Genomic DNA, 57564 nt, shown 5'->3' with positions numbered 1-57564 from the left:
CATGAGAGAACAGGGTTTGAATCCCCAGTCATCTGTGAAGCTCACTGGGTTACCTTAGGCTAATCACTGCCTCTCAGTCTGATCTATCTCACAGGGTTGCTGTGGAGATTAAATGGGGAGGGGGAGAACTGTGTATCCAGCTGTGAACTCCTTGGAGAAAAGGTGGGATATAATATAATGATATAATATATAATATAATATTTCTAAGCATCAGAGGAAATATTTTCTGAACACTGCAATTTTTCAGTTTGGAGGGATCTGTCTTGAACATACCAGATGTTGTGGATGCTATTGAGAGACTATGGTCTGATTCCCATTTATCATACCTCCTGGTTCTCCTCCTCCATAGTGTAAATTTTAAATGGAGGTACTGAAGTCACTGAGTAAATACTATATATGATAGGAGTGTGCACTGGCTGTTTGGGTGGGCTGAATAATAAAGCAAATTGGGGTGGTTCAGTAGTATGTGTTCCCCCTTGAGTCTAAGTGTGATGCATTTAATCCCCACGGGTTGGGTCAGGGCTTCCCACAAAGCCACACAATGCTCTGTTTCCGTGCTATTTTATGCTGACAAATGTGATAGAATTCCGCCCAGTTCGGATTTGGTACCACATTTTCCATTGATTTGATTAGTCTGTCATTGTGGATTGGACTTTTATGTAGCAATTTTCAGCAGCATGTTTCAAAAATTGATTTTTTTTTAAAAAAACCCTGCCTCTAAGATATCGATATTTTTCTCAATATTTCCTCTCAAATTGATATATCCTTTCAAAATATTGTTTCCTTTCAAAATATTGTTATTTCTTTTTAAATTATTGATATTTCCTTTAAAATTTTTAATATTAATATCATTTTTGTGTGTGTGTGAGGGGGAAAAAAAGATCAGTGAGACGAGTGGCTAGTGGAAAAGAATGAACTTGAATCGATACTGGTCTGTTCGGTCAATGGAATGCTTTTGAACCAGCACTGGCCAACGGATACCACCCCTAATGCCAACAAAGCTCTATGTTTTCCTACATGATATCTGAGTGCTTCTCTAGGTCTGTGGGCTTTCCAAGGTTGTTCAAAATGTTGCCTGTGGAGCATTGAAGATTGCTTTTTGTTAAAGCACAGCAAGGGGGAAAATTTCAAATCTTCATTTTGAGGATTTCTTAAAACAAACAATCCTACATTGCTCTGTAGTAGTAATAATAACAACAACAATCTGAGCGCTTCATAAGTCCACAAGCTGTGCTGTAGATTGATAGGTCTATAGAGAGGCTTGTAAACCACCAGAAAGAAACACCAGTGTAAACCTGCAAAGTTTTCTAAAAAGCATAACTTAGAATACACATTACTTGGCTTCTTCTTATTAAGGCAAGAAAGAGACAATGTCTCACTCTGACCCCCTCAAAGGTGTTATGGAGGAAAGTTAATATCTTTTATTTCTCCCACAAAAAAAGCTCCTGGACCTATTTGTCAAGTACATGTATGGCATCACCAGTTATGAAATATATACTAAGTGGAATAGGAGAACACTACTTTTGTGGAATTGCTATGAAGTGAGTTATTAATTTGCCCAATGAGCCATCAGTGTCACACTGCTAAAACTGGACAAATACAATTTTTGGAAGCCTGGAGCAAGGCATTTCTAAAAGGGATGGGGAAATGTTAATGACAGCATAGACAACATTGTAGATATCATAGTTCTGGCCAGACATCTCCATTTCAAACAAAAATGTGTGAGGAACATGAATTTACTTGCCAAGGCTGAACTTCCAAAAGATTCCACTTGATTTCATTCTCCATTGCTTCTGCTTTGGATTTTAATGAATTCAGGGCAGGGAGAGCATGTGCTACTGCATTGTAGATACCATAGCTCTGGCCAGACATCCCCATTTCAAATACAGTTCCAGGAAGGCTCTCCAGCTTCTCCTGCCCAGTGCAGTTTTCCTTGCCTAGCACATATAGGTTAGATTGTGGGAGTGAACAGAGAAATGCAATAAACCAGAACTCAAGGATGGAAAAAAAAGTTATTTGGAAAGGGTTTACAATCTTAAGAACTCTTGTAATCCAGGCACCACATCTGTGCAGAGGATAAAGGACAAGGTACTATTAAGGATTTTTGCTGTGAATCTTTTTGAAAGAAAAACAATTGTGGCCTGGGGCCAAAATAAGACACGGACAACAGCTGTTGGGTTAACCTAATGGGCCACTTTATTAAACTGAAATCAATTAGAATAATGAATCTGCAGAGGGAAACTTAAGTGCGGGAGTATCTTGATGACCCAGGCAAAGACTGCTTGCAGCTATAGGGTGACCAATCCCTGCCAGAGCAAAGGCCTGCCAATCTCCCAAACCCCTGTCCCGGCCACACCCTGAAGGTGCGTAGGGAGGCCAGCCAGTGACACTGCTCCCTGGGGACCTAAAACTGCAAGTGGATGAGGCACGGCCCCAAAGGCAGCCTGTATTCAGCCCTGAACTGCAGGCCTCTGGAGCTGCCTATCACCCCCAAAGGTGCCTAAAGGTGTCACCTAGCTGCCCTTTTTAACCTTTCCCACATTCCCTTGCCACAAAAGGGGGACAAGCCTCAGCTTAGTCTCCATTTATCCCACAGCTGAGAAGAATCTCATGCAAGCCCCCTGCAGGTCTGCTAACAGGATGCCATTACTATGTTGTTCAGGTGAACACCATCTGGCTGATATAGCTCCAACCTATCGTGTCTTATCTCTGGATGATGAATAACAAAACCACCAGAGTCCAACAGAGCCTTCCGGATTTGCCTATTAACCTTTTTGCAGGTCCTATTTATCCCCCTGGGTCACCCATATAGCTCCAGTTTCTAAGGGGTAAGATGTCAGACCACATTAAGTGCACTCCTGGCCAGTGATGCTCAATGGCCTGGAAATCACTACAAGCCTGCAAGATAAGGGCCATTTATTCATCAGAATCTGCTGGGCCTGCAAACAGAAAACTATATAAATAATGTACAACTGACTGCAAACTTGCCCGTCTCTTAACTGCCCATTCCAGGAAGGAGCTGAAATGCTCAAAAACTGAACAGGAGATCGCGTAGCCCATGGGCAGTGCCCAATCCACATAAAATTCACCTGCAAAGGTGAAACCTAACAATTCAAAATCCCATGGATGGACAGGGAGGAGACAGAATGCAGATTTGATATCACATTTACCCATAAGGGCACCAATCCCACAGTCCCTAAGCATCCGTACCGCACAGTCAAAGGATGTGTAGTGGACAGAACACAGGTTCTGTGGAATAAAGTCATTAACAGGCTCACCCCGAGGGTAGGACAGGTGATGTATAGGGTGGAGCTGGCCTGGTGTTTTCTTAGGAACGAGGCCCAGTAAGGAGACTCTGGGCGGTGGGCAGTGCAGGGAAGGGACCTAAAACCCAACCTGCATGCCTTTCTTTTTCAATTTTCTCTTGTACCACTGCTTCCATGCCCACCACAGACTTAAAGTTGCGAGACATAAAGGCATGCCTAGGACCCGAGTAGGGGATCTGAAAACCAACCGTGAAGCCTTCAAACAAAAACTGCGCATCCTGAACTAGGGGATAAGAACTGAGTAGGCGTTGCAGCTCGGGAAGCTCAACTGGGCTGGGCCCCTTTTCCCTGAGCTGCCCCAGCAGGCCGCTGCTTCTTGGTGCTGGTGGTGTCCCAGTTCTTACTCCTGAAGGGCCGGCCCCTGGGGCAACTAGTGCAAGTGTGGGAGCCCCCACATGCCTAAATCTGCATGGGTTTCAGCCCAGGAGCCACGGGAGCTAAACTGCCAGCAGAGCAGGTAGGATTGAACCCCCAGGCCCATGGGAAGGAGTTGATGGTCTGTCTAGCCAGGAGGTGGCCACTGTCCATCCTATCTCCGGCCATGGGCTGAGAGTGTGACATAAACTGTAGCTGCAGGTCAGAGTCCTTATCCCAGGGGAGGGAAGTATCAAAAGCCGCCATCAAACAAGAAGCCTTATCCTAGGCAAGCCAAGCCAAGCCAAGCCACCCCCTGAAACTCAGAATAGCCATGAGAGACGATGTCCAGATATTTTATAAAAACCAGGCTCCACTGTGGCTGCTTCTGCATCACCACTCCCACATATGTCTAATAGGCAGAGAGCCAATTAGCCCAGATGCACTCTATGCACCACCACTTGGGCTTGTCCGAGTCCTTATCATCAAAAAACTTCCAAGCTACACAGGAAGTGGATTGGACTGTGAAAGACAACCCCAACTGCGTTTGCATTTTGACAAATTTGTAGAGCAGTACACTATCTCAGAGAGGAGATCAGGTCTCCTGCTCCCCTGGTGCATTCACTATAGCTGCCCAATTTACCTGTTTTTTAAAGTTTGATAGAAATATCTGTTGGCTATAGGTACATTCTTAAACAAGGGTTTTTTTGCCTATTAGTGAATATGCATATTTAGATAAGGGGGAAAATGGCCTTGACACATGGTATAGTGAGGAGAGGGCTCCTTAGTCTTAAAAAGGTCCTTATGTTAGGAGTGTTATTGTAACCCCACCTATCAGAGCCCTCATGAACATGCATTTCTGATGACATCATACAGAAATATTTCAGAAGTCGTGCAGAGAATTTGGAACTTTCCAAAAATTGAGGAAGCCTGGTAATTATCAAAACCATTGTGATTAACTCTCCTCCTCATTCTGAGGCTTGCCAGGGCGATTTGGAATATTAAAAACAGCGAGATCTACCTCAGTACTATTTAAAACACTACACTCAATCACTGAACAGTTCCTGAATAAAACACCAGATTGGGATTTTCACTTTAGCATAGGATGTTTATTTTAATTCAATGCATTAATGAAACCACTAAGGGGATCAAGCTTAGAGGATGCCTTTCTAAGTTTCTATTGCTTCTGTCAGGTTTCCATAGCAACTAGTAACAATCACACTCATGGGTATATTGTTGACAGTGAAGATGCACACCTGGGATCAAGAGTTGACAGCAGTGAGACTGGTTTTCTGGCTGTTTTTCTTTCCTTTTGTCTGCCACCTCATAATTGCAGCAAGAGTTTAAACTCCAGTTGCAGTTAGCAGAGAAAAGTTTAAAATTATCCATACACTTCCAGACATATTAATCACTGGTGAATTTAGCTTTGTCTCTCTGAACAGTACCACTCCCCCTCTCCAATATGTGGACAATAAAGTCTTCATGCATTTGTACAGTGCTTTGTGTATATTCACATTGCAAGAAACACAGCTTAGACTAGAACAGTGCTAAAATACTTGGTTTCTAGCAGTTTGAACACTCAAAAAGCACTATGTAAATACATGAATATTATTTGTTTGCCTTTATTGAGCAGTGGATTTGACCAAAGAACCATCTAGTCCAGCTTACTGTTCTCACAGTGGCCAACCAGATGCTTATAGGAAGCCAGGAAGCAGTGCATGGGACAACCACACTCACACACTTATGCTCCCAAGCAACAGTTGTTCATAGGTATGATGCCACTGGTAAAGGTAGCATATAGCCTTACCTCCAGGAATTTATGTAACCCCCTTTTAAAGTTGTCTGGTCTTTGGGTCCTGCTGCAGCACTGGGGGACCGGAGAAGACCTGCTCTGGGAGTGAGTACCTGAGCATTTGGATGCTTGCTTGCTCACTGCTCTTTGTTGTTGTCTCTTGAGACAGCTGAGGTCCCAGATAAGTGCTGCAAGGACTGGGACCCCCTGCCTGACCCTGACTCGAGAGAGGCTGCAGTCAATCTTGCAGCTTCTTGCATCAGTTCCTGACTGAGTCAGGGGGCATAAAAGCCTGGCTGCTCTTGGACAGTGGGTCTGCCACCAGCAAGGTTGCCACCAAAGGGGATTGCCCCTTGGGAAGCCCCTTGGGGAGCCCCTTGGAGAGTTCTGAGGATGAGGGTGCTACCCCCTTCTATTTTTTTTTAATAATCTAGAGGAGATTTGTAGTGGGGCGGGCACATGGCTCATGTGTAGTTCCTGCGCAGGCTGAGAGCCTGTACAGTGAAATGAATGACAGGAGAAAGTCACCAGATGCCTTCAGAGTGAAAGTCTGCAACTGGCAGAAGGCTGGCCCTCCCTGGGTGTGAGATGGGGGGGGAGTAGATGTGCCCTGTGTGAAAGTTATTGAGTGGGTCTGACTATTCCCAATTCTGGTTCAAGTTGGCGGACTCCTGTTGTGTCCATATCAGGCGATTAAGAGGAGTCTTAGTATGGAGGAACATGGGTGATGCCACCCCAGTTTCAGTGATCATGGGCAGAGGAAGGTATGGCCATAGGGAGGTAACAAACTACCATAGAAGGCAAGGGCAAAGCTATCTACATCTTGTTTCTCTCCCCCACTCCTCTCATGGATGGGTTCCTCATTGCTTATCCCAATGGCCTATGTGTGCTGTTGTTTAATGCCAGATCTGTACACAATAAGACCACACTTCTCCATGATCTGATCAGAAGTAAGCCCACCAGTAATGGCCATGAGTTTCTCTTCCCTGTCACACTTGTAATTGAAGAGATTATGCTGCACTTGGAACTGGAGAGCCATTGTATTCTCACAGGTTGTGGATGCATTGAAAAAATTGTTATTCATCTTGAAATACAGTGTGGTGTTGGGTAATAACTCAGCATTCTTGTTGGTCTCATAAATGGCAAATATAAAGGAAATGAGATACTGGTAGATTTTAGGCATTACCCTGCAATAACAGTTTTACACAGGGTTTCCCCCCCCAGACCATTATATGAGAGAATCATTTGTACTATTTCCGTAAAGTTCTAGCTGCATACATTTTGCATTAGCACCAACCTGTCTATAGCAATACAGCTATTCAGGAAAGACATTCCATTAAGCGTAAAAAGTAAAAACTTTTATTATTTGAGAATTCTATTACCTGTATTGTGGCCTGTATTGTAGAAAATCTTGATCATGCTCAATTTTATTATGGCAAACATAGGGTTAGATCCAAAATATCTCTTGCATGAATGGAAAGGACTGGGATCCAACAGAGGCAATTTCCATGGATTCCCCTTGCCCCTGTAGACCTCTGTGCAAACAGCATTACTGCTTGAAAGGGCCACCCTACCCTCAACAGCAGCTATTTATGGGGCTGCAATAGAAGAACTAGTGAAGATCACTCTCCCTCCTTCCTCCAGTGGGACTAACCAATGAATGGAGAACTCATGGGGACCTTACATGCAAAGTCATATGAGTAGGAACTCACAAATGTAGTCAATGTTTTCTGCTGAGGGAATTTACCCCCCCCCCCCGAGGTTCAGGGTCATATAAACCCATACTCACAGGTTACTGCAAGGGGAAGGAGTGGAGTTACAGATGGGGACCTGGAGGGAGCGTTCCTTGGTGAGGGTTTCTTAGTGAGACTCAAGTAAGAAAGGTAGCTTGGTGAGGGAAAGGAAGGTTAGTTGCGAAATCCACAGGAGCCTTTTTGCATAAACAGGTGAAGGATAATCCATGGGATTTTCACAATTAATGCTCATGAAGCAAACTAACAAAAATAAAAACAGATGAGCCACAGATGTGGTCCAAAAATGAGCATTAATATTGTTAGACTGAAATGTTACATGTGTGAGCTCTACAGCTGTGATTACAAATGTATAATGTAAATGTACTGCCTTCAAGTCGATTCTGACTTATGGCGACCCTATGAATAGGGTTTTCATGAGGCTGAGAGGCAGTGAATGGCCCAAGGTCACCCAGTGAGCTTCATGGCTATGTGGGGATTTGAACCATGGTCTCCCAGGTCATAGTCCAACAACTTAACAACTATGCCACACTGATAACAAAGTGAGAGGAAAAAAAGAAAGGGGGTTTAGGAAAAAATGTGATTTTTACCATAATGAAAATCCAATATTGTATGAACAACTTAGCGTAGATATATGCAAGTTACGGATTAATGAATTTAACCAATCTTCTAAGAAACCAAAATTTGAGAACTAACAGAACTAGATTTGAAGTAGCAATGTTGAAGCAGGATACTATAGGAAAGGGATTGGTGTCCACCCTGTATAAGGAATTCAGCTGTACAAGGAATTGAACGTTTCAACCAGACTTTTTGCAGCCCTTATAACTGTATGGGAGCCTGATATGGGTACTGACAGTGAAAGTAAATAGAAAAACATATGATCCTCTAAACCAGCCTTTCCCACCCATTGGGTCCCCAGATGTTGCTGGACTACAGCTCCTGTCAGCCCCAGCCAGCAAGTCCAATGGTCAGGAATTATGAGAAATGTAGGCTAGCAACATCTGGGGACCCAAAGGGTGGGAAAGATTGCTCTAAACCATACAAACAGATGTCTGACTAATTTGAGGGAAAGCTCTTTAAAGATCTCAGACATGTGGTACTATACACCTGTACATTTTCTCATATGACTTCAGGTTTGGCATTGGATTGCTGGCAAGAGTGTGTAGCCAGGGACATATTATTCCATTTATAATGGGAGTGCCCACTTGTTCAGAAAGTTTGGACTGAGATATGTGAAAAGATTGCTAAGATAATTAAGACCACCATTCAAATGACTCCAGAATTGTCACTGCTAGATATGATGGATGATCAGGCGGTAAATATTTACTCAAAGGCATTATTAATGTGGCTGTTGGCAGCTGCTCAAATTTCCATTGCTCAAAAGTTGAAGATATTACATGATTTTCTTTATGGTATAATGATGTCTGGAATCTGGCAATATCTGTGAAAATAACACACAATTTAAAAGTCTCAAAAGGTTCTGAAGCCCTGGAACAATTCTACACAATTTGGTGGGAATTTATCACTTATGCTACAGCAAATTATTTGCTAAATTATTTCCTGTACCAACGTGTAAAAATTGGACATCATAACTGATTTATAAAAAAGTATGCTCTTCTATTGAACTCTTCTATGTGTTAATACTAGAGGAATGGCTCTGTAAGGTGACAGAGAAAACAATTATCTTTTCATGCATATTCCCTACTTGCATTTGCTTTGTTGTGTTCTTACAATGAAATCATTTTTAAAAAAATTAAAAGAGGAGAGAAAGATGTATTTTCCCAGTGATTATGCTCCGAAACTGCTTTATGTAGATAGGTCAAAGGCATTATTTTGATCCTCTTAGAGAGATGGGGTATGTGAACTCATCTAGCTGACTTAAAAACTCTTGGAATCATAGTCAAAGCATGCTTATCGATGGTTCCGTCTCAAACTGAGGGGAGGTAACAAGCAGGTAACCGCAGAGCTCAGTCCTGGGCTCAGTGCTCTTCAGGATCTCTTCTCAATCATCCCAGAGTGCAGCACACAAAATAATGGGCTCAAGTTAGAGGAAGGTAGATTTCAGCTGAACATCAGGAAAGACTTTCTAACTTTCTAGAGTGGTACAGCAATGAAACCAATTAACTAGGGAGGTGGTGGACTTTCCAACACTGTAGGCATTCAGGAGGCAGCTGGACAGCCACCTGTCAGGTATGCTTTAATTTAGATTCCTGCATTGAGCAGGGGGTTGGACTCGATGGCCTTATAGGCCCCTTCCACCTCTATGATTCTATCTATTTCCCAGTTGCAAATATCCCCATTGAGGGCAAGGTGCTCAAGAAGCTGGTGGCTCAAGAAGCTGGTGGCAGTCCAGCTTCAGGCATGCTTGGGGAAGATTGAATATCTGGATCCATTTCAGTCTGGCTTCAGTCCTGGTCATGACACTGAAACTGCCTTGGTCACCCTGGTTGATGACATTAGTCGGGAAAGAGATGGGGGAAGTGCCACCCTCCTTGTTCTTCTTGATCTCTTGGCACCTTTTGATGTGAATAACCATTGTATGGAGAGGCTCAGGGAGGTCATAATTAGGAGCACTGTGCTTCAGTGGTTCTGCTCCTACCTCCAGGGACATTTCCAGAAATTAGATATGGGAAGCTCCTGCTCAACACCATCGGAACTTTCCTCTGGTTTCCGCAGGGCTCCCTGTTGTCACCCATGCGATTTAACATCTATATGAAGTTGCTGGGAGCTGCCATCAGAAGTTTAGGAGTTAAGTGTCACCAGTATGCAGATAACACCAAGCTATGTCTCTCTGTTCTATCTGAATCAGGAGAGGAAGTTGAGGTATTACACAGGTGTTTAGAGGTAGTGATGAGCTATATGTGGGCCAACAAACTGAAACTGAAGGGACTGAAGGGACAGAGGTGTTATGTGTTCCAGGTTCTTGAGTCCAGGTGGTGGGAATACAGCCTGTTCTGGATGGGGTTGCACTCATAGCCTGGGGGTACTCCTGGATCCAACATTGTCAGTTGAGGTCCAGGTAGTCTCAGTGGCTAGAAGTGCCTTTTCCCACCTCTGGCTGGTTCGCCAGCTATGGCCCCTTCTGGGCAGAGATGGCTTGGTCACAATACCCCATGCTCTGGTAACTTGCAGATTGGATTATTGCAATACGTTGTACATGGGGTTGCCCTTGAAGACAACTCAGAAACTTAAACTGATCCAAAATGCAGTGCCAGATTACTGGCTGTGGTTGCTTTTAGAATTCATAAATTCATGTTCTAAAACAGTTGCAGAGGTTGCCAGTTGATTTCCAGGCCCAATTTAAGGCATTCACTCTGGAATTTAAAGCCCTAAATGACTTAGGAGCCAAATATCTGAGAAACTACCTCCTTCCCTACAGACCCTCTCAGGTGTTAAGATCAGCAGAATGGGCCTTTTTGGTAATTCTGCTGCCTTCAGACATTTGGAGAATTGTGGTGGCCTTTAAATTGTGGAATCCCCTCCCCACAGAGGTGCATCTGCTGGCATCTTCACTGTATAGTTTTCAATGAATGCTGAAGACACACCTCTTTACCCTGGCCTTTGACACTTGAAGTCTATGTTTTCAGGACCCAATCTATTCCTTTGATTGTAATCTGTTTTAATTGAATTTTAAACTATTGTAACCCAGCCTAGGACCTGCTGGTGAAAGGTGGATAATAAATTTAACAACAATGTTGTGCAGACTTAAATCATAACAGAATCAGATCCCATATTGCCACTGGATATTTAAAATGTGGTAAATGTTTATATTGTGCATAAACTTTGCAAATTAAACAATTTATTCATCCCGTGCATGGTAGGAAGTTCATACTGAAAATTTTTACTAATTACCAATCTGTCAATATTATATACTGTAGGTCATCCCATGCCCTTTAATACATGTGGGACAAACTAGCAGATCTTTGAGAAGTCAAATTGGAGAACATAAGAGCAAACTTGGTACAAGAATTATGGAAGCTCCATTGACATAACTACTTGCAGAGTGCAACCATAGTCCTAAGGAGTTAACTTTTTGTTGCTATAGAACAAATACATATCTCTCTCTATAAAGGACAAGATCCTCATACTTGATATTGTAGACAGAGGACAAATTGAATTTTTACTTAGAATTCTATCAGTCCTGATGGACTCAGTGATAAATTCGACCCATCTGCCAATTTGTAACTTCTTATGATTAATCACATGAGGGAGTACACTCACAGCAAGTATAAATTATGACCTATGGAAGTTTTTTTTAATTCTTTTCTTGTCCTGGGAATAATGGGTGAATGTATTTTGGTTTTTAAAAAAGCCTCCATTGCATCTCAGGTAAGTTTATAACTTGAATATTATTTGAGAATTTTGTAAAATATGTGACATTAGGTTATGTTTGCAGCAAGCAGCCTATTAACTAAGCTGCTCAGGCAAATGATTACGTACTGGCTGTTGATGCATATGAAGAATTTGCACACATTTTCCAAAGATGTTTGTTGAAAATACTTGTTCCAAGGATTGTTGGGACATATTTGAAAAAAGATTCACTAGTCAGAATAGACACATATCTGGTTGTTCCACTGCATATTGTTTATTGTACAGTAAGGCCACACTCATACAGCGGGTTACGTTCCGGACCCCCGCTGTAAAGTGAAAACCACTGTCAAGCGGAACGCATTGAAGATAATGGTGCGTGTCGCATGAAAATGACGCAAAAATGGCACGTGACGAGCAAAAACCGCTGTGAAAGCAGGGCCTTTCTGCAATTGACAACCACTGTATTAGCGGAACGCTGTAAAGCGGAGCCCTACTGTATTCATTTCATTGTTTATTCCCTTTTGTAAGTTTCTGGAGTACATATTTGTGGGTCTTTATGTTGTTTGTGTGTTGATTCATAAGGACCCTTATTGTAGATTGTTCTACATCCCTTTTATAATCTTATTATCACACACTCTTATACACCCACCTTTCTGGCACCTTGGAGCAGCCATTTTGTTTGGAAAGGTGGCCATTCTTATCTAGTATTTTGGGACAGTATGCGCTCAGCAGCAGATTCCAAGTGTTCTGAGGTCTTAATAGTGTTCATGGAGAGGGTTGTGCCCCCACAGCATCATCACCACCACAACCTGGTATCACTGGATCCACTTGAAAAGTTGCTCATTAACACTTTGGAAGGACCATACTGGCCTGTGGCAAGTATAGAGAGGCATGGAAAGCTACATTTGGCCACTGGGGGCTGGGGTTCCCCACCCCTGATCTAACTCATTGAAGCAAGTGACCCCAGGGCAGAGCAGCCATTTTTGTGTTATTTGATTCCCACATGGTGTCCATAATATGATTGGTCCCCACAATCCTTTCTCAAGGTGTCCACTAGCCCCAAAAGGGTTGTATCCCTTAAGACATCAATAACAATATTGAAGTGTATCAACCACAATACAGAGCTAAGTAGCACACCACATCAGACATCCCTCCAGTTTGATAAGGAATTGCTGAGCACTCTTTAAATGTGGTATTCCAACCAACTGTGAATCATGTGAAAGTATTGTCATAATCTAGCCCAGTTTGAACCAGGTAAAAATGAAAATATTATGGGAGATACTGTAAAATGCCTTTGTAACTAGCAACCTACTTTAAAAAAGAGAGAGAAAATAAAAGTGGTGCAATATATTATTGAGAAATCTATGCTGGCTTTTACTAATAATGACATTGCTGTCAATTTCCTTCAAACTGAGTCCTTTATAATCTGTTCTAGAGTTTTCCCAGGGATCTCCCCTGGGATCATTTTTGTTTTAAGAGAGATAAATTAGCCAGTGGAATAATGTTGGGAAAAGCTGAAAGAAGAAAGGCATGAATGCAGGCAAGGACCATGGGATGATGGGAGGTAATGACACAGGCTGGGATAGGAAAATAAGTTCACAGAGCTGCACATATATAGTTTGGTCTGATAAAATAACCAGTCCTAAATGAGAATCACCTGAAGGCAAGTCCAGTAGAACCCATGGAATAAGTCAGGGACTACCAAGCTTTAAGAGCCAATGGGAAAATTTTGGATTTGGAGAAGGTGCTGTGAACACCAGTTCCAAAATAACTGCCCTTGGAGTATGGCACAACAGAAATGGGATGGTGTGGTGATGCAGCACAACCCAAAATAGCTACCACATCTAAAAGGGCAGGTCTACAAAATGACATAACCCCATCAACCCACTGTGACCACCAATGGGAAATAAGCACCTGCATGAGCCATTGCTGAACTCACTCACAGAGAGAAGCTCTTTGTGGTGTTCAATATTGGCATCCAATGAAATGTGGACATGTTTAAGGGGGCATGTTCAATGTAGAAAAGGCTGAGGAACAGAAACAAAGCAGGAAGAGTGAAGAGTCTCATGTGAATTGTGGATTTTTGATGGGATATTTACTGAAACAAATAGGAGGTACTGATGGGCACACTGGCATGTGGGAGCACCACATTGGTGATATGTTGAAATAGGGACTTTTTGGAGTTATTTATTATGCATAAATTAAAGAATTGCACACATGGCCAACTGAAGTATATCTGTCTCATCATTAACATGAGAAAAGAATACATGTTTACGTACATAAGCTATATGGCTGAAGGATAAAATATCAGATCAGTAATATAATATATTATTTTCCATTACTAGACATTCCCTGGTATTCAGATTTGGCCTCCATACAATGATGTAAGTATAGGGGAGGAAGATATAACCTAATAAACCAGTGCTATGGGCTACGGCTGATGAAGGTAGAGAAATCAACTAATGTTTTGTGTTTTCCTTACTAAACTCTCTCTGGTATTTAGATCTGGCCTCAGTATGATGATGTAAAACTTGGGGAGAAAGATGCAGCCAAGCAACCCAGCGGTAGAAGCCAAGATGGAGAAAATCTCCACAGCCACCATGTATTTTCATTTCGTGCTCAGATATGTAGGGATAAATGTCACCCAAACACTGCAAAAGACCAACATGCTGAAAGTGATCAGTTTGGCTTCATTAAAAGAATCAGGCAGCTCCTGGCAAAGAAAACCACAGTGAAGCTGATGATAGACAGTAGCCCCATGTAGCCCAAGGCAATGTAGAACATGATATCTGAGCCCTCATTGCATTGCACTAAGATCTGCCCAATCTGGGAGTACATGTCAAACTCTGGATAGGGAGGAGAGATTGCCAGCCACAGAACACAGATGCCTGTTTGAGTAAGTGTACAGACAATAATAACTGACACTGCCAGCCTCTTCCCAACCCACTTCCTCATCCTGTTTCCTGGCTTTGTGGCTAGGAAGGCCAAAACTACAGTGATGGTTTTGCCCAACACAGAAGAAACAGCAACAGAGAAGATGATGCCAAAAACTGTTTGTCGGAGAAGACAAGAAACTTTTCCAGGCCAGCCAATGAACAGAAAGGAGCACAGAAAGCCAAGCATTAGAGAAGTGAGGAGGGTGCAGGTGATGCTCCAGTTGTTGGCTTTGACAATGGGAGTGTTCTGGTGCAGGATGAAAGTCCCCATCACCAACAATGTGATGACAAAGAAGAAAAGAGCAAAGGAAGACAAAATGATCCCCAAAGGTTCTCCATAGTGTAAATAGGTTACAGTTTTAGGGATGCACTGATTCTGTTTTTCATTTGGGTACTGGTCTTCTGGGCGTTTCTCACAATGGGTTGCATCTGAATTGAATAAGAAAGGACTCAATATTTCCCAAATGCAGAAATAGTTCCCCTTTAACTGACTTCTTTCGGTCCTCATGGTTCTCATCCAAACTTCCTAATTAATTTTGTATAACATTTTCTTAATTATCTGTGAATGATGTGGTTTCACATCTGTGCTATCTTTTTGGTGCCTTTTGAAGACTTTCCTCTTTCAACAAGCCTTTTAAGCTGAGACCTATCCCAGTCTGAGTCTGTGTTAGAATTGTGTTTTAATATATATATATTTAATAATATGTTTTTAACCCTTTTTTAAAGATGCTTTTAAAGCTTTTTTTTTAAAAAAATGTTTTTAATGTTGTTTTATTTTAATGTATTTTAAGGTCTGTTTTTATGATGTTTTAAAGTGTTTTTAGTGTTTCTGTTTGCCGCCCTGGGCTCCTGCTGGGAGGAAGGGCGGGATATAAATCAAATAATAAATAAATAAATTTAACTGAGTTCCTATAAAATTAAAAGGATCTTTCCCTTCCCCAAATAGAAGCAAGCCTCAGAAACTGCTGAGGGAGAAAATGGCACAAATAAAGATTTTTGTTTTCTTGCATGTTTTATGTGTAAGAAATCATCATATCCCAAGGCCCTTCTTGTCTCATGAATACATGAACTTATTATTGTAGTCTAAGGTGATAGGAATTGCAGTAGGTCCACATTAAAACATTGTGGCCGGAGGGGAGGTATTAAAGCCGGAGCTTGCAAAGTTACTTTTCTGAACTACAACTCCCATCAGCCCCAGCCAGCATGGCCACTGGATTGGGCTGATGGGAGTTGTAGTTCAAAAAAAGTAACTTTTCCAAGCTCTGATTAAAGCACTGAGGGGATTAAAAAATGCTTGACATTCTTCTTGATAGCTCTACTGGGCCAGCCTCCACTGGATATTGCCTGGAGATAGGGTATGTGGCCTAGGTAGTGTCCTGAGGCCCGATAGAGAGGCATGGTGGGACAAACTGGTGCCTGAGGAATGAGGTTCCCCACCCCTGCTCTATTCGTTCACTTACCAGTCAGGAATGAAATCATTCCTTCAGGGCATTGAGTGCAATTGTAGCAACAAACTTGTTTTCCCTGCTGAACAATCCTGCTGTATCTAGGGTGGCAGCTCTCAACACACGTGGCACGGGGAGTTGTCTAAATGTAGCAACAGGAAAAGATGTTATAATGGAAATATCCTGGGTCTGTCCTCACAGCGTATGATTCTCATCTCTAATATTTGTTCACAAGTACACAAACATCTTAATGAAATGTCTACTAATCAGACAGGAGTATGGCCTGCCCTTCACTGTCATTCCGAGCATGCCTTTAGCACCTTTTCTCCCAGTAGCTGTGGTTTGTTGAGTCTGTGCTAAGTGACAGGTTGGTCAAGCAAAACAGAGAATGCAAACCATGGTGTGCATCAGCTGTTCTCCTTAATAGGCATAGAACTTGTCCTCATTATTTGCAGTGTGTAAGAACCCTGGATATATGCAAAAGCCTTTTTTCACTGGACCTGACTCCTGTTTCACATAGCTATCAAAATAATGCTCTTCTAGTTCACCAATCATTAACCCTGGTGAGGACAAATGTACCTTTCCAAGAAACTCTGTCCCTCCCACTAAATAGTCGACAATCATTTACATTTATTACAGTCAGGATTTTCCACCCCAGGTTTCTACACTGCACTCCTCTTGAAATCAGTATTCTTGCACTATGCACTCATAATCAAAATTAGTCTGAAGTTAGGTAGCCAATTAAGTTTGGCACCTTTGCCCTTTCATTTAGAACTGAAGCACACTGCAGCAGGAGATTTAAGTAATCCTACCCCCTTTAGAGATCCTCCATGGCGCAGAGTGGTAAGTGGCGGTAACACAGCCGAAAACTCTGCTCACGGCCGGAGTTCGATTCCAACGGAAGGAGGAAGTTGAATCTCTAGTAAAAGGGGTCGAGGTCCACTCAGCCTTCCATCCATCCGTGGTCAGTAAAATGAGTACCCGGCATATGCTGGGGGGTAAAGAAAGGCCAGGGAAGGAACTGGCAATCCCACCCCATATATATGGTCTGCCTAGTAAACGTCGCAAGACGTCACCCTAAGAGTCGGAAACGACTTGCACTACAAGTGTGGGGACACCTTTACCTTTACCCCCTTTAGAGTGATCATCGTTTTAGGTAACTCCTCCCATTAGGATGGAGAACCTTAAGAGTTTGTCTGCAAATCTCTACTAGAATGCCGGTGGTGTAAGTCCCGCTCCGAAGATGCCCGGACACAAGTTAGAGCAGCAGTAGCTGCCTATCATGTGGCAATAAAGGCAACAAAGAAAGATTACTTTGCTGCCTCTATTGCATCAGCAGAGTGCTGTCCCAGGAGGTTATTCCAAGTGGTCCGAAGCCTGGTCGGTCCAGTTGCTCAGAAACCCTTGGAATATTCAAAGGCCTCCTGTGACAATTTAGCAAAACACTTTGCCGATAAAATCGAACATCTGAGAAGCTCGATTTCGCATACCGTGAATGCAGATAGTGGACCAGAGTTGACCAGTCATAATGTGATCCAATGGGATCGGTTTCGGCCTCTTCCTTCTGAGGATGTGGACAAGGTGTTGTCAACTGTGAAACCTACCACCTCTCTTCTTGATCCATGCCCATCATGGCTCGTGATGAGCTGTAAAGAGAGATTGGACGAAGGGATCAAGGTGGTGGTAAATGCATCCTTGAATGAGGGTGTATTGCCATTAGCCCTCAAGGAGGCAATTATAAAGCCCATCTTGAAAAAGCCCTCCTTGGATCCCCAAGATCTAAACAACTTTCGTCCAATTTCAAATTTACCATTCTTGTGCAAGGTCATTGAGCGAGTGGTGGCCAATCAGCTGTCAGCGCACTTGGATGAAACGGATTATTTAGATCCATACCAATCGGGTTTCAGGACTGGACGTGGAACTGAAACACCCTTGGTCGCTCTGGTGGATGATATGAGGAGGGCATTAGATAGGGGAGAATTCACCTTTCTGGTCCTCCTTGATCTCTCAGCGGCTTTTGATACCGTCGACCACGGTATCTTGCTGATCATCTGGAGGGATTGGGAATAGGAGGTACAGTATTAAACTGGTTCCGTTCCTTTATCTCCGATAGGCACCAGCAGGTGGCATTGGGAGATGAGGTTTCAGACCCTTGGCCCCTCAAATGTGGTGTGCCACAGGGCTCTATTTTCTCTCCCATGCTATTTAACATTTATGTAAAACCGCTGGGAGCTATCATCAGGAGGTTTGGGCTGCAGTGCCACCAATATGCGGATGACACTCAGCTCTACCTCTCATTCAAGTCCTCACCAGAGTTGGCTGTGGAGATCATGTCCAAGTGCCTGGAATCCGTGAGTGGATGGATGGGAAGAAACAGGCTAAAGCTGAATCCTGATAAAACGGAAGTACTGCTCGTGGGAGACAAAGGAGGGTTGGGAAATACTGACCTGGTGTTTAAAGGGGCAAAACTGCCCCTGAAGGACCAGGTCCGCAGCCTCGGGGTGATCCTTGATTCCAGGCTGTCCATGGACGCCCAGGTTTCATCGGTGTGCCGGGCAGCTTGGGGTCAATTGCGTCTCATCCGAAGGCTGCAACCCTATCTTCCTGTCCACCAGCTCCCACTCGTAGTACATGCTCTGGTCACCTCTCGTTTAGACTACTGCAATGCGCTCTACGTGGGGTTACCCTTGAAAACAGTCCGGAAATTACAACTGGTACAAAACACGGCGGCTCGTTTACTTACGAATAGCCGCCGTTATGATCATATTACCCCAGTGTTATACAATCTCCACTGGCTTCCAGTTATTTTCCGGGCTCAATTCAAGGTGTTGGTATTAACCTTTAAATCCCTATACGGTTTCGGCCCAGTATACCTGAAGGAGCGCCTCCACCGTCATAAAGTGTGCCGCCCTACAAGATCTGCCACTCAGGGCCTTCTCTCGGTTCCACCGACTAAAGTGGCTAGGTTGGTGAGGACTCGAGAGAGGGCTTTTTCTGTGGCAGCCCCCACGCTTTGGAACTCCCTCCCAATGGATCTTTGACATGCCCCTTCCCTAGATATATTTCGCCGGGGCCTGAAAACTTGGCTTTTCCATCAGGCCTTTATAACCTTTGAGACTTCCAAGGTGAACTAGTCCTAGAACTGTAAAAACAATCTACTAAATACTGTAATTTTTGTATTATACTGTACTGGCTATATTGTTTATTGTATTTTATTATGTTTTATTGTAAGCCGCCTAGAGTGGCCATTGGCTAGATAGGCGGCCTATAAATTAAAGTTGTTTATTATTATTATTATTATTATTATTATTATTATTATTATTATTGTCCAATCTTTGTAAGAGTTCTCCAAGGACAAATTGCTCCAATGATAGATAGCTCCCCTACACCCCCTTCCTCTTTCCCATCATCTTGCACCTTTTCTGAGTCTGTTATTTTTTTGTGCTCACTTTAAGTCCTTAGAGCAGGTGTTGGTGTCGGGAATAAGCATGGTTGTATGCTTTAGTACAGATTTAGGGAGATGTCCCCTCTAGCTAGATTGAGGACAGTGCTATGTTTGTTTACTGTAATGTAACTTCCTGTTTCCCCCTTCTCTTCCTCGTTGTTAAGAGTTGTCTTGCATATCCTCCATTAGCCACAAGAGAGCACTTTATAATCATGGACTAACCTTTCTTACTATCTACTTTTAACTTTTCTCTCCAAACTAATGCCTATATTTCCTAAACATACGAAAGGTCGTGAGTAAGCTGCTTTTATAACCTTTTTACTAAAGAAGACTCTGTTTCTTTTATTCAACTAGTCTGTGAGAGGGGGAGGTAGGCTGCTTAGAGCTCAATTTCGTTTTGCCAATTAATATGTTTTATCTCACAGAACCCAGTTCTTGGAACCTCTGGCCTTGGAAGATTTGGGGAGGGGGTTGAAATTCATCCCTATATTCAAGCCTGGTGTTCCCCTTTTCCTCCCCATATCTATCTATATCTTACAACAGGAATGCAAACGTTATGGGTGAATTATGGATAACCTCAAATTGTTCCTGTTACCTCCACCTCTTTCAGCCCTGATCGCTCTTATCTTCAACAAAAAAAGAGAACTAGCAGCTTTGCATTGCATTATATGTGTTGATTTTAGGCATGTACACCATATTCAAATATTCTCTCCATGTGATGATAAGAACTCATTGGGGGAAAATAAACATGTTTGCTCATGAGTGAATGACATCGTCCTACACCTCCAACACAAAGAGTGAGAAGGTGTGCAGAAATAAAGTCTAAATCAAGCCACTGTTCATATTTAATCAGTGTTTATATGGCTATGGTCCTGTATTATAGAGTGGTTTGAAGAATTACAAGAGGATGTATATTCAAGGTGAATATTAGTTTTGGATTTTCAGTTACATAAAAAACAGAATTTTTGTGTTTAACTTGGATCCTCAAATTTATAATTCAGTAGCAAATAATCACACCTGATTAAACTTGTGATTCCACATGATGGAACTTTTATTAATTGTAGCTGTTTTGCCTTCAGAAGCCTGGGGGTACACTCTTCCAACTCGGTGTCTCTGGAAGGATTGATTGGGGAATGTAACCAAGCTTAGGATATCATATCCAGCTGCCAAGTCCCCATTCTCATCAAAACATATTTCTTCCCCAGCATTATTGTTAAAGCGGATATTTCTGAGAACATATTGAAGCTAAATTAGAGGAGAAAAAGTGGTTACACACTGGGTCAGAGGGTGAGAAATTGAATACTCTTTTTTCCATTAATTAATAAAGAATGGTTAGAGAGGGTGACTGGGAAATTTTTGGCACTGCACTACCTCACACATTAGCAGCACTATTGAAACTATGTGTTTACAAAATTAAGTCCTAATGATTTCAACGGGGCTTACTTCTAGTATAGTGGATTGGCATTGCAGCCTAAATTGTTCATTTTAGTTGAGATGTGACAAAAGGAAGTTACATTTTACCTGCCAGGGTTGAACTTCCCAGAAATTCGGTCTCCCTCTCTTTCCAGTGGATTTTTGCTCTGCTCTTGTTGAATGCATGGCATGGAGGGCATGAGCTACAGCATAGACAGCATTGTAGATACTGTAGCTCTGCCCATACATCCTCATTTCAAACAGACTCAGGAAGGCTCTGCAGCTTCTCCTCCCCAGTGCAATTTTTGAAACCTCCATGCAGGTTATACAGAGGGAATGAACAGAGGAATGAATTCTGCCAGAGCTGATAGAGGGGAAAAGAAAAATTAAAAGGATTGAGGGTCTCAAGAAAATTGAGGAATCCTGGCACTACAGTGGTATGGAGTGCAAAGGACAAGGTACCATTGAATGATTGTACTGTTAATCTTTGCCCAGAGCAAAGAGCTGTGAAATCCCACTGTGCAGTTGTGATCCAAACCGTATGATCCATTGGACTCATTAATACAAATTCACAATGTTGAAGAATCATTCGTAAGCCATCCATAGACTGAATGTCTCCATAGGTGAGGATCACATTGGGTTTTTTGAGGACAAGTGCAGATTCTATCCTAAGCAGTTTTTCCTCAAGAGAATCATCGTAACTTTTCATTGATGGGATAGATTGTGTCACAGCAATGCAAACGTCACTCTCGAAAAGTCTTGGTTGCATATTTTGAAGGAAAGTTTCCCCGCTGTCATCATCTGATATTATGAGTCCAATCCAATTCCATCCAAAATGCCTCAATACATGAACAATCCCATCATACTGAGGCTTTTGATCTGGAACCATCCAAAAGACATAAGGGAAGTAGGCCTTATCATTCAAGCCTGGGTCAAAGGGGCCATAACTGAGCTAATGGGGGGGGGGAGAAATATTATTAAGAAAAACTTAGAAATGCATTTCTTTGTTCATGGGAAGAAAATTCCATCATCAATTTGATGTAAATGTGATTGTCCTGCAATGTTGTTATATATTATAATTCAAATGTTTCAACTGGAGAATGGAGAAATGATACTATCTAGGTATCTCAGGAAGTTAATTCTAACTCGGAAGGTGGATATCCCAGGTATCTCATGATTTACACTGGGGTGGAAGTACCCATGGCTAATGGGCAATATCTACCCTGCAAAGCTGTGTTATTACTCCTTATTCCCTGATACCATAATTTTTTATTATTATTATTTTTAAAAATACTGGTCCTTCCTCCAGGTTCTGTCTTGTGATTCTATGATGACAAACCCATTTTTTCTGATTCCACTATAATTACTCTGGGTGTGTATGTTAATGTGCATAATAACCAGCCACTGTACATATTCACCAGGCTTCATGGAGAATATGTACTTTAACCTTCCATGAAGAGGGAGTTGTGCACATTTCCATCAGTATATATAATCTTCAACAGGCCTTCAGAGGATGTGCATATATTGCCTGAATACTGAACATTCTTTGGCCATTATGCACAATCCCCAACAGGCTTTTAGTAATGTGCATATCTTAGCTAAATTCTATACATTCTCCTGCTATTATGCATAATCCCCAGCAGGCCTTGGGAAATGTTCAAGGCTGAATTTTGTACATTCTCTGACCATTATGTATAATCCACCACAGGCCTCCAACAGTTAATGCTCAGTTTACTGTGCAGCATATTTGAACAATACAGTCTGCTTCTGTAGAGGAGCTGTTTCAAAGATATTTTTCAGATTTTTTTTTATATTTTTAAGATGAACACATGGGGACCATAGATGCAAAGCCACATACTGTAACTGGAAACTCACAAATGTGAATGAGAAAAGTTTCTGCTGAGAGGATTTCATTTTTATTTTCATGAAATGTTTTTATTATTTTATCACTTGTTTGCTGCACTAGGCTCCCTTTGGGAAGAAGGGTGGAATATACCTTAAATAAATACATACATTCTAATGTTGGATGAGGGATGGGACTGGCACTACCAAAAGTCCATGCCTAAACATCGATAAGAACACACATACCTGTGGAATCTTGTAGGTATTTAAGATGTTGGCTATCTGAATGGAGTTTTCAGAAGTAAGCCCACCAATGATGGCCATGAGCTTCTCTGTCCTGTCACAGTCATAATTGATGAGATAACGCTGTTGTTTGAACAGGAGATCCACAGTGTTCTCACAGGTTGATATTGAATTGAAAAAATTGTCATACAAGTGGAAATCCAGTGTGGTGTTGGGTAAAAACTTGGCATTCTTGTTGATCTTATGAACAGCAAAAATAAAGGAAAGGACATGCTGTTAGTTTTTAGGCATTATCCTGCAATTACAACTGAACATATTTTTCTTCATAACCTTATATGAGAGAATCATCTGCACTTCATTACTATTACCATAAAGGTCCAGCTGTACACCTTTTGCAGAAGCAGCATACTATCTATAGCAATATAGTCACTGGGAGAAACACATCCCATTAGGTGTAAAAATCAATTTAGTTATCGTTTGAGACCTGTATTGCTGCTCCTGAGACATAGGAGTTTGAGCTCACTTATACCATGACAAACATAGGGCTGCATCCAAAATATCTCTTACATTAATTAAAAGGACTGAGATGGAGTTTCAGCAGAGGTAATTTCTATAACCCCCCTTGTCCCTATACACTCTGTGCCACCACCTCTGCTTTTCCAAAGGACCCCCCTACCCCTCCACAGGTGACAATCACCCTCACCTCTTCCTCATAGCACTACCTCATGAATGGAGAACTCATGGGGACCTTAGATGCAAAAACACATAACTGGGAACTCACTAATGTTAATGAGAAAAGTTTCTGCTGAGAAGATTTCATTTTTATTTTCATGAGATGGATTCTATGTCACATAAATCTGCACTCACTACTTGGAGACTACTCCAAGAGGAAGGAGAAGTGGAGTTATACACTGGAAGGAAAAAAGTACAGGTTTCCTTAATGAGGCACAGGTAAGAGAAGAAGCTTGGTGTGGGAGAGAAGGGCTATCCCTGACCTCCATAGGAGGTTTTTTTTTTGTTTAAATAGGTGAGGGATAACAACTCATCAGATTTTCACAATGACTACCTGTTAGAACACTAAGGAAGAGGTAGATGGGCCACAGATGTGGTCCAAACAATTAGCATGCAAGAGTGTTAGAGTGAACTCTTACACGTCTGAGCTTTACAGATGCAGAGTGTTTTGTCCACTTGATTTTTACCATAGTGAAAATCCAGTATGGTATGAACAACTAATGGGGAATTTTATATATCCTCACATATATAATCATAGATATTAAGAAGGTATATGTTTTATACACATAAGGAGTTAAGCATAGGCCTGTAGGCCTATTAAGGCCCTGAGATTCAGGCTCATAGAGAACCCTAAATTTCCATAGGCCTCAATCAGGATCTGTGAGCAAAGCAGGCACGGTCACAGTGATCTTCTGTTTCCTTGCCAAATTCAGCTGGTGCCAAATTCGGCCAGTGCATGATTGACAAGTGATTAATTAGTCTGTTGTGCAAACCCAAACAGCATATAACTGGTAAGCAGTGATTGATATGATATTGGTCTTGATCCAAGGAAATAGGTTCCTGTGTGTAGAACAAGAACTCCATCTAGGGGAAAAATTATGCAGAATGTATTAGAAGTTATAATGAGACAAATGGTGTGATTTTATAATGATTTTAAAATAATCCAGTGTGTTATAATACAGCATCAGAAAGTGTGATTTTCATGATAAAAGGGGTTCTGAGGTAGCTTGCCTTTTCTGTTTTCTCTGAGGCTGAGAAACAGGAGCTGGTTTTAGAATTGCCCAGTGTATTTTTTAACTAAGTGAATTTCCAGCTCCTTAGTTATAACCTTTCCCCTACAGTTAAGTATTTTTACAGTTAGAGATGGAATTTCTAAGTAAACATAAGAACATATAAGACCCCTATAGCTATTAAAACCTGTGATACTCATGAGATTTCAGTTACCCTGAGTTGAGGTAAAACCCAAGCAGGTGTACCTGAGTCAGCCTGACCCACGAGAAACAATGGATGTACCAAGTATGCTTGATATATTCACAATAGTAACTGTCTCAACTAGCCCCCAAAAATCATTAGTCTTGAAAGACAGAAGAACAATGGTGATATTAACAAGATGGACAGAATCTTGGAATCAGGAGTAGAATTGCCTAATGCTTTCTGATTGGTTTGGAACGATTGCAGAAAGGAGGAACTGTGATGTTATGTGGGAAGGAACTGGTGGGATTGGTTAACTACTGTCACATGCTATAACTGTACTGTATAAAAGAGCTTGCACACAGTGTCTCAGTGTAGTCTCTCCTGGATGTTTCTGGGAGGGTGATCCTGCATATGTTTGTAAAGAATAAAGGCCTACATTTTTGCTCCAGGCCTGTGTCTTCCAATTTCTTCAAAGACCCCCAGCAAAAGTTCCCATAGGAGAAGAAAAAATTTACCAGCACAACTTAGAGTAGATATAGGGAATCCAGGCCTAAATTAGTTACAGATACACCAATTTAATCATTTTCTTATGAACTAATATTTCACGACTCAAGCTAATAGAAACCTGACTGAATTTGAAGAAAAATGTTGAATCAGGATAATACAGGGAAGGGAATTGTGTCCACCCTCTACAAGGAATTGGCATCTCGATTGGACCTTTTGCAGGTCTTAAAACTTTATAGGATACTGATATGGAGACTGATATAAGTGAATTCCTTCTGGGAGGAAGGGCAGGATATAAATGTAATTTAATTTAAATAAGTATGTAAGTAAATGAAGCTAAATAGAAAAAGTTACGGTCCTCTAAACCATACAAATCAGTGTCTGCCTATGTGAGGTAAAGCTCTTTAAAGATCACACACAGGTGGTACCATGCACCAGTACAAATTTCACATATGCCTTCAGGGTTTGGCACCAGATTGCTGGCATGGGTCTGGTACCAAGAGCATGAACTTCCATTTACAGTGGGAGTGCACACATGTTCATAAATTTTGGGCTGGGATGTATCAGGAGGTTGTTAATAATTATAAGACCCCATTTGAACGACTCCACAGTTATCACTGCAAAACAAGCTGGATGATCAGGCAGTAAATATTTATTAAAATGAATTATTAATGTAGCTATTGGCAACTGCTAGATTGCCCATTGCTCAAAAATGGAAGACATTACCTGATTTACAGTTGTCTTTATAATGACTGGAATACTGGAATATATGAGAAAATAACACACCATGTTAAAGTCCTAAAAGGAACATTTCTACTCCATTTTGTGGAAATTTGTCACTTTATGCTACTGCAAATCATTTTCAAAGTTATTTGCCAGTACCAAGGCATGATATTTGGACCTCACAACTGTGATTTATAAAAATTATGCTTCCCCCAATTGACCTTGTTTAATCGTTAATACTAGAGGAGTAGCTGTGTAATGTGATAGTGAAAACAATTATTCTTTGATGCATATCCCCTATTTGTTTTGTTATATTCTTATATTAAAATTAAAATCTTGTTTAAAAACAATGAGAGGAAGTTGCATTATCCCAGCAGGAATGTTGTCGTTCCCATTCAAGAATGGCAGCAGGAAGGAGATCCCCCCCCACACACACAGAGTTCATTCTCTGGTTGTCTTGGTTCAACAGCTGGATTAATTACTCTGCAGTCTGTCATCACATGCAAGTGGCAGCTGGTTCTTTGCTGATTCAAAGTGATTGCTGGGGACAGGAGTAACCTTAGCCAAATTGATTTCTCACTAACACACTCTGAGATATCATGAAGAGATTCATGACCTTGACTGGGTCAGCTTGACGAATATTTATTTTTATCATTATTATATGAGTGTTCTGTCCTTCAACATGAAGGTTCCCAGAGTGGTTTAAGGAGCATTGCCTATGAAGAGCAAAGGCCACTGGCCAATTAACTGTATGTTTGAAAATAGTGGAGGGTCATCCCCAAAGGTTGTGCACAACATTTCATTTCCACCATACAGTTGACTCCTGTATACTTGGTAACTGGTGAGTGAGTGTAGGACCAGAGCTTAATAACGGGTAAAGAGAGATAAATATTTAGTGGGATGTGAGGGGTGTCTATAATCCCTATATAGAGCACTCATTGTAGGGGGACCAGCATTATCCAAATTTGTTTGGAATTATCTGAAAGCCTGTGGACCCATAAAGAGCTACTTACCAATAATATTTGGTGGAGTCTGGGCACGTCACAAAGTCAAATAAAAGCACTTTACAAAGTCCTAAGGAAAAAAATCCTCCAATGGTACTATCCTCTCTGGACTTAGGGACCTTGTGTTCTGTTTTTGGCTGCCAGCAACACATGGAGCTAAAACATTTGCTGATAGTGTAAGACAAGAATAGTACTACTAGTAGTAGCAAAACCTTTTTAAATGCCAGCAAATGTTGGCCATAATCCTGGTTGAAGAGCTGCATTGTGACCTCCACAACTGTCAGTGTAGTTATAAACAGTGCCTGTCTCCAGAAGACCATGCACAGTGCTGAAGAAGCCTTTCCCAAGACAGAAATTGCAACCTGGATTTTTGCTCTAAGGCCTGAAGTCTCAAAGCTCCATTTGATAGGGGCTTTTCTGCTTCATGTAACCATTCAAGCCTCTGAGGAACAAGATGGTTTGAAATAATGTTTTATAGACTCTCGAATGTACCACAGAACAGGATGTTAAGTTAAATAGTGGTGGGGTATTTTTGTTTGCTTTTTGTTTTTAGCCTAAGGCTAGATATGAAAGGGGGGAAAATCAATGATAGTGATTTTGATTACTTGAGAGTAAATAATCACTTTTCCCCAAGTCCCTGGATAACCAGGGAAAAAATATTTATGTGATTCCGAAGTTACTAATATCTGTTCTTCCTCAGGGCAGTAACAATGTACACATGGCTGTCTTCAGCATGTTAGGCACTAAGTCTAACTTTTTGAATTGATAACAATGAGGTTATGAGTTGTAGTAAAATATGAAAACAAGGGCTGAAAGGGACTACAGAGTACTCTGAAATCCAACAGTTACCTTGCTAGTCGATCAGTTCAGTTGCCTCAGGTATCGTTCAGAAGGCAATCTGGTAGATGTGCATCCCCAACATTTTCTGACATGGGGGCACATTTGGAAATCTGAAAAACTGTCCTTTGCACTGTCCCAAGAGGGTTGCTATGGGTCCCAACCTAATCACAAAAGTCTATGGTGGATGAGCCCTGGCTAGTCACAAATAAGTTGCCAAAAATATTTAGTACAGCTCCCCCCGTGGGAAAATACCCTAACCCCATCAAACACAAAAAAGCCAGAGAAACAGGAAAAACATGCACACAAAAATCTAGACAAGCTCACTCTCACCCAACCCTTGCCCCTGAAAGAGGTAAAGTATGTCTCCAAAACTTTGAATGTGAGAGTCATTCTGGGGACTGGAAAAAAAGAGGGCAAAGCAGTTGAGATACCTGCAGCTCCTACCGCTGTGGCACCCATGGACTCCATGGCATCCCCTGAAAGCTCCCTTGGCCTTATGGCTTCCCTGTTTTTTGGGTGTGTGTGTGTTAAGATTAAACACATTTATTTTACCTTGCATGGTGTGTAGCTTGACTGGAATGACAAGTTAAAACCTCATCTGTTGATGTTGTAGTTTATATGGGTATTGATACAATCTTGTGTTATTTTCATTCTGTTAAACATTTGTTTTAAAATAGTCTGATGACTGGACACAAATAATGAATCTGAAATCTGAAAGCTGCCCTAATGCCAGGATGGGATGATGGGGGAAGGGACAGGTAACACCAAAGAGGGTAGAGGGCATGGCAGGGAAATTATATTCTGACTGAAAGGTCAAGCATGTAATCTAAGGGAATGACTTTGTCTGGAAAGCAAATCCCTTTTAGTTCTACCCCCCTTAAAAAAAAAGAACCTTTAAAAATGCCTAGCATAAAAGTCCCTGGACTTATTTGTCTGCAATTTGGAACATTTCTTACCCATAGGCTCCTCTCTCATGTCTTCAATTTTAAATCAGTTGTCCACAGACTACTAGGAAGTGATAAGTGATTCCTGCCCTAAATCTTTAATGGCTATCCTTGTGGAAAAAGTGGTACAATTATGCTTTTGAAATTTGGCAGGATCCATCCCTTCAGGTGAGACTATGACTGAATCAAATCATCACAGACAGACCAAATTAGAGATTGGGAACACATTTCAGCCTGCATTCCCTCATGGATAACCTTACCATGGTCTCAGGAAGCTTCATTCCAACCATGCAAATCTTTACACACACACACACACACCCCTCACCTTTGAAGCAGACAAATGACATCGTCAACATTCAAGGGCACATTTAAGTCAGGCAAAGAAACTCGAGGATTATGAGGAGAAGGACCAGTGAGGAGTTCATCCTGGGAAAGGGGGAGTGGCTTAGACAGAGGACCAAACAGAGAGGCCTGGAGGATTTGACCACTGAGTCCTGACATTCCCCTCACCTGGACTAAATAGAGTTCATTAGAAGAATAAAGTGCATAGCATTTGAAGTTCCATCCTTTCTCATCTTGGGATCCCTCCACACTGCCACTATAGGGAAGATCCATAGTTCAGTTGTACAGCATCTGCTTTACATGCAGAAGTTACAGAGCAGAGCTTGGAAAAGTTACTTTTTTTCAACTACAACTCCCATCAGCCCCAGCCAGCATGGCCACTGGATTGGGCTGATGGGAGTTGTAGTTCAAAAAAAGTAACTTTTCCAAGCTCTGGGACTTCAGAATCAATCCCCAGCACCTCCAGCTTGAGTTTAGAGACTGCTGCCTGAAAGCCTGGAGAACCAGCGCTGAACTACACAGACCAGTGGTCTAACTTGGCATAAGGCAGCTTCCTATGTTGCCACCCTTCAGCAGCCATTTTGTGTGGAAGGGTGGCCATTTTTTTTCTTGTGATTTGGGGTGGCGTGGCCTCAGCAATACATAGAGTTTTCTGAGGACCATATGCTAAGGTCTTAATAGTGTTCAAGGAGAGTGGGGTGCCCCACAACATCATCACACCCCTGTGTCAATGGATTCACTTGAATAATTGCCCATAAACATTTTGGAAGGACAAGTGAGAAGTATGGACTGGGGAAAGTATAGAGTAACCTGGAATGCCACATTCAGACACTGGGACCTGATGTTCTAAACCTCTAGTCTAAGTCATTGAAATCAGTACTGAATGGTGGACATTTTAAGACCAACACCCACAAAACTTTCTCAATGTGACCCCTGGCCCCAAAAAAGTTCATAGCCCTTAAAACATTGATAAGATTATTGAAGCATAGAGAATTGTTTTGCTTCATTACATTATGATCAAAAAATGAGCTGATTTTGTTTAAACTACTATGTTTGAAAATATGCTTGTTTTTTAACTTGTTGTTTTGAAGGGGGTATTTTGTTTAGTCCATGTTTGTTTGTTTATTTACTATTTGATTTATATCCCGCCATTCCTCCCAGCAGGAGCCCAGGGCGGCAAACAAAAATGCTAAAAACACTTTAAAACTTCAGAAAAACAGATGTTAAAATACATCAAAACAAAACATTAAAAACATTTTTAAAAGCTTTAAAAACATCTTTAAAAAAGGGTTTAAAACATATCGTTAAAAAAATTAAAAAGCATTTCTAACACAGACGCAGAGTGTGATAGGTCTCAACATAAAAGGCTTGTTGAAGGAGGAAAGTCTTCAAAAGGCGCCGAAAAGATCACAAAGATGGCACCTGCTTAATATATGTTATGATATTTTTTCTTGTATTTCCTGTACTTAATTTTACATGCAATGTTTATAGTATATGTTGACAATAAAAAGGAAGTTTTGTTCAGTTAACTGTATTTTATCAATTGTAGGTTTTTTTGTATCTGCTGTTTTAAGATGTTTGACTTATGTTCTACACTGCTTAGAGATCTTTCACATGCACCAAGGAGATATTGGTGGGCACATTGGCACCTCTGGGCATTTTGGTTAATATTTTGTGAGCCCTTTTAGGAATGGGTACTTTTTTGGAATAGTTGCTTTTATATTTAAATAAATAAATTATAGATGAATTAAACAATTTGCTTTCTCCTAACAAATGGTGTGGGGAGATTCTTGGAACTGCCTGGCTCTTCTACAGAGGTAGAATGATGGGGGTGGGTGCTGAATTCCACTCTGCCATCATAAGAAATTGGAGATCTGACAGATGAATATATTTCATTAGTGCTTAGATGGAGACAGAATACAGGAAAGAGTTGGACTGTGCTGATGAAGATAGAGGAAAATCAAATAAGGATTTGTGTTTTCCTTACTAAATTCTCTCTGATATTTAGGTCTGGCCTCAGAATGATGATGTAACACTTTGGGAGAAAAATGCAACCCAACAAACCAGCACTAGAAGCCAAGATGGAGAAAATCTCCACAGCCACCATGTATTTCCCTTTGGTGTTCAAGTAAGTGGGGAGAAAAGACACCCAAACACTGCAAAAGACCAACATGCTGAAGGTGATGAGCTTGGCTTCATTGAAAGTATCAGGCAACTTCCTGGCTAAGAAAGCCACAGTGAAGCTGATGATAGCCAGAAGCCCCAAGTAGCCCAGGACAGTATAAAACATAGTCTCTGAACCTTCATTGCACTTTACTATGATGTGGTTAGTCTGGGAGTGCATGTCAAATTCTGGGAAGGGAGGGGAGGTTGCTAGCCATAAAACACAGATGCCAGCTTGAATAAGCGAGCAGAAAACTATGACCAATGCAGCCAGTTTCTTCCCAACCCATTTCCTTATTGTGTTTCCTGGTTTTCTGGCTAGGAAGGCCAGAACTACAGTGATAGTTTTGCCCAACACAGAAGAAACAGAGACAGAGGAGATGATGCCAAAAACTGTTTGTCGAAGAAGACAAGAAACTTTCCCAGGCCAGCCAATGAACAGAAAGGAACTTAGGAAACCCAGCAAGAGAGAGGAAAGCCGAGTGCAGGTGATGCTCCAGTTGTTGGCTTTGACAATGGGAGTGTCCTGGTGCAGGATGAAAGTCCCCACCACTACCATGGTGATTGCAAAAAAGAAAAGGACAAAGGAAGTCAGAATGATTCCTAAAGGTTCTCCATATGATAAGTAGGTAACAGTTTTGGCGATGCATTGAACCTGTTTCTCATTTGGATACTGGTCTTCTGGGCATTTCTCACAATGATCTGCATCTGAAATGAATAAGAAAGGACTCAATATTTCCAAAGTGCACCATTTCACAGTGGGCCTCTGAAGAGTCTAAATCTCCATGTCCTGGAACTGATGTCAACAGATCCTTGACAATACAAAAAAGCTCCACTGGATAGCTACTTGAGGATGCAATGTAGGCAGAGAAGTGAGCCATCTTTGCCATCCTAACCGCCATATAGTAGGCACATTTATGATGTTTGACTCATGCCCAATCAGCCTCACAGCACGTCTTTTGCCACTTGCTCTCTAGCTGTCATCCAGTCTGTTTTATTGCCCTTAGTCATTGGTGTACCAGGGTGCTAACTGGAATCTACGATGCTGGAGAGGGCACTCAGGGCCAACCATATTAAGAGCCCAAGACACCTTGTTGTTTCATAGCATGACAAGGGATTCAATAGGTTCACCTGCTCTATCTACTGGGAAACTCCCCAGGGAATTCAGGAATCCAATGGATTCCATCAGTCCCCGGGGCAGGCCATCTTAATCTGTCCACCCCCCCTGCAAAGGAGGACTGGAACCATAAGTCTGAACTTCTCCAGAAAGTGGCCTGACTACAACATTGGGATGACATCCACCCTCCATCTCCAGACCACCCTTTACTTCTTTAAGCAAAGGCGCGGGGGAGGGGGAGAGGAAGGTCCCTAGAAACAGTTCTGGTTTATTCTTAGGGTGTGGTAAAAGTATTGTCAGTCAACATCCATTCAGAAAGTTATGTTCAATATCCAATATGCACTGCACACCACCACCGATACTTGATAGGCAGACATTGGATATGAAGCAGACAAATAGGTTTTCTTTAACTTTGCCAGTAGCTGAGTATCTTGGAAAAGGCAGTTGTCTACCCTGTAATTATCATAATCATTGTTATCAAGTAGTTGTAGTTCAAGGCAATAGGGAAGCCACAAACTCAGAGGAATCCACCTCATGAGCTGGTGATGCACTCCTCTCCTTGTATAAAGATTCATTTCAAACAACCCATTGTGCATAGTTCTTGGAGGTTAATTGAAGACAGACTGCACTGTATTAAAAACTGGGAATCCAGATTGGAATCTGTGAAATAGGAAAATTGGTGTAACACTTAAAGAGTTTTCAGGGTGGTTTGGGAACAATTTTGATAACCAGTGACTTTGATAAGACTGCAGATTTGTACAGCTGTCACAATGAGTGCGTGCAGATGTCAGTGGGGTGTTGATTTGCCACACTTCAGAAAGATATCGTTGCTGTTGATCCTTTGGCTGCTGCAGATGCCTCATACTGTCAGCAAGAACAGGAAATACAGATGTGGTTGGCGACCAAAGGCTGAGAAGAGCTTCCTTGGCCCTCTAGACAATATTATCATTGGTGAATTTGTCTCCCTTATTATTCCTTTATTAAATGAGATTCCCTTTAACAGGATCCCGGATGAGTTGGTCTATGGCTAGTAAGTAGATCGTGTTTTTTTTTAATAGAATAAGAGTATATTGGACTGAACTGATCATTTTTATTTACAATGCTGTGAAAAAGTATTTTCCCCCTGTCTGATTTTCTGCATGGGTGCATATTTTTGGGATGGAATGTTATCAGATCTTGAACCAAACCTAGTATTAGGGAAAAGGGAACCTGAGTGAAAAAATAACACAAAATTTTGATACTTATTTCATTTATTTATTAAAGAAAGTTAAGCAATACCACATGCCCCCGCATGAAAAAGTAATTGTCCCCTTAGACTCAAAAACTGGTTAGGTCACCTTTAGCAGCGATGATTACAACCAAACACTTCCTGTCATTCTTGATCAGTCTCCTTGAAAGTTGCTTAACTTGGTAGCTCAAGTGATATCTGACCACATGCCAATCTCATTGCAGCACAGTGCCTAACAACTACCACCAAGTCCTTGCCTTTTTGTTTGCCATTTATGAGATTAATAAGAAAACCCAGCTCTTACCCAACCACACATTGGAATACTTGATCTCTCAAAATGCTTACAACAAAATGGGAACCTCGTATGCAACCATGGATCTCCTTTTTACAAGACACGGGAGTTCTCTTAACTACATCTGTAACAAGAAATGCAAGCTAGTGACTGTCATTGGTGGGCTCACCTCTCATAACTCTAAGCTGATGCCACACATTTTAAATATCTACAAGATGCCACAAGTGAGTATATATATATATGTAGGCAACAAGTATGAGATTTGGAAAGCAGACATATCTCCTACATCCTTGAAAAATGGTAAGGCTCAAAGGCCCTCCTATACCCAATTAGTTCAGCACAGATCTTGTTCAATACTTATTAGCAGCAAATGCATGCATTAGATACTTACCTGCAATCCAGATTTATTCTCAGAAATAAACTGCACTGAGTTCAAGGGGTTTTCTATTCCAAATGGTCTCCTCTCCCAGTAGTTAAGAAATTTGTTTGAATGGGGTGAAGGGGAAAACTTATGGGAGGAGGAGATATGGACTAAAATAAATGTGGGAAGGGAAAGAGTTAAGATAAACATACCATTCTGCTTCATTTTTCTTCTACTTCAAATTCAACTCCTCCTATACCTAATTAAAAGGGGGGGGCTCTAATATGTGGGTTTTCCTCTACATGTAGATATACCCTCTATAATCCTACCCAAAGCACCAAAGACTTGGCTGTATTTGCTGGAGGATCAGATAGCATGACCTCAAATAAATACAATGTGCATAAGCTCTATCCTGTCTGATATTTGAAGGAAATAGGAATCGAATAATGAAAGTCTAAACCTTTGGAATATCCTTTCGATATTTGTTGAAGGGTCAGATTAAATGATCTCAACCTTCTATCCTGCCAGGTATTTGAAGGAAGCAATTTAAATTCAGGAATAATGAGTGAGCTCTAAAAGGTTAATTGTCCTTCTCTTTAGCTCAGTTATGACTCCTTTGACCCTGCACTGGGTGATAAAACACAGTTCCCTTCCGTCTATCGGATGATCCCCAGTGAAAGTCTACAGTATGTTGGGATTGCTCAACTGCTTCAGCATTTTGGATGGATGTGGATTGGCCTTATTGTTTCAGATGATGACAGTGCAGAAATGCTATTGAGGACCCTCATTCCTTGGCTACTCCAGAGCCATATTTGCATTGCTTTTAAGGAAATTATTCCATCGCTGAAGGATCACTGGGAAGGCTACTGGGGAGAAACCAAAAAAATTAATCATAATTTGGAAAGAATACATTCCGTGCTCTCATTGACCACAACCAATGTGATTCTTGTTCATGGGGATTTACGGGCAATGGAGGGCTTACGAAAGGTTCTAGTGATACAGGAATTTGATGAAAAGAAGCCAATAGAGAAGGTTTGGATCATTACTGCTCAGTGGGATTTTGCATCTGTAATGTTAAGTGATGTATTTACACCTAAATCCTTTAATGGCACCTTGTCCTTTGCATTCCACACTAATGATGTAGCAGGATATGAAGATATCCTTGAGACATTAAATCCTAATCAGTTTAAGTTTTATTTCTTCCATAACTTTTGGTCCAGTGCATTTTTGTGCTCATTCCCAGCATATCACATATACAAACCACAGGCAAAAAACTGTACTGGGGAAGAGAAGTTGAGGAGCCTTCCTGAATCTGTCTTTGAAATGGAGATGCCTGGCCAGAGCTACAGTATCTACAATGCTGTCTATGCTGTTGCACATGCTCTCCATGCCATGTTGTCATCAAATTCGAAGCAGAAAGCAATTGGGGGTGGAAATTTTCTGAAAGTTCAACCATGGCAGGTAGGTACTCTTGGCAGATGCTACTGTAATAAATTCACTAACAGACAAATAAAAGTGGTTTAAGAACATACCTATAGCCACCAGATTTTCTAACAAAGTATAAAAAGCAGAGAGCGTTGGCTATGGGGCGGTATATAAATGCAATAAATAAATAAATATTGAGTTCAATGGAATTTACTCCTGTGTACTCATGCTGAGGACAGGTGAAATTGACTTGGGGGAGGCATGGGGAGGGGAAGGAGAAGTGGGAGGGAGTGAGGAGAGGAGGAAGGGAGGAAATTGGGTGGGTAATAGGGATTGAATCCTCTTCTTTTTATGTTTTATTTTTAAGTGTAACCTCCTAATGGTCATTAACAATACAATTCCTCCCCCACATCTTTTCATTTTTCCGATGTCTGATTTTTTTTATTATTATTATTATTATTATTATTATTATTATGCTTTTCATAGAGTTATTGATATAATTGCTATTTATTCACAAGTCTCCACTGGTATCAAACTTTATTCTGAACTCTGTAATTATCAGAGCTTGGAAAAGTTACTTTTTTGAACTACAACTCCCATCAGCCTAATCCAGTGGCCATGCTGATGGGTGTTGTAGTTCAAAAAAGTAACTTTTCCAAGCTCTGGTAATTATTGCTCATTTACATGCCTTTTCAATTGCAGATATAGGCAGATAGTCAAGTCAGTGTCTTCCCCGCTGCTGCTTATAATCAACACCTGAGTCCTCCCTGCTGTTTACAATCAATAACTCATTTCCCCTGCTGCTTTCTGTCTGTCAGTTACAATCAACATTTCATTGACAGCTGTGAAACGGAATACGTATTTGAAGAACTCACAAAGAATGTAGATGGGTAAAGGTATCACTCACACAGTTGATGATTTCAAAGCAAATCTTTAAAAAATGAATTGGAAAAAAGAATGAATTGGAAACCAGTAGTGGAGAGTTGCTACTTCAAAATTATCTCTGCAAAGTTGGAGAATATCACAAATAATAACAAATCAGATGAGAAATTCAATTATAATTATTTTTCAGGGTTTTCCCCACCTTTTTATTCTATAGCAGACCCCTGTAGTCTCCCACTCTAATTTAAACCAAAACACACTATGATTAGCCAAGCGAAATAGCTGTGTCAGTCTGGCTTTTAGAACACTGACAGTTGGTCCTTATTGAGCATGCCTGCACTATTATACACTGGGATGTTAAATTTCTTTAATTAAAAATCACCCATGCTTTTTTTTAACTTTTAAAGTTCAGAAGAGGAAGGTCAGGGTATGGGGCCAAGTTGGGTACTCTGTGAACATGGCTGATTTTTAATTAATTTCAAGAAATTATGAGACAACTGACAGAAAAAAAAATCCAACAGGTGTCTGGATTTTTCCCTTTCGTTTTACACTTCGAACTCTCGATTCACTCTGACTGTTTTGTTTATCGCCATGAAAACTTAGATGGTTGTTAAACAAGTGTTTCTGAGTTCAGGACTATAGGTTTTGTAAGGTTTTGTTTTGAAAAGTGCTTATGGGAAGCAGCAGAATGGCATGGGGGTATTTTCAATTTAACATTGCGGAATGCGAAAATCCATGTTGGCTATAGTGTACTGCCACTCTTGTGGATGTATAAATAGAAGATGCTGTGGGCAATGATGCCTTTCTGTTGGATGGATTCAGGATTATTTTTCTCGTGTAGCAGGTTTTGGAATCCAATAGGAGCCAGGAAAAGATTTATTGTTACATTCACCCCAATTTCCATGTTATGAGGGTTTTCAGGGGTCCAAGGCTTGGTTTCCTTGGAATGACTGTCACTGGAGAGTTGTGGCATGTTTTCACTGACATGTATTGCTGATGGAGCATATGATGAAATGCTCACAGTATTAACACTCCAGAATGACCTGCTCCACCACTAGGCTTCTAGGAGAGCGCCCCGCATCATAGCCTTGGATACATCACAGAAAGCAAGTCTTTTGTGTCTTTCAGTCCACTTCCAAGACTGATTGTCTTTTGTTCTCCTTCACACACAGGCTGCATACACACCATGATGATGATTGTTATTTGACTTTATATCTTGCCCTTTCTTTCAAAGGAATCCAGAGTGGCAAATATAAACAACATATTACCCTTGCTATTGCCTGGAATAAGCTAAATCTTTCAATTTCTCCTTTATCCAATGTGGCAACAAAGCTACGGGTCTGTGTTTGCAACAAGTGCTCCCAGACCATAACAGCATCTAGGCTTGAAGTATGCTTTGCAGAAGGAGTCCAATGAATATGCTGCAGACCTTGAAATTAACAATTAGTTGTACCTCTCTGACAATGTTTGGACAGTGTTTTGCTTATACATAAACATTTCAAAAGTATAATCAGAGTAAATGCAGCCAATCAACAGTGTTGTCCAAATGACTTGGGGGCGGGCGGAGTCTTTGCCTAACAGCAAAATGACAAAGTTGGTGCCAGGTGGGCAGCCTGGGGTAGTTATTTCATAGATTGAGAACTATTATAGAAAAGGCCTGTTCTCTCAGAAGCAATGTATGGACTTCCCTCAGAGGTGGGATGATGAAAAGGGCCACAGATGACTACATCAAGATCTATACAGGATCACATGAGGAAAAGAGCTCCTTTAACATAGAATGCAAATGTCTGAATACTTAATGTGAAAAAAATAGTGGTGCACAAGCATTTTTCAAAATGTGTGGAGTATTATACTGAAAAATACTGCAGTGTCCCTGGGAACCACACCCAGCTCTGCAAAGATTGATCTTAGCACCCTTGGAAGATGGGAAACATTTTGCTCTATTGTATTTAGAATTGATGTATGTGTGTGTGTTGTCAGAGTGACCAGAAATTGCATGTCCACAGGACAAGACAATAACATTTTGAGGGGAATTGCAGTAATCTGTTTCCCAGCACTAGACCCAGGTCATTTTCATTCCTTCTCCAATCTAGCTTCACTCCTTTTTGAAACATATCCGCTTCAACAATAGTGCTGGGGAAGAAATATTTTTTGATGAAAATGGAGAGTTGGCAGCTGGATATGATGTTATCAACTCAATCATATTCCCCAATCAGTCAATCCATAGAGTCCGTGTTGGAAGGATCAACCCTCAGGCAACGGCAGGACAAGATTTCATCGTTAATGCAAGTGCCATTGTGTGGAATCAAAAGTTTAGACAGGTAAGAACATCTATTTTAAAAAATAAATTTCTTAATTAAAAAACAGGGAAAAGGTGTGGGTCAGAGCTACTTGAACAGAGAATAACTCAGAAGTCACTCAACTGTAGACTTATGAGATAGCTGGCTTTATACAGACAATTGTGCAGCAGAGTGTCCCAGGGCTAAATGATGAGAAGAACTGACAAGCAAGAGAAATCAAGTGAAGAAGGAATAAGATCTATCACCATTATGAACATGAAAGGATTATAGGAAAGTAGCCAGGGATTACTCGTCATTGTATCATTTTGAAAAATACATAGAATTCAACATTGTAGTCATAAGGAGAAAGCAGTTGGTCTACACACTAAATCCTTTCTTATTGGGTATTAATAGACCGTACCCCAATCCAGCTGTGTTGAGAGATGCCATCCTGGACACAGCAAGATTGTTCGTCAGGGGCAACAGATTTGTTGTTACGATTGTCCTCACTGCTCTGAAGGAATGATTTCAAGCCAGATGGGTAAATAGAGATTGCAAAGCTATAAGGGGAAAGTATTCCAGGGTTGTTTTTTCTCTCTCAAATAAATGTGCTCAAAGGGCTGGCTCACATGTTCAGTGAAATCCAACACTGCTTTCCTGCTTGTAGAATTCCTTTTGAGCCAGTGGAGACATCTGCTATTATAAGAGAAGGGAGAATATTTTCTCTGAGGCCCCATTCCACCTCCAGTCTCCCCTTGCCACCTGATATACCATTCTGGAGGGTCCCTTAATGCACTGGGGCTGATTTTCAGAGGACAGTGAAAAAAGGGCTGCAGTAGAAAGGGTGATCTGAGAAAAAGAGTCTCCCTTTCTCTTAAATTAGCAGATGCTTCTGCTGGACCAAAAACCATCCCACTAGCAGAATAGCAAGCAAGTTATGATGTCAGTGTGGAAATGGGACTCTGTCTCTGTCCGCACACACGCACACACACACACACACACACACACACGCACGCGCATGCACACACACACACACGCACGCGCATGCACACACACACACACACACACACACACACACAGAGAGAGAGAGAGAGAGAGAGAGAGCTATGCATGATCACCCCTATCTGATCCGGGTCCTGACATGACAGATTGATGGCTATCTCACCTGGGATCATTCAGGGCTGACCCAATCCAGATCTGAATAGATTTGGGGGCTAGCCTTAATTTTTTTAATTTAGATTTTAAAAGCTAATTTAATGCACAGTCAGAAGGTTAGTAGGGGAAGAAGTGTTGTCTCCTTTCTTCCTCCAGACAGCATGTTTAATCAGAATTTTAAAGCTTAATTAAACATGTGGTGAGGAGTGAGTGAGGAAAGAATGAGGTGATGCCTTCATTCCTGCTGGGTGCTGATTTGTGAAAACGTTCCCTGTGGGGAATGTGCTGAAGAAACAGACCCTTGCAGAGAGCAGGACTGAACCCTTTGCTCACTAGGGCTGGTGAGAGTTTCCGTTCAGTCCTCATTTCAAGCAGAATTTATCAAATTCTCAATTTCTGAAACAATATGAGAACTGAAACACAACCATCCTTCAAATTTGCGTTTATTAAAAGTTTGGGATGCAGTTTGCCAACTAAACAACATTTACAAAGATGCATATATTAGGGGGAAGTGTGCATAAAAATGGATACATGAGTGAAAATAACATGCCCCAAAGGCATGAAATGATGAGACATGGCTTGCAAATATGTGTATATTTGTGAAAACAGCATATAAAAATGTGTTTATTTGGAGAAATTTGTACTAAAATGGTGGAGAATTTTAATGAGGATTTTTTAAAACAAAAATGCAGATCACTGCAGAAATGTAGAGAATTCAATTTAACATTGCAAAAAATGAGAAACTGGGAGAACCAAAACAGACAGATCCTTCCATCCCTACTTCTCACTAACTGAGGAGCGGAGAGTCCAGTCCTCCTCACTGCTTCTATTTTGAAATAAATAAATAAATAGAGCATGACCAACCAACCCCAAAAGAATTGGGGAATTTGCTTGGTGGTTGGAATGGCAAACATTTGAATGGATGTGAAATTTTTCTTCAATTATATTGCGGTAGATTGTAGATTCATGCAATATGAGATATGTTTTGATGTCTAAAGACAAAGTAGGCATCAAGCTGTGCCAACCTCGTGTTCTGAAGGTATTTTGGACAACATTTCTCATGAGCCCAAGTCAACATGTCCATGTTTGTCATGCATGTGCAATACCTCTCTTCAATATGCCCAATGTTTTATTTATGCCAAAATTCTGAGAGATTGGTGTCATGTAGCACAGGGGTTCCTAAACTGCAGTCCGTGTACAACCAGTGGCCCCTGAGCTTCATTTAGGTGGTCCTAGGCATATCCACATTAAAGATTCACATTGATGTTTAATTATACTTTTCTTGCTTCTTTTATGCCTTACATGGGATTTTATGCAGTAAAATTTGGATTCTATGACATACAAATTGCCATACTTTAAAAAACAATATATGAAACAAAAGAAGCAATAAAAATACAGTTCAAAATCACACAGCATCTAGCACAGTCCAAAATAATTGCTACAACAGGCAGAATAATTATTAAGTGCACTATCAAGGCCAACACCAATTTTCATGTGGTCCACAGGAAAAACAGTGTAGGAACCAATGACCTAGGATACAAGCATAGGGGTACATTTGTTGGTCTATTGAGACTTCTTCATTACTTCCAGATGCAAAATATTGCAGCAAGTGTCCTGAGGATCAGCACCCAAACAAAAACCAGGATTGGTGTATCCCCAAATATATAACCTATTTGACCTATGGCGATCCATTGGGAATCATTTTGTCTTTCTCTGTTCTGTTCTTCACCCTGATCACAACTGTGGTGATGTGGAGTTTCATTCAGCACAAGAACACCCCCATAATCAAAGCCAATAACTGGAACATCACATGCACCCTGCTCATTTCTCTGTTGCTTTGCTTTCTGTGCTCTTTTTTATTCATTGGACGGTCTGAGAAAGTAACCTGCCTTCTCCGTCAAACAGTCTTTGGGATCATCTTCTCCCTTGCTGTTTCTTGTGTGTTGGCTAAAACCATCACTGTGGTTCTGGCCTTCATGGCCACCAAGCCAGGAAACAGGATGAGGAAGTGGGTAGGGAAGAGGCTGGCAATGTCAGTCATCATCCTCTGTACTCTTCTTCAAACTGGCATCTGTGCAGTGTGGCTGGCAACCTCTCCTCCCTTCCCAGAGTTTGACATGCACTCCCAGACTGACCAGATCATTGTGCAATGCAATGAAGGATCAACCCTCATGTTTTACACTGTCCTGGGCTACATGGGGCTTCTGGCCATTATCAGCTTCACCATGGCTTTCTTTGCCAGGAGGTTGCCTGATTCTTTTAATGAAGCCAAGCTCATTACCTTCAGCATGTTGATTTTCTGCAGCGTTTGGTTATCTTTTGTCCCAACCTACCTGAGCACCAAAGGGAAATACATGGTGGCTGTGGAGATCTTTTCCATCTTGGCATCTAGTGGTGGATTGCTGGCTTGCATTTTCCTCCCTAAATTTTACATTATTGTACTGAGACCTGAACTGAATACCAGGGATCAGCTTGTAAGGAAAAAGGATCATGGTGTCTAGCTGATATCCCATTTCTTCTCTTTGCCTTTCCTCACTTGCCTTTCTTTATTTTCTTGTGTTTTTTAAAAAAGAATGTCAGTCCACAGATGAGGTTATGTCTACATTTCTGTTTGTAAAGCCCTTAGTGGGGTGTAAAATTATAGTGCTGGATTTCTGGATTGCATCTTCCTCCCCAAATTTTGCACTATAGTATTGAGGCTTGAGCTGAACATAAGACACCAATTAGTAAGGAAAAAAAGAATAATTCCACTGACTGATTTGTTCCTTTTTTTCTTGCCTTGTTTTTTAATTGAGCTTTTTAATTAAAAAAGTAATCTTTACCATCCATACATTTACATTTATAAACTCCTATCAATCTGTAAATGTGGACTGTGTTGATTCCAGTCATGTCGAAAGCATGGCATGGAGATGTGGCTGCATACTGGACTCCAGGGCATCTGGGCAGATGGAACAAGCATGGAACAGCCTGAGTTGGGAAAGACTGCAGGACAGTCCAGGTTGAAAGGACTGAACAAAAATGGTGTCTTCAGAACAAATAAAGACTGTGCTTTTGGAGGGCAGGTGGAACTAGGATGACGTAAAAGGTGAGGGTGAGACAAATGGGGAACTAGGACAGGCTGACCTGATACAAAGCTATGGGACAGAGGGGACAGATAGACTGAAGGACAGATAGTATTTACAGAGACCAAAGATGAGTAGACAAGCTGGATGGAAGGCATGCTTCAAATGGGGTGAACTTGCTGAGTTCCTTCAGGTGACACTGGGAAAATGTGAATGACTCCTAATTAACATTCCCATGGGCAGTCCAGTAGGGACAGTTAACTACTATCTAACCTTAATCTCCACTGCCAGCTACTGTCTTTGCAACACTGACATATGCAAGAGAGACAACTGCAGGAGGGGAAATGTCATTTCAACATTATGCAGGGCTTACCACCAAGTATTGAATTAATACCTCCCGGTTTTACATATATATAGTACATACAACACATTATATGACCTAAACATGTCACCTGTGAAATGGAGAAAATTCTCATTATCCAAGGCATACAGAATTGCAACTGTATCAGGAAAATAAGTAGATGAGATACAGGTGAGGTCAGCAGAACATAGGACACATTTATTAAATATATATTTGGGGATCTGCAAGTGACAATATGATCAGGAGGAAAAGTTCAATTAAACTCTGATAATTCAGGTGATCCAGCCCTTAACGTGGGGGAGAGGTATAATTTGCACAACCCCAGCCTTTCAGATGAGTAGGGAAGTCTTCCTAATTTACCTTTTCTTGCGGCCTCAGAACTCTGAGCAGATGATACAAGTTAGTCCCAAAGGGGATCCTTATTCTGTCAACAGGACCCACAGCACAGAAGGCAAGTCCTGACTCACCTTTTGCTGTAAAAGGTATCTAAGGGTGCTCACCTAACCTTAATTACATCTGTTTTATTCCCACACTTTCCTGACCTCATGCAACCAAATCAACCTATTAAATGGCTGTCAGTACTAATGGGAACACCAGTGGAACAGTGCAAAGTAGGTGTAAAAATGGACAGCTGTGCTAATTTGCAACAACAACAACAACAACAACGATAAAATAGCCTACTTGTCTGTAGGAGTAACTGGCTTTAATCCTGCACTACACAACAACAACAACAATAAAATACCCTACTTGTCTGTAGGAGCAACTCCTTTAATTCTGCACTACACCAAGAGAAGAAGGGTAGAAGAAGAGGTCAGAGAGTGTACTGGATGTGTTCATGTAGTCCTTTTGACCATCTGCCTCTCACACTGACACAGCATGTTGATGGATGCTATGCCTACCTCTCCTAAACAGCCACAAAACCCATCAGAAATTGAAGATCTGACAAACTATCCCCATTAGCACTTAGAATGGAACAGAATATAGGAAAGAGTTTAACTATGATAATACCCACTAATGGGATGGTTGAAGAGGACAGGAAAAAATGAAGTAAGGTTTTATGTTATCCTTGCTGAATTCTCTCTGGTATTTAGGTCTGGCTATGATGATGTAGCACTTTGGGAGAAAGATGCAACCTAATAAGCCAGCACTAGAAGCTAAGATGGAGATGATCTCCACAGCCACCATGTATTTCCCATTGGTGTTCATGTAGGTGGGAACAAATGACGCCCAAACACTGCTCAACATCAACATGCTGAAGGTGATGAGCTTGGCTTCATTGAAACTATCAGGCAACTTCCTGGCAAAGAAAGCCACAATGAAATGGATGACAGCCAGAAACCCCATGTAGCCCAGGACAATGAAGTACATAGTGTCTGAGCCTTGTTGCATTGCACAATTATTTGTTCAGTCTGGGAGTGCATGTCAAACTCTGGGAAGGGGGGAGAAATTGCCAAACATACAGCACAGATGCGAGCTTGAATAAGAGAAGAGACAATGATGATTGATATTGCCAGTATCTTTCCAATAAACTTTCTTATCCTGTTTCCTGGCTTGGTGGCCATGAAGGCCAGAACCACAGTGATGGTTTTGGCCAATACACAAGAAACACAATGGAAAAGATGATGCCAAAAAATGTTTGCTGGAGAAAGCAGGTCACTTTCCTGGGCCAACCAATGAAAAGAAAGGGGTCTAGAAAGCCAAGCAGCAAAGAGGAGAGCAGGGTACAGGTGATATTTCAGTTGTCGGCTTTGAGAATGGGAGTGTCCTGGTGCAGAAGTCCCCATCACAACAATGGTGATCATAGAAAAGAAAAGAGTAAAGGAAGCTAGAATGATTCCCAAAAGTTCTCCATAGGATAAGTGACAGTTTGGGGGAAGCATTGATCCTGTTTCACATTGAAAACATTGTCATAGATCTTTGATCCAAGTGTGGTGTTGGGTAAAAGCCTTGAATTCTCATTGATGTTGATAGTTTTTAAGCAGTAGCCTGCAATGAGATTTCCATATGATCTTAGAAAACTGTTATTCCAACAGTCACCATATCAGAAAATCTAGTTGGAAATTCCTTAATTTGTGTTAGCGGCCGAGAAACTGGCTACTACAAAAGAGGAATGAAGATGTGACCACTGGCTTAGATGGCTTTAAAGGGGGTATTATATTCATGGGCCTTGGTGAATGTAGGAAAAAATGTGATAGTTCAGTGTGAGAGTTTCCCTGCCCTATCACGGAGAGTAGATGCAATGTATTCAAGTGGTTTTACCTTGCCATGAGAACACTGTCACAGATTTTTGATCCAAATATGGTATTGGATAAAAGCCTTTACATCCAGAAGGTCCCAGTTTGAATTCCCAGAATCTCCAGGTAGGACTGGGAGAGACCCTTGTCAGAAACCCTGGAGAGCCGCTGCCAGTCAGTGTTGAGTTGAGCTGAGCTGGATCAATGGTCTGGCTTTGTACAATGCAGCTTCTGATATGCCTAAATCTATTCTTGGATATTAGCCATGACAGCTAACTGGGATAGCCATGCCCAGAGACAGAATGCTACTGAATTACTGTTGTGGCTGAGGGAGAAGCAGGGGCAGTAAGGGATTGCTATTTGGGTTTTTTGTGTGTATAGTTTATTAGGGAAGATCCTCCGTGGCGCAGAGTGGTAAGCGGTGGTAACGCAGCCGAAACTCTGCTCACAGCCAGAGTTCGATTCCAGCGGAAGGAGGAAGTTGAATCTCCGGTAAAAGGGGTCGAGGTCCACTCAGCCTTCCATCCATCCGTGGTCGGTAAAATGAGTACCCGGCATATGCTGGGGGATAAAGAAAGGCCGGGGAAGGAACTGGCAATCCCACCCCATATATATGGTCTGCCTAGTAAACATCGCAAGACATCACCCTAAGAGTCGGAAACGACTCACACTATAAGTGCGGGGACACCTTTACCTTTTTAGTTTATTAGGGTATTCACATAATTACAATGTAAAATCTAAATGTACTGCCTTCAAGTCGATTCCGGCTTATGGCGACCCTATGAATAGGGTTTTCATGGTAAGCGGTATTCAGAGGGGGTTTACCATTGCCTTCCTCTGAGGCTGAGAGGCAATGACTGGCCCAAGGTTACCCCAGTGAGCTTCATGGCTACGTGGGGATTTGAACCCTGGTCTCCCAGGTCATAGTCCAACACCTTAACCACTACACCACACTGGCTCTCACATAATTACAATAAAACAGTACAATCTCTTATTCACTTCCCCACCCTCTTCCCATCTCTCCTATCTCCCTTTGCCCTCATGCACTGCTTATTTTTCTTTACATACATTTTCATTTCTGATGTTTAGTTGTTATGCAGTGTTCTGGTTCATATGCTCAGATAAGGGTTAATTTAAATGAGTGTCAGTGCTCTGCTGGGGTCCCAGGATTAACACCTGTTGAGTTGGAGATGTATCTCCCCTGCATTGCATTGTGCCTCCCTCTTCTTCTTATTGTAGATTTTACTCAGTGAAGAGTTCCAGAAATTTTTAAGTTTTACTTTTTGTGTAGTTCACAAAACTTAATTTCCTCGTGGGCTGCTAGTTGCAGAAGGTCTTGTATCCAGTTTTCTGAGTTTGGTGTGGTCTGAACATTCCAATGTTGATGGACAATTCCTTCATGTTCTTTTGATAGACCCCATCTTGCAGGGAAGTAGTGGATTACTGTGTTGGTGTTTCCTATCAATACAGCTTTGCCCAGAACCAAGTTAATTCTTACCTGTACTTCCTTCCAGAAGGGTTTGATTACCGGGCAGTTCCATAGTAGGTGAGCTAGATCTGCTTGCTGCTGTTTGCATCTCAAGCAGTCATCTGTGGGTGTGATGCCAGCCTAATGCAGAGCTTGGAAAAGTTACTTTTTTGAACTACAACTCCCATCAGCCCCAGCCAGCATGGCCACTGGATAGGGCTGATGGGAGTTGTAGTTCAAAAAAGTAACTTTTCCAAGCTCTGGAATGTCATGGGTGGTTAGTTTAATATTGTGTGGAGCTTTTTCCTATTGTGCAGGTGTTCGGTGAGCTTCTAATTTTTCTGCTCCACTTATGCCTAATAGGATCTAGATCAGGGCTCAGTGTGTGACATAATGATGTAGAATCATAGAATTGTAGAGTTGGAAGGGGCCTATAAGGCCATCGAATTTAAACCCCTGCTCAATGCAAGAATCCAATGTATATAGGCACTTAATAAGTTTTCTTGAGAAGGTGAAGGTGTGTGCTGTTTGCAAGAGATCTGGTGTGTCTGCTGCACTCAGTGCATCTGTTACTATGCTGTGCTTGAGTTGTATGAATTGCCAGGCAGCTGTGGGGGGGGGGGCGGGGGAGGCAAGGGAATTCTTCCTGAAGTGGTTTTAAATTCATTATTCTGTGTGATGATCTGCAACAGGTGCAAGATACTCTGCTCTGCCCATGTTTTCCATAAAGCTGGATTATTGGCTACTGTTATGTGTGGGTTGCCACAGATGGTCAGGTGTGCATGTGCAAATGGGTCAAAGTGCAGCTGGTCTGCTGTTTTCACCCAGGACTATCTGGATGTAGTTATGGTGGGCTTTATGTTGCATGGAGCCTCAGGTGCTCAGAGACTGGTTTTGCCCAATTCTGAAGTGGGGCTAGGTTGTCAAGTTCTATCTGTACCCACTGTGGGATTCCATAGTCTGTATTCAGCCGCAAGCATCATGCTTCTGCTTCCATGTTCTGTTGGTGGGATCCCACAAAGTATCTTTGAATGCCCACTGTGTGGAATATGATGCTGGAATAAATGGGCATTTGGACTTATCCAACAGCATTCTTATTTATGTATTCCATTTATTAATGTCTTCCTATGAAAAATCCCAATACAAACTCCATCCACCCATCCAGATGTTGTTGTTAGTCACTTGACACCTGAAGGTTCCCAAGTGACTTACACAATGTTAAAACAATCAAATAAAACACACTATAAAACATAACAATAAACAACAACAAAACAATAGCAAGAGAATCCCCACGCACCCACAGGAAGGTTGGGCAGCCTATTAAAACAAAATTTCATCTCAATTTATCAAATGCCTAGGAGAAAAAGTATGTCTTTACCTGGTACCGAAAATATGACAACAAAGGCACCAAACACACTTCACTGGGGAGCATATTCCATAGATACAGACTTGGTTAAATATATATATATTCACTTAAGCAGCCTATTGAAAAGGAAAGGTTTCAGAAGGCACTGAAAAGATAATGTCTGATATGTAACAAGGAGTTCCAAAGAGTGAGTGCCACACCACTAAAGGCCCAACTCCTACATTGTTTTTAACTTAGAAGGCCCTGGAAACCTGTTCAGATCCTTTTTTGGATCCTGGGAATTAGCATTACCTTGTATGTGAGACATGGTATCATGCATGTCTACAGTACTCCATGTGAGAGATAGGGTGCAGTGCATGTGAAAAGAATTTAACTGAAGCTATAAAATGTTATGATGTGTCCATGTATTTGTTTATCCTTGTACACCATCCTGATGTTATGTGATATGGTGGTAAATAACAACAGTGTTGTTATTTATGTATTCCATCTCTTAACATCTTCCCATGAGCACACACACACACACAAACACACACACACTTAAACAACCTTTATCCAGATTCACTAATAGGCAAAAAACCTTGCGGTTTAAGAATGTACCTATAGCCCACAGATATTTCTATCAAACTTTAAAAAGCAGGGAAATTGGGCAGCTATAGCGAATGCACCAGGGGAGCAGGAGATATCTGAGATATTGGACTGCCCTACAAATTGGTCAAAATGCAAACACCATTTGGGTTGGTCTTTCACAGTCCAATCCACTTCCTGTGTAGCTTGGAAGAATTTGGTAACATGTGCCTCTGAGCATATGGTGAGTGGTGGCAACACCTGCCATCTCCAAAGATAGAGAATTATATTTTTGTATGTTTGTTGGTGTTCTTCTTACTTTGCTTCTTTTCTGTGTTACTAATGTTTCTACAGAGAATCTAAACCATAAATTCCCCCCCTCCTTATTCATCCTAGAAATCTGTGCCAAATGTATTTTTATTAATTTCAAAGCCTTTTTATTGGTCATTGTCATGTGATGGTGAAGACAGCCTTTTGTGTTTTATATTGGAGGTTATGTTCTATTTCTATTTTGGGTGCTTTAACAGTTGAATCTGAAACTGCAGTTTGATGTAAAATCAGACTGATTCCAATATGTTGCTACTTCAGCAATGACTCTAGCTGTTGGAAAAAAGAGGATGCATGTTTTCAGCCTGCTATGTTTAAACCACTTCATTTAAGGCAAGGTAGGCACGGTCAATTAAAAACATAGAGCACACCTAGCATTTTGTTAGAATATATTTCACCTCCCACTGTTTTATCTTGTGCAAATTGACACACTCCTGAGGTCCACTGGAGACTATTCTGCAGAAGTCAGTGCCATTATTATGTTTGGAGTTTTTTTAGTGTAAATTTTGCAAAGTGTTGCTGTACTTCACATATTCACAGAAATAGAAACAAAAGAAAATGATTTCCTATAGGAAACGTCACTAAAATTGCAAAGGAAATCAGACATATTCAAAGTGACCATCTGAACTAAATCAACTGTCTGAATAATGTTGCTTCCTCCCTGCTAAAACAAGATCAGCACAGCACATGTCTTGTTTCTGTTATTTGGGCTGATTGCAGGTGTTGCCACCACTCACCATATGCTCAGAGGCACATGTTACCAAATTCTTCCAAGCTACACAGGAAGTGGATTGGACTGTGAAAGACCAACCCAAATGGTGTTTGCATTTTGATCAATTTGTAGGGCAGTACAATATCTCAGAGAGGAGTTCAGGTCTCCTGCTCCCCTGATGCATTCACTATAGCTGCCCAATTTCCCTGCTTTTTAAAGTTTGATAGAAATATCTGTGGGCTATAGGTACATTCTTAAACTGCAAGGTTTTTTGCCTATTAGTGAATTTCCCTGCTTTTTAATCTGGGAGGTAAGAGATGGGATCCTGTGCAAATCAGCACCAGCAGTAACAGAAATAGTTCAGTAGTGTATTTTAAATGTTATATTACCATCAAGAATGCCTTTACCTTTACAAGAGGGTCATGGCTTAGTGGCAGAGAACATGCTTTGCGTGCAAAAGTCCCCACATTCAATACCCAGCATCTCCAGTTAGGGTTGGGACAGATCCTTATCTAAAATCTTGTCAGTCAATACTGAGCTTGGGGCGTCTATTGTTATAGGAGAAGGCATTAAAAAGGATCTTATTCTCAATGCAGCAGCAAAAAAAGGAGGGGCATGGCTGTAACTATCATGAAGAGACCCTGCACTTTTTAATTTGCTACTGCACTACTGGTCACACACAGAAAAACCACTTGGCCACCTCATTAGTGTAATATGGTATTACACTAACTGCAAATATTTGATGCCCCTGCAAATGTTTGATGAAGACCTTCTGTTCTCTGCAAAAGATGAAAAGGAAAATGCCTCTTCCCTATACAGCAAAGGCTTTCACAAAAGTGGAAAGCAGCGACCAACACAGTGGCCAACACAGCACTAATTTCAGATGGGGCTTCAACACAGGACTAATTTCAGATAGTGAGTGAGTGAAAGAGATTTAAGATTAAACAACCAAGAGCTAAATTCAAGATTAAAATGTTGAAAACAAAGAGTCACATCAAATCTCAAAATAACTACAGCAATGTTATGAGCACAGGTCAAACAGCCACACACACTTCAAACAAAAAGCATTTGAGTGTTTGTCATTTATAAACCCATTTAAGGATTTATACCACCAGCATCAACCCAAACACAAGAAGCCTCTACTTTTCTCCCACGAGTGGGAAAGCAATGATCCCTCCACCCACTGCTGCCCTAGGCTCCTTCTAGGAGGAATGGTGGGATATAAATTTAATAAATTAAAGAAATAAATCTGCTGCTACAGTCAATTTAAAAGTTCTTTTCAAAAAAGAAAAAGAGAAAACACAAAACCAAGAGACTGAACAACACTGGACTACACTTCAGGGTTGACATACACAACTCCCTCTCAGCCCCCTCCAATATCTGTACAGCCATACTAGGCTACTTTGCAGGGTTGCTGTAACATGGCTGCTGTAACCTATTTATTTATTTATTAAATTTATTAGTCACCCATCTGGCTGGCTTTCCAGACACTCTGGGCGATGTACAAAATAAAAACATACAAATACATTAAAATATTAAAAATCTCAACAATAATAAAACCTAAACCAACCTATGCATTCTCCAGCACTATATCCACCCCTCCCCACTGCTCCACTATGCATATACTAATGATGTGTGTGCGTGTGTGTGTGTGCAAGAGAGAGAGAGAGAGAGAGAGAGAGAGAGAGAGAGAGAGAAGATCCAAGAGCTAAATTCAGGATTAAAGTGTTACAAACAAACAGTCTCATACAATCTCAAAATAACTACAACAATGTTATGAGCACAGGTCACACACACTGCAAACAAAAAGTATTTGAGCTTTTGTCATTTATAAACCTATTTAAGGATAGGGGGTGGGGGGTGGCAGGGCGATTGAGCCAGCGGAAACAGCAGGCTGCGGGAGACAGCGGGGTGGGAACACACACACACACACACACATCACCGTCACTCACCTCCATTCTGCTGCTGCCTTCTCCGTCATCCTTGCCCTGTGCCTTTCTCCCTCCACCATCCATTTTTCTCTTTCTCTGTCTCCTAACTGTCTGGCTGTCCATTTCCTCCCTCGTGCTTCCTTACACAGAGCACGGGGGAAGAGCAACGCTGACCAGAAGGCAAGTGTGAGTCACATGTAGGGCTGCTTATTCCAATTCCACAAATCTGGGCAGGCTGATTTGCATATTATGCAAATTATAAATTAGTTGCATAATTTGCATAGTATGCAAATCATGTCCTGATTAGGCAAATTAATCAGATTAAAAGTTGTATTGTCCAGTTTTGTTTTGTGCCTAGCAATTACCACCAAAAACTGGGGGAGGATTTGAAGATTTAAAAAAATCCTTCATTTTCAACCTTAAATGCCTATTATGGAATATTTATTTATTAAGAGGATTTATATCCTGCCTTTCCACTGTTAAAAATGGAGTTCAGGACAACTTACAAACATAAAAACAATAAAAATGCACAATCAATGTAAAAACAATAAAAACATAACAAACATAAAACAAGTCAATGCAGCACTATAAAATCATACAACTTTTAACACAGATAGAAATCAAGATTGCAATATAATCAGCTCTGTCAATCATCTTATCTAAAGGGAGCATGTCTGAGCATGTAAGAAGTGTCTTTAGTACACCGATTCTCACATATCTGATCAGAGAGAGGGGAAATGGAGCCTTCTATGATAAAGGCTAGAACATGATGGAGACCTGGGTGATGGCACCTTTTTTAAAAAAGAAAATAAAAATGCAGTGAATTCTAGAGACCTGGCAAGCTGTGGTAGCATTAGACAGGGTAGCTGTTCCATTCCTTAAGGGGGGGAAGGTTATACCCCGCACTGCATTGAATATATGCATAGAGAGAGGGAGCGCCTCTGTGTGTATGTATATATACACACATGCGTGTAGGTATACGTGCACACACACACACGCACACCCATCCCTGGGGAGATGGAGGTAGGGTGATCTTGTTGGTAGTTACGATGTGCAACAGAAGTTTCCCCAAAGACATGTATAGGGTTAAAACACACAGAGGAGCTCAAGGCCGTGCAGGAGCCGAAGGCTGCAGCTGGCAAAGAACTGCCAAGGCTATAAAGTCCTTGAGAGAACTTCTCTGGGTGTGGGGGGTGTATATTGAAAGTGAAGGCATTTGGAGTTAGAGTGTTTTGTGACTACTGCTTAGCTTCTATTGAATCAGTAAAGGATTCATCTTACAAGATTCCTGGTGGTGCGTCTCTATTCATTCGAACTGGAACTACTGGGTGTACTGGTACACGCACAGCTTTAACAGGGTAGCTGTTCCATTCCTTAAGCGGGGGAAGGTTACACCCCCCACTGCATTGAATATATGCATAGAGAGAGGGAGCGCCTCTGTGTGTATGTATATATATACACATGCGTGTAGGTATACGTGCACACACACACACACACACATCCCTGGGGAGATGGAGGTAGGGTGATCTTTGGTGGAGAGATGCCTGCCAGTCATTTTGAAGAAGGGTATGTATAAAAAAATACTTTTTAGCTTTTTCTGAATTGCTGAACAGAGGCTCTATCATGCAACAGGGTGAGTGAGGCAGCATTCCAATGCAACTTAAGAGTAAGCACCATTTAATAAGGTGGGTACAGGGCTGAAAAACGCAAATGCTAGTATCACTGCCTTTTCTACAGAGAGGTTTGCTTTTATGTCTTGTATCTGGTCAGGGGAGGGAGTGTTTGGTAGAATCAAACCCTTGTAATCCATCCTCCGTGATGACAGGCAGACCCTCCCATTGCATTCACCACTTCAGACACATATCCTGACAAACAGGCAACTGAGATGAAAGCTGCTTCTCCTTGCTGATGCAACCAGAAAGTGTATGGGTAAGGGGTGGAGCAGCTGCATGTGTTGATCAAGTGGGCATGTGCAGTTTTCTAACCTGCTAGATTCTGCAGATGCAGCAGGCAAGCAGACTAAAATTCTTCATTTTTCCAGGACAACTGTGGTGTCTCTCATTGTCTAAGAACAATGGAAGGCGGGAATAGGGTTGCCAGGTCAGAAGCATCCCAAACCCTGAAATTTCAGGGGTGGGCCAGAGGAGGTACTCCTGAGTGATGTCAGGGGGTGCACCTCAGTGATGTCATAGGGATGGGCCCTAGTGCTGCCATTAAGCATGATACATTAAGCATCAATCACAGTTGTGTAGAGCGTACAATGAAAAAAAATTTTCTGATTGAAAATTAAGATAGAAATCTTAGCTAAAATGTGAAGCCCGGGTAGGGAACATTTAATCTAGCCCATTTGCTTTCAGCAAGAAGGGTTTAAGTGCCCCCAGGCCAGTCACCAGAAGGCCATTGTAGGAAGAAAGGAGCCTAGTGTTGTGGAGATGTTAGATGGGAACACTCAGGAGTAAAGATGGATGTCCCCAAAGGCAGCAATTCTAAACGCACCTACTAATGGACTAAGCACCACAGAACTCAACAAGACTTACTTCTGAGTAGATATAGTATGGATTGTGATGTTGGTAAACCTTGACTATGGATCCTGTGCAAAGACATCCATATCCAAACAGGGCTGGCAACCCCCTGCCTGCAGTGCCCTGACCGTATCTTTTAACATGGCTGCTCCAAAATTCTTAACAGATTTGACCCTTCAGAAAGAGGTCTGAGAAATGAGTAAGAGTAAGAAGGTTCTCTACCCTTTCTGTCTACCCTGTGGACTGCTATAAACTCACTTTGACAGCCAACCCAGTTCCAGTGAGCAATAATGGACAGAGAGAAAACACACATGGTTTGGTCTACTTTCATAAGCAGCAGCTTGGGAACAACAGTTGCAGCCACACTTCCAAATATATGAATTCTCTTTTACCACTATTGGGCAAACTGTCATGCAACCAACAAGGTGCATCACCAGTGGGTTTAAGGGGGTTGTCCTGAGCACATGGAACCACTGCTGTTGCTTCTATGGCTGTAACAGAGTGAGGTTAAAGATAACTGAAATGCAAATAGAAAAAAACAACAACACAAAAGCCAGTAACACTTTCCTAAATGCAATACCATACCAGCCACAACAAGATTCCTATGAATAAGGCAGAAAACTCCGCATCCCACAACCAGTCAGGATTCATAACCAAAAACCCAAACTAAAAAAATCCTAGCAGCCAGTCAGCCAAGGTCACAGAAATCCCCATGCAGCACAACCTGACCTGGGGACTTCAGTTAACGCAAAATGCTGCAGCACGATTGCTGACATGAGTGAGATCCTATCAGCACATTACACCTCTGCTCTGAAATCAGCATTGGTTGCTGATTTGCTACCAGGCCAAGTTCAAGCTGTGCTTTCCATGTTATGGGTGCCACATAGTACTTGTTCTGCCCTTGTAAGAAATCAGTCCTGTAAAGTGGCAGCACTTATGCTTTGGAACTCCTTGCCTATTGACATTAGGCAGACGCCTGTTTTCAGCACCTGCTAAAATCAGTTTTCTTGAAGCAAGCCTCTCCAGGCATGTAGAAGCTATTGTGTTTTTAAATCTGTTTTTAACTCATTGTTGGTTTTATTATTTTGAACTTTTTAAAATATCTGTCCTTAACACTTTTGCCAATAATTTAATTATTATTATTTATTATTATTATCTTTATTTATACCCCGCCCTTTTTCCAAACTGGAACTCAATAATTTTATTGTTTTAAGTCTTTCTGTAAACACCTTTGAGATTTTTTTACACTAAAGCATGATATAAATGTTGTAAATAAAAATACATCAATAAATGTTGGAGTCACTGTGGCCCTTGAGTCTCTTCCCACGTTTAGGAACCAAGGAATCTGCCTTATACTGACTCAGGCCATTTTGTACCATCTAACTCCGTACTCATGACATGGACTAGCATTGGTTCTCCAGGATTCCAGGCAATAGTCTTTTTCAGGAATTGAATTTTGGACCTTGTATGCAAAGCATATGCCCTAACGATGAGCTACAACCCTCCCGCTGTTTAAAAAAGTATCCTTTAAATTTTTTCTTTGCAATTCACTCTTGAATGCACATCATACCTACAACATTTATTTATAGCACATTCAACACCCATTTGAAGCACATGAATCCCACCACAGAATCATGGGAATTTTCATTTGTTAAGGGTGGTGAGAACTATAACTGTGAGGGGGAAACTACACTTCCCAGGATTCTTTAGGCGAAGTCATGGGCTTTAAATGTGAGTTGGATGTGCTTTAAATGTGTTGATCTACTTAATCAATTTTGCCTGCATGTAAATCGTTTTAATTAATTTTTCAAAATGTAAATGAGCTATAAAGTATACTGGGTGACCATGTGCTACTCACCATCTCTCAGCCTATCCTCCCCTCAAGGTGAAAACAACAGAGTACCATGACCACCCCAAGGAAGAAGGGCACACTTAAAATGTAGAGAAAAAATCATCTACAACCATAGTGTGAAATCAAATACTTATTGGGACACAGTATGAAGAAATATTTATATAAACATGACTGTCAAATATGTTTATTAATTACACAATCTGTAAAGATATTTATAGTGCAATCCAATGTTTGCTTACTCAGAAGCAAGTCCCAATGTATTCAATGGGGCTTACTAAACTGGGAAGTGTGCAGAGAACTACAGCCTCAAGTGATAAGGAACTTGTTCTTTCAACAATACTTTTAAGCTGATATCTTATCCTAGTCTGAGTCTGTGTTGGAATTGCTTTTTAATATGTTTTAAGCCTTTTCTTTTTTTAAAAAAATATTTTTAAAGCTTTTTAAAAATGTTTTCAAAGATGTTTTAATAGATTTTAAAGTCTGTTTTTTATGATGCTTTAAAGTGCTTTTAGTACTTTTGTTTCCCGTCCTGGGCTCCTACTGGGAGGAAGGGCACGATATAAATCAAATAATAAATAAACTTCATTCACCCAACCCAAAATTCAAAATCATGCCTCTTTAGGCTGTTTTCCAACTGTTTATTCTTGCTTTATGGTTATTGGATTTTAAAGGGATTTATTTCTTCTTGTGAGTTGCCTTGGTTTCCAATCACCAACCCTATCACAGAGTTGTTGGAAAGACTCCATACACACACTGCAGATGTATAAATACATACAGCCCATATAATGCTTTATTGTCAAACCACTTGGTCATTGCAAAAAATCAGTATTAATTTTAAACAAATCAGTATTAGTTTCCTACATAATAAAAAACTATAATACCTAAGTAAGCCCTGCCTAATTGCTTTAAAAGAGGACTGGAGAAGAACAGAAAGTCCCCCCCCTTTTTTAACTCTTTCCCACTCACCTCCCATCTGCTGCTGCTTTCTCCCTCCATTTTCGGCCATTTTCCATTTTTGGCCATTCTCTCTCTCTCTCTCTCTCTCTCTCTCTCTCTCTCTCTTCCTCACACAGAGCAAGCTCAGCAGAAGGCCAGTGTGAGTCACATGTCTGTTGCCCACCA

General features: G+C 41.3%; 1 protein-coding gene and 1 pseudogene across 1 annotated transcript; one reads left to right on the top strand and one right to left on the bottom strand.

Annotated features, from left to right (window-relative positions):
* Positions 1–13989: 13989 nt before the first annotated feature.
* On the bottom strand, positions 13990–29414 carry LOC133367470 (vomeronasal type-2 receptor 26-like; annotated as a pseudogene).
* A 1775-nt stretch (positions 29415–31189) lies between these two features.
* Positions 31190–42544, top strand: LOC133367469 (vomeronasal type-2 receptor 26-like). Its single transcript, XM_061591573.1, has 7 exons — positions 31190–31269; positions 31627–31929; positions 33874–34165; positions 34903–35763; positions 38703–38930; positions 39303–39429; positions 41634–42544. The coding sequence occupies exons 1-7, from the start codon at positions 31190–31192 to the stop codon at positions 42542–42544; spliced, it is 2802 nt and encodes a 933-aa protein (XP_061447557.1).
* The last annotated feature ends 15020 nt before the right edge of the window (positions 42545–57564 follow it).

This window comes from Rhineura floridana, chromosome 11 (assembly GCF_030035675.1).
Source record: "Rhineura floridana isolate rRhiFlo1 chromosome 11, rRhiFlo1.hap2, whole genome shotgun sequence".
Taxonomy (NCBI): Eukaryota; Metazoa; Chordata; class Lepidosauria; order Squamata; family Rhineuridae; genus Rhineura; species Rhineura floridana.
Note: the sequence above shows the minus strand (reverse complement) of the source record. Positions and strands in the feature narration are given on the sequence as shown.

Excerpts from the sequence above, each read along its gene's own strand:
- LOC133367469 (XM_061591573.1), top strand. The coding sequence starts at position 31,190 with ATGCAACCCAACAAACCAGCACTAGAAGCCAAGATGGAGAAAATCTCC. Across the intron at positions 38,931-39,302 it reads GGAATCAAAAGTTTAGACAG|ACCGTACCCCAATCCAGCTG; the intron begins GTAAGAACATCT and ends GGGTATTAATAG. Across the intron at positions 39,430-41,633 it reads AATGATTTCAAGCCAGATGG|ATGCAAAATATTGCAGCAAG; the intron begins GTAAATAGAGAT and ends CATTACTTCCAG.